Below are 72,089 nucleotides of genomic sequence, written 5' to 3'. Positions count from 1 at the left end.
TCATCAGATTCTGAAGGGTTGATTTTTTGTTTTGCTTTGTTTTGTTTTTCTTCCTGTGGATTTGGATCACATTGTCCATAGTCAGTCTAAAACAGTTGTCCTAGCTCTCTGAACTGTTAAAAGGAGCTGCTTCCATCAAGGTTGATCATCTCACAGTGTTGTTGCTGATGCGTACATTGTTCTCTTGGTTCTACTCCCTTCACTTGGCATCAGATCCTGTAATTCATTCCAGGCATCTCTAGAGTCCAACCATTTATGGTTTCTTATAGAACAATAATATTCCATAGTATTCACATACCATAATTTCTTCAGCCATTCCCCAATTGATGGGCATTCCCTCAATTTCCAATTCTTTGCCACTACAAAAAGAGCTGCTATGAATATTTTAGAACCTGTGGGGACTTTTCCTATTTTTTTTATGATTTCTTCTGGATATAGGCCTAGAATTGGAATTGCTGGGTCAAAGGGCATGATCAGTTTTATTGCTCTTTGGGCATAGTTCCAGATTGTTCTCCAGAATGGTTGTATCCATTCACAACTCCATCAGTAATGCATCAATGTCCCAATCCTCCCACATCCTTTCCAACATTGATCATTTTCCCTTTTTCTCATCATGGCCAATCTGACAGGTGTGAGGTGATACCTCATTCTTGTTTTAATTTGCATTTCTCTGATCCAAAATGGTTTGGAGCATTTTTTCATACGATTATATATAACTTTAATCTCTTCATTTGAAAACTGTCTATTCATATCCTTTGACCATTTAACAATTGGGGAATGACTTGTATCCCTGCATACAATCCCTTGTATCCCTAATCCAATCCACATACTATGGTCAGTTATCTTCCAAATACATAGAGGGAGAGTCCCTCCAGACAAGAACAATCTAGGTATATTTTGAGAGACTTCTGACTTCTTTGGTTTCTTGACTTACCCTAATTATGTGAAAATTTCAGTATTTGACATAATCCCAAGGGCAGTTACCAGTTCCTCTTGCAAGCCTCTTGGCTCATAGAGGTCAAAACATGAAGAATTGAAGACCAACCCAGAAATAGAGAACATTAGAAATTGTAAGATGAATGATTTTGACTATATATAATTTTAAAAGATTTTGTACTAATAAAACTAATGCAGCCAAGAAATCTGGGAAATAATTTTCACAGCTAGTGTTTCTGATAAAGGTCCCATTTCTAAAATGTAGAAAGAATGGAATCAGATTTATAAGAATATAAGCCATTTCTCAATTGATAAAAGGTGAAAGGATATGAACAGGTTTTTAGAGGAAGAAATTAAGTCATATATAGTCATATGAAAAAATGCTCCAAATCATTATTTATGAGAGAAATACAAATGAAAACAACTATGAAATATCACTTCATATCTATCAGATTGGCAAAGATGACAAAAATGGAAAATGTTCAGTATTGGAGAGCGGATGGGAATTCCACTGTTAGTAGACTTATAAACTAATCCAACCATTCTGGAGAGCAATCTGGAACTATGCCCAAAGAGCAATAAAACTGATCATGCCCTTTGACTCAGCAATACCAATACTAGGTCTATATCCAGAAGAAATAATAAAAATATTGAAATATTGAAAATATTTTAACAGCTCTTTATGCAGTGGCAAAGAGTTGGAAATTGAGAGGATGTCAATCAGTTGGTGAATGACTGAACAAGTTTATGGTATATGTATGTTATGGAGTATTATTGTTCTCTAAGAAACCATGACTCATTTGACTTTATAGAAACATGGAAAGAATTACATGAACTGATGCTGAGCTATGTGAACATGTGCCCAATATACAGATGACATAGATTCAACTTCTCTCAGCAGTTCAAAGATCAAAGTCAACCCTGGGAGACCTGTTATGGACAATGCCATCCATTTCCACAGGGAAGAAAAAACACAGAAACTGAATGTATTATGTACTCTTTTAAAAATTCTCTTATATTTTCCTTTCTATTTCATGGTTTTCTTTCTTTTCCCTTAGTCCTAATTCCGCTAACACAAAGTGACTAATATGTAAACTTTACCAGTCTAGAAAAATGTGTAACTTATAAATTTGTACATGAATGAATGTTGAAAAATTAACAAAGCTTGCAATTAGAAAAATAAAATATTAATAACAAAACATTAAGAGTTTTATTTACAAATTCGTGGGAACAGATAGGACTCAAATCTGAGTTCATAAAAAGTAACAATGCCTGTCAGTAATTTTCTTTATTCACCTTAAGAATTTCAATTACTTACAATGCTACTTTAGATGGGAGTTTAGCATTAGGAAGTTGGAATCGGCTACTCCTAGGTGACCCTACATTTTAGGGCCCTTCTGTCAGTATTGCTCATTTTTGGCAGCTTTCACCTTCCACCATCCTCTGTGAATTTCCTCAGACATTGTTCTCACCCCTAAGAAGCATAGATGCAGTCCTGGCATTGCATTTGGCTCCAAGGACATAGTTCCTTTCCCAATATGCAACTGGTCATATTTGCTTTCTCTTCATGCTATTCTTCCTAGGTGGAAGGAAGGAAGGAAGGAAGGAAGGAAGGAAGGAAGGAAGGAAGGAAGGAAGGAAGGAAGGAAGGAAGGAAGGAAGGAAGAGAGGGAAGAAAGAAGGGAGGGAAAGAGAGAAAAGGAAGTAGGGAGGAAGGAAGGAAAAAGTAAAAGAAGAAAAGAGAGGAAGAAGGGTTGGAGAAAAGCTAGAAGGAAGGAAAGGAAGCAAGAAAAGAGAGGAACAAAGGGGAGAAGAAAGAAAAAAGAGAGAAGAAAAAATTCACCTCATAGTCAATGTTTCCATTTTTCATAAGATTTAGAATAGGAAAGAACTTTGAGGTCATCTGGTCAGCCCACCCCACCACCATTTTAAGGGATTTAGATGAGGAATCTGAGATTGAAAAAAGTAATTTCTCATCCAGTGACTGGTATTAAGTGTCAGGGGCAGGTTTAAAATCTCATTGTCTACACATCCCGCACTCTGCCTTGTTATCTTCTTCATTCTTCTGCCTACCTATCCCCACAACTTCAGCCCTCTCTCAGAAAGAAACCTTCTGTGGATTTTAGGAATGTTCTTTCTTTGCCTGTCAAACCAGGTCTCTCTCATTCTTCAAGAGTCACACAGTGACCTTTCACTAATTGCATTCCCTCTTCCCCTAGATCTGAGGTGCTGTGTCTCCCACACAGACCATCAACCCCCTAGGAAATTAGAAAGGCCATCTCACTATCCCTAAATATTCTTTTCCCTCTTACCCACAGGGCAACTGCACCAGGTGATTCAAATTACTGAGGCTCCTTCATATTCTGGCTCAACAGGTTTATTAGGAAGAGAGAAATGTGAAACCTAAGCTGCTCAGTTCTGAATTCTGCATGAAAACCTCTTAAAAAGTTTCAATGAAACTTTAAAGTTGATTTTTCAACATTCATTCATGGTTCCCTCTTATTGCAGAATAAAAATACAAACTCCCATCTGATCCCAACCTACCTTCCTAGTTTTTTCACCATCTACTCCATACAATACAATCCAACAATCCTTATTATGTTCAAGGGACACAGTGAAACTTTGAGTCAGAAAGACTCATCTTCCTGAGTTCAAATCTAGTCTTCAGATACTTCCTAGCTAGATGATCCTGGGCAAGTCACTTAACTCTGTTTGACTCAGTTTCTTCATCTATAAAATTAGCTGTAGAAGGAAATGGCAAGCCACTTCAGTATCTTTGCCAAGAAAATCCCAAATGGGGTCACAAAGAGTTGTACATGACTGAAAACATAAAAAATTACGTTCAGGAAACTGTATACAAAAAAAATTATAGTTGCAGTGCACATCCCCCCCCCAGGGATTTATGATTGAAGTGGAGAGCCAGAGATCATCCCCTACAATCCCCACATATTACAGATAAACAAATTGAGGTATAGAGAGGTGTTGTCCCAATAAAGCAGGGGAACTCTGGGTACAGAGAATATTGCAAAATCCCTTTTGTACAGGGAACAAATGTGTATTGTAAAATTGCTCTCTGTTCCACATAGGACTTTAATAATAGACTGACCTTAGTCAAGCCCCAACTTTGGTCATGCCTTGGTTCATTTCAAAATCTGTTTTTCTAAGCCAAAGAGATCTAGGGAAATTGTGACGGGCTCCCCAAGTAAGAACTCCCAGAATTAATCCCAGGCCTTCTACAGTTCACATAGCAGACCTTTACCTAATGTAAAGTACTAAATCATTAAATGAAAATTTAATTCATTCATTTTTCAACAGCACAATTTTAAATTCCCAAATGTTTAATTTATCAGAGAATCTGTTCTTACTAATAATCCTGCTATAATTATATATGATTTTTTCTTAATATTAGAACATTTAGGACATTCAAATGCATTTTTAAATGATCTCACTTATGCATTTTTAAAACTTAAAAATTTCTTAATTCAACTTAATAAAAAACTTTAGATTAACTTGCACAGAGAATATAGACATTTTAATATGCTATTCCCATTTAAAACCTCATGCCTTTATCACCAAAGTCTCATTTATCATCTAGTATCAATTATGCTAAAAGAGCTTCACAAAACATGGGGGGATGGGCATTATCTGGTAAAAATTGGGGAGGCTCTGAAATAAGATCCATCCATTCAATTGCTAGTAAATGGTCTTACTATCCAGAAAACACTCTCATTTTCTGTAACTAATGGCTTCTCATACCTGCACCCCTGCCATAGAGGCAGAGAAGTAGGTTTAGCCTTTACATTTATTTACCAAAGCTAGGTTCAAAACAAATTCAAAACAGCAAATAAAACAATGAAAATAAACAGAATCCCATGATCTCATTAATTAAAATAAGATGGACACAGGTGTTATCAATTGATGAATTGGATTAATATTGGGATAAATTTAACTTACAGATGCAAATTTTTCACAGAAAGGGACTTTTACAAGCTTTTATCACAAAGTTTCACATTTTTTCTCTCTCCCCCCTTCCCCTGTTCAGAAATCAATCAAAAATAGGCTATACATGCAATCAACATAGAGCCATATTAATCATGTTATAAAAGAAGAATCAAGTTGAAATGAGAAAAAAATGCATAATACGGAAGACATTTTTTTTTGCAAAGCAATGGGGGTCAAATGGCTTGCCCAAGGCCACACAGCTAGGTAATTATTAAGTGTCTTGAGACCAGATTTGAACTCAGGTACTCCTGACTCCAGGGCCCATACTCTATCCACTGTGCCACCTAGCTGCCCCTGTAAGACAACTTTTAAAAACTGAATTTGGTAAACTTTGGTCTGCATTTAAACTCCATTGTTCCTTCTCTAGATATGAATAGTATTTTTTTATCACAAGTTTTTTAGAATTCTCTTTAATTATTGTACTACTGAATGAACAAGTCCATCATAGCTGATCATCACCCAATGTTGTTGTTAGTGTATACAATGAAGACTATAATTTTCAGCAAAATTATTCCATTTTTTCACAGTATACCTTTAAAAATCCACAATTACAAATTAACCAATTTGTAACTCAATCTTTAAAATTGCCAATTAGAATTTAACTACCTCTCTATTATTTTGATTCCCATTTTCTTTTGTTTGGGGTTTTTTGTTTTTTGTGTTGTTGGTTTTTTGATTTTGGCAAAGCAATGGGGTTAAGTGACTTGCCCAAGGTCACACAATTAGGCAGTTATTAGATGTCTAAAACCAAATTGGAACTCAGGTCCTCTAGTAAGTTTCATTTTCTTAAAACAACCTTTGCTTTAATAGAAGAAAGGGAAGTAGATAGCCTCCAAGTGAAGAGATAAAAGAAACTGCCAGCATGAACCCAAAAGCAAAATTTTAAAATGTATGGTCATTTTTTTTCCAAGACCAGAATATGGAAAACAGACTCTCTCTTCAAAGTCACAATTTCTGGATGAACATAATCTATAGAATACCTCAATTGCAGGTTTTCAGAGAGAAATTCTAATCTCCCCCATTTTACAGCTGGGAAACTATCATAGAAGTGAAACAATAGGTAAGTAGAAGCCACTTCTCTGACATATTTGCTCAAATTAAGACAGAAAAAATACAATAAACTACTACAAACAATGAAGATACAGAGAAAACAAAAATAAAAACAAACTCAGAAGAATCAGATTTTTTTAAAAACAAAGAGAACTTTTTTTTATTTTCAAAATCTCATCATTCACCAGCCATCAATATCTCCAAGAGATAAAAAGAGAGTTCCTGTGAGCCTTCCTATGGGGAACCCACCCCTTAGGTTGAGGTAACTTAAAAGTCATTTCTTGTCTTATGAGACAGGGAAGAGGAGGTGAGTAGCTGGATCCACATGAAGAAATTTTATCTCTAAGCTCTGGTTTTAAACTCTAGTTCTAATTCTAATAATGCTCCTATTTTGACCAAAGTCCCCCTAAATGAGCCTCCACACAAAAAAAATAATGACCCAAAGCTCAGAGATGGTACCTTTAGTTTTAGGCAAGAGCTGGAGTAGCACTGGGTAGCTTGGGCAACCCAAACCTCCCAAGAGTGTCCTCACTGGGAGGGAAATGAAGTGACCTCCAGGAGTGGGGTCCCTTGGGTCAGCTCCCCAGAATTCCAAGAGAGCACACCAAAAATAAGGTAGGTCCTTAGCTCCATTCAAAAGTCAGAATCCCACTCAGTCATGCCACCAACACATTTTTTGGAATTCACAATCTCATGTTTCACCTCCTGCTAAAGCCTGGGGGCAGGAGAGGAGTAATTCAAAAGGGGCACAATAAGGGTAGGTTAAAAAGGGATGGGGGTTGGTGTTCCTAACGTTCCTTGGTCCTAAATCGTTGAATATCCTGTCTGCCTTACCAAAAATGCTACCAGAGCAACTAAAATGGGGGATCCGAGAGAGAGAGAGAGAGAGAGAGAGAGAGAGAGAGAGAGAGACAGAGACAGAGACAGAGAGAGACAGAGACAGAGACAGAGACAGAGACAGACAGAGACAGAGAGAAACAGAGAGACAGACAGAGACAGAGACAGAGACACACACACACACATACAGAGAGACAGAGAAAAAGAGAATGAGCTGAGATTCCTTAATAAAGGCTCAGACTTTTATTCATAGGTTGCCTAGGTTACTAAAAAAGTTTCACAAGGTACTAAAATTTAGTTCTTATGTTAAGTTCCTTAACAAGGTAAAGAAAGTAAAAATTTTTTCTTTAGGTTTTTGCAAGGCAATGGGGTTAAGTGGCTTGCCCAAGGCCACACAGCTAGATAATTATTAAGTGTCTGAGGTTGGACTTGAACTCAGGTATTCCAGGGCTGATGCTCTATCCACTGTGCCACCTAGCCACCCCAAGAAAGTAAATTTTTTAAAAGATAGTGAGGCACAGATTAGATTCTTTAATAAGGTAAAGAAAGTCAGGGGTAGTTTTGTTTTTGTTTTGTTTTTAAGATAGTAAGATTAAGCAAAGGGATAGTTGGGGGGAGAATAGCAAAGACACTTAAGAAAGGGGAAAAGAAAGGGGAAAGGAAACAGTCATGAGTTGGTGGCTGGGCTTTGATGGCTGTGGATCTGGCCACATGGAGCTGGGACTACATGGGACCACCCAAGAGCCTCCCTCAACACCTGGGGTCTCTTGGAACATCCATCTGCCATGCCAGCCACCTTTCTTCCTTGGTGTGATGTTCCCAATGCTTCCATTTTGTACCTTCATTTCCTCCCTCCACATACTTCTGACTTTCTGGATTTCACTTTACCCTGGCATTTCTCCCCACTCCCATTTTCAGTTCCTTTTCATATGTTGTAATTCCCTATCAGACAGTCATCATCTTGAGGGCAGGCAGTCTTCCTTTCGGTCTGTACCTTTATCCTCAGTGTTTAGCACATAGAGTCTGTCACACAGTCAGCACTAATAAATATTTGCCCTCTTATAGATAATTACAGCTGATAGGCAGGTTGGTGGGGTGGTGAACAGAGCTGGACCTTGGTTCAGAAATATTTGAGTTCTAATCCCAAATTGGACAATTACTAGCTGTGTCACTTGTAAAATGGAAATAATAATAGGAATTACCTCCGAGGATTATTGTGAAGATCAAATGAGATAATATCTAGTGCTTTGTAAATCTTAAGGAACTAGATAAATGTTAGCTATTAAAATCATCTGATAAAGTGAATCTTAATGATTTCACATACAATCTGATTTTGTTAAACTCCCAATATTGAAATATTTATGTTTGTTCATATTTTTAAAAAATATTTAAAGCTGCTCTTAAGTAGGCACGGATCTAGATAAGAACAGGAATTAGGCAGGGAGCTTATAAAATGTAATTAGATCAAATAAATTTAACTTTTTTCATATGGGAAGGTTTATTTCATCTTAACTCTGCTAATTCTATCAGTTATTCACCAGTTCAATAAAACTGCTGATTTGATTCATGGTACCATGAATTTCAGGACAGATTGGATTTGGGGGAGGGGGAGGAAATATAGCCTAATGCTGAGCATTCATGCTGAATCCTTTCCTAGGTCTCTAGCTTTCCATTTTTAAGCTAACCAACATACTGGGGATTCTCCTTTATAAATAAATCAGGAAAAAAAATGTCTCCCATGGATCAGTTTCAGAAAATTAATCCAGATCCATGATGGATAGGATGCTTTTGGTAGCAGTTTCCCAAATGTTCCTGGATATCATGCAGAAAAACAAGAAAAAGAAATTCTGTTAATTGATAAATAGAGTTTGAAAGGACATTTTTAAATTATCTAGGGGACGGCGTGTTTTTGAAATGGTGAAGAGGCAGGAAAAAATGAGATGTAACCCTGGAAAGTCAGAGACAACCTAGTGCTCAGAACTGACCTTCAAATAATTGAAAGATTAGCAGATGTTGGGGTCAGGGGAAGGGCCTTTTTGGCAAAATGGGATATTGAGCATTAGGAAAAGGGAAGAAATAGCTATCAATAATGAGAAGGCAGTGAGATGAGCAGAACCAGAAAAACACTGTACACCCTAACAGCAACATGGGAGTGATGTTCAACCTTGAAGGACTTGCTCATTCCGTCAGTGCAACAATTGGGAACAATTTTTGGCTGTCTGCAAAGGAGAGTACCATTTGTATCCAGATAAGGAGCTGTGGAGTTTGAACAAAGTACAAAGGACTATTCCCTTTAATTCGGGAAAAAAACCCAGATGTCTTATTGTTTGATCTGGTTACCTCTGAGAATTCTGTTCTCTTTGGGGATATGATTTCTCTCTCATCACACCCAATTTGGATCAGGGTACAACATGGAAACAAAGTGAAGACTGATGGAGTGCTATCTGTGAGGTGGGGGTGGGGGAGGGAAGCAGGACTGGGGGAAAATTGTAAAACTCAAATAATATCTTTAATAAAAAAATTAAAAAGCAAAAAAAAAAAAAGAATAGCTAGTGAGAGGCGGCTAGGTGGCTCAGTGGATAGAGCACCAGCCCTGGAGTCAGGAGTACCTGGGTTCAAATCTGGTCTCAGACACTTAATAATTACCTGCCTTGGGCAAGCCACTTAACCCCATTTGCCTTGCAAAAAAGAAAAACCTTAAAAAAAAAAAAAAAGAATAGCTAGTGGTGTAGTGCATAGAGCACCAGTCTGAAAGATCTATGTTCAAATCCACCTTTAATTGCTTACTAGTTATGTGACCTTGGTGCTGGATAAGGAAATGTCAAACCACGATACTTTATATTTCCAGAAACATGTTATAAAAGTTTTGCAACACTCAAAAAAATAATAATGAGAAGGCAGCTTGATAAGAGTACTCAGAGGATCTGAATTTGAATTCTAGTTCAGTGACAGACTTTGGGCCAACTATTGTCACTGAGATCTAGTTTCTACAACTGTAAAATGGTATTCTGTACTTTGATGAAACTAGGATTTCACCATCAAGGATCTCTTGGGAGGTAGTAAGTTCCCCATTACTAGGGGCATTTAAGCAAAAGATGGATGATCTATAAGGTAGGTTGGAGAATGGTTTCTTGTTCGAATACAGGTTGGATTAGGGAGTTGTAAGATTTCCTTCATCTTAATTCTGTGATACTCCCTCTGTCAATGGAAGATACAATCTTTCTATGCCTTGCATAGAAATAATCTCTCTCTCTCTCTCTCTCTCTCTCTCTCTCTATCTCTCTCTCTCTCTCTCTCTTTCTCTTTCTCTCTCGTTATCTATCACTCTTTTAAACACACACGAGCTCAACTTTGATTTTTTAATATGTTTTAAATAAATTCTTGTATACTTGATTAGATCAAATTCAAGATTTTTTTTCCTACATTATCTCATATTCATTTATATCTCCCTTTATTCTCTCCCCTTCACTCATTAGAATATTAACTCCTTGAAGGCAAAGACTGTTGCTTTGATTTACATCCTAGAGCTTACCAAATGTCTGACGCATTTCCTCTTTTCTCACTTGGTTTACTACATCAGGACTTCTCAGACTGCCTTCCTCGCCATGCCTTAAGAAGTTCATTAGTGGGATAACTTTATCATCCATAAGATCTCAGCAGCCTTGAGGATCCACCTCATCCCATCTTTAGCCTTCTCCATGTAAGGAGAGAGAGATGCCAGCTCAAACATCTCATTTGTGCTACTTTGGGATATATCTCACTTTTCTACCTTGCCTCCACATTTGGTTGGTACCTCCACCCTCCTTCCTTCTTGTTTTTATGTGTTGGCTTCACCTTTATATTATAACCTCTCTGCAGACAGGGGCTGTCTTTGGCAGTTTCTCACACATTAATAATAATAATAATAATAATGAATGTTTGCTGCCTACTGATATAATAAATGCTTTATCTGCCTATATCTAGCTTCCATATGATTCATATTCCAAAGATCAAATACTAAACATTCAAATCACTACTTGGGGGTGTTATTTGATCTGGACCTGATATGTCATCAGTGTAGGAAACTGTTGGTCTAAAAACCCCTCTACCTATTCACGTCAACAATTGCTCTGTAACGTTTATCCTTAGAATATTCTTGTCTGCGACTCAGAGTTTAAATGACTAATCCAGAGTAATACAACTATTATGAGTCAGAGTTAAATAAAGCCCAGTTGTTCAGGACTCTGCAGCAGGCCCTCTAACCACTAGAACATATTGTCTTCTCTCTTTTGCCCCAACACAGATTTTAAAGAAGTCATTTCCATCATCCCTCACATTCATCATCACTCTTGTACTTCTTACTTTATCTTGGCAAATACAGACTGAATCAGAGAAGCTCAGGGTCAAGAGGGACCTCATGCACCAAGAGGTTGAACCAATTGTCCTGACATATCAAGCCACTGGACTTAGATTGCTCAGGAGGATAAAGTTGGGATTTAGCACAGCATCCCCTCACTTGAATCCAATTCACTTACTTGCCATAGCATCACCTCCCCTGATGTCATGGTCGTCTTCCAGAATGAAAGACAAACTGTCCCACCGAGTTCTTGACCAAAACGTTCTTCTACAGCACTGCATTTCAGAAAGACATCTTCCCTTTAGAAAGAGATAGAATAATAATCCATTCAAAGATACAAGTCATTTAAGCAAGGCAATCAGTCAAGGACATTGATGTACTCAGTGATAGTGAAGACAACTCCAGATATAGCCAAGGCCAAGATACTAATGTCATAAAATAATGGAGAAATCAGCCAAGCTATTAATCCTATTAAAACTCAGCCCCTGGCCTGGGATGGAATACCATATCAGGTGCTATAGGAAAGACTGAGACCCATGGATCTCTTGGACTGAAGTAAGGCAAGTATCAATCATCTACCAAAGTCCCTTCCCCAATATGGCAAACCCACAGGGGCAAGGGGCAACCAAGCTATGGAAAGCTTCTGTACCAATTTGCAGGGTGATTGGACTCATGAGCTGTTTTTCTAGCCTGAGATTAAGTTAAAAACAAAACAAAATAAAGAAACCTCAACTCCCACATTCCAAGAGGAAGAGAGCTAGTAATGGGGACAAAATTGTCAGTGAGATGTTTTAGAAAAATAATTGAAATAATACTTTACCACTCTCTCCCCACTCCACCCCTCTTCTGATCTAACTCAGACACAGATTTCCCGAAATAGTTTCCAAAATGTTATCATCCTAAATAATAATATGACTACAGAGTCATCTGATCCCAAGATAAGAGATAGGGTTTTTTTATGTTTTTCCCTTAACTTCCTTAATTATTCTCTTTTCCTTTTCCCCTTATTCTTTTTTCCTCTATTCTCAGCATGGATTCATATGTTCCCACCATCACCAGGCTTCCTTGAAAATGTGTTGCCTCTTACTAGCTCTTCCCTCTTAAAATGGAATCCTAATAATTACTGTTCTTACCTATAAAAGGCTTTTGCTCAGTTAAAAACATTATCCTGGGTACTAGAGAAAGGGTGGTATGTTGAAAAGAGTGGTTATTGTCTTTGAGTCAGGAGACCTGTGTTCAAATCCTGATTATGGACACTCATAAACTTGCCATTATGGGACCTCTCTAGGCCTCAATTGTTTCATCTATAAAATGGAGACAGTGCTATTTGTACTATGTAGCTCACAAAGAGGTCTTGAGAAAAATTCTTTGTAACACCAAATCAAGTGCTTATGGTACTTTCTGGTTTCAAAGTATTTGGGGAGAGAATTCTGGGTCTTCCTATGTCCTCTGTCTTTCTCAAGTTGGAATGGCCACTCATGGACGAGTCCTACTGACTGATGCAGAATTTGACTTGCTCTATCGGTGATGTCCACACCAACAAAAAACAACTGATTCTAAAAGGGTAAGGTAGTGAAGCATTCATCTGTGGCTAGGTTTCTTAATCTAGAGTCTGTAAATTTGTTGGTATTTTGATAACTATTTTCACTGGTTTCTTTTGTAATTTTATGCATTTAAAAGCATTCTGAAAAGGCTTCTTTAGACTGCCAAAGGGGTCCATGAAATAAAAATTAATAACATGATCTAGAGAGAGATTTGAAAGCTGCATAGGCATTCTATGCATTTATATATGTCCATATGTATACATAAAGAGAAATCATTTACTTATAATGGATCTCTTAAGAGTATTCTTAAATTAACAGAAGTTAGGACATCAGGCTTAACCTTTGACCTGGGTCATGTTGTTGTGCCTGCACTGTGATTGAAGTTCACTTGTCGCACAACAGAAGTAATTACAGTATGAGACACCTGAAAGACAGATGTACCCTCAACTGTAGTATATAAAGGTTGTGAACTTCCAAGTTTATTTGTTGGGCATTTTACTGATCTAACTTGTCCCTTATTAGGGTCAGTGATTTCTGTTTGGGTCTCTATTGATAACTAGTACAGCAAAATAGAAAAAGGGCTGTATTTGAAGTCCAAAGACCTGGGTTTGAATTCCTGCTCTGCCGTTTACAGGTTGTGTGATCTTGGACAAGTCTCCTCACCTCTATGGGCCTCAGTGCCCTCCTCCATGTAATTTAATTAAATGACCCTTAAATTACCTTCCCCCATAATGATGTCATTGGAACAAAGGGAAAAGATCTCTGAGCAGTAGAACACCATTATAACCCAGAGATCATGGAGTAAAGACAGGGATGTCTCATTTGCAAGTTTACCAATGGTTTGATTTTCAGTGTGAGCATTTACACCTCAGAAATTGCTACAGATCAGAATTTTGTATATTGTTTTGTTGATTGCCTGGACTAAATAAAATGTTAATAATGATGCAGATTAAAATTCAAAGTGTATGTACATATATTTTTTCACCTGGGAGTCTAAGTTTAACATTTACCTCTATACCCCTAAGCAAGGTAACAAGGTCCAACCTGTATTCTGATGAAAGAAATTCATTTTACAAAACATTGCCATAGATATGAGATATATGATTTGATACCTTTGTAATGAACTGAATAGGAAAGTATCCTGCACCAGAGCTTATGTGTATTTTACTTTATAAATTAGGCACTAAGTTTTGGGAAAGTTAAAAATAAAAAGGAGAATTTGGATTTAAAAGACTTGGATTGGGGTGGCTAGGTGGCACAGTGGATAAAGCACTGGCCCTGGAGTCAGGAGTACCTGGGTTCAAATCCCGTCTCAGACACTTAATAATTACATAGCTGTGTGGTCTTGGGCAAGTCACTTAACCCCATTTGCCTTGCAAAACAAAAAACTAAAAAAAAAGACTTGGAATCGTGTACTAGTTGAGTGACTTGGGCAAGTTCAATCTCCCCTCTAAAATGAGAAAGCTTGTCTAGAGGGATTCTAAGGTGCCTGGGTCCAAGACTTATAATCTTAGAAAATCATACTTTCCAAGGTCAATCTCTTTAAGCCTTCCAGGTTTCTGGGTGAGTTTTCAAATGTCAGAGGAAGTCCCAACAGATCAATAAGTTAACAAGTAAAAAAATGTGCTTCATCTTTCAAATGAGAAATAGAGTCTTCCTTGACCACCTGGACAGCCCCCACATGACCTCTTCCCATTTGCTTTGAACCATTTAAATGAACAGGGATGTACTAGCATGTGGGTATGTCCGAAGGATGAAGACTCAGCATTCATAATTCAAATATCAGAGCAGAAATTTCAACTTAAAAGTCAGAAAAGTCAGTGTTTTCCCACAGTGTTCAGTCCTCAGAAGGGAACATAAGTTCAGTGTGTAAAGATTTAAAACATAGGTGTCCGTCCTTGAGCTTTGGCAGCCTAAGAAATGGACAGAACCCATTTAAAAAACTTGTGGGTTTTCCCAGGAGTAGGGAGATGCATGTCCAGTTCAGCTCCATCAATGATCAGTAATCAGCCTCTGAAAGGAGTCCAGGAGATTCAATTAGGTTCAATACTGACCTGTGCCTGAACAGTAGAAGAAAGGAAAAGTCAAGTGGGTTAGAAGGCTGCCATCATATTGAACACTTTAGTTTGAGAGTGAAAGCTTAATCAGCCTTTCTCTCCTTGGGAAGGAAAAGGGGACAACAGGCTGAGTCTACAGCTCATTTTCTGAAAATGTGCCTCAGTTTCCTGGCTTTTAACCCTGTTGTGGATCATTTATTCCCATTGATTCCTTTAAGACATCTTGAGATGTCTGATTACTCAGAATCCTACAATGACCTGATCACACAACTCTTCAAGCCTACTTCATTACCCTCATTCACTTCTTCCACCACAAAAAGAAAAGAAAATACAGAAGAAAAGGCAAGGCAAGGCAAAAAGGAATTTGGAATTTTTTTTTACAATTTATATTTGCAAAAAATATATAAAACAATATTTCCCATTCATTTTGTTTTAGAAACTATATATTTATCAATTTATTGGGAAATATTTTGAGATACATACATTTGAAAAAATAACTACTTTATAAAAATATACCATCTATCTTAACATGTAAAGGGTAGATCATTGCTTTTTTTTACTGAATTAATAAATATTTTAAATCTATTTATTTCAAATGTGCAAATATTGATACATATAACCCATGTAAACTAAAGCTCTTAGGGGGTCCTCAGTAATTTTTTCGACTGGAAAGGGATCCTGAAATTCTAATGTTTGAGAACTGCTGTCCTACACCATGAAGCATCCTCTAAGGATCATTTTGAAGAGAAAAAAAGCTTTCTGGACCCTAAAAGAATGACAGTGTGATGGAGAAATTAAGAAGTTTGGGAACAAGGGACCCTGAGATGTAGTGCACAAGTCACAATGATTAAGCAACTTAGATTATATTCGATGCATCTAACTTTTATGAATTAGGACCAAGGTTTGGATAAGCTAAGAACAAAGTAGATTGTGCTCTTGGGTTTCTATTTCTCTGCTGTAATAGGGACTTGCTAAGGATCAAAAGGAATTTAGGGGTGTGGGCCCCTCAACACACTCCACCTGACCTTATCCTTCTCATATTTATGTTATAAAGAAAGAATAACACATTTCTATAATCCTTTGATGTTTACAGAATGTCTTCTCACAACAACCCAGAGAAATAAGTAGTTTAATTATTCCCACATTTAAAATATAGCTTTATTTTATTTTTTAAAAATGAAATGAGAGCAAATAGCCAAGTAAGATAAGGGTAGTCAGGATGGAAAAGGGCTTTGAGTACATGCCAAGGATTGGCTGAAAGTACCAGAAACCGGAGCGGCTAGGCAGTGCAGTGGATAAAGCACCAGCTCTGGAATCAGGAGTACCTGGCTTCAAATCCAGCCTCAGACACTTAATAATTACCTGGCTGTGTGGCCTTGGGCAAGCCACTTAACCCTATTGCCTAGCAAAAAAAAGAAAAAGAAAAAGAAAAAAGTACCAGAAACATTTAACCAAATAAGAAGGGTTAGGGAACATGTTGGATGTCTTCAGATATTTAAATGTGTGTCAAAAGACACATTCAGACACATTCAGAAGCAATAAGTAGAAGTTGAAATGGTATAATTAAACCTTGTTGTTAAGAAAATTTTCCTAACAATTAGAGTGTGTAAAAGAAGATTGAGCAGACTTCCATGGAATGTATTGAGTTCCCCCTTACTCTTAGTCTTCAAACAAAGACTAGATGATCAGTTGTTGTGTACACTGTAAGGGGAAGTCCTGTGTAGTTGCTGGTCAGAATAGATGACTTACAAGATCTCTTCTAATTCTATGATTCTATTATTTTATATATGAGAAAACTGACAATAAAATAAATCAGGTGAATTACCCATGGTCACACAGTTAAGGGGAGATTCAAATTTAGGTCAGTTTATTCCAATTCTAGAGACTTCCATCTATTATTATCCAAAGCAATTGGATTTTGACCTAACTTAGATAACCATTCATTATGTTTTTCCATACAAACTGTGGGCTCATAAACTAATCAAGAGGCTATCCATGCCATTTTTTTTCTGAGATAGAGAGGTGTCAAAAAGAAAAAATGTGAAGAACAAGAAGAACAGGAGAAAACAAAAGGATAGCTCAGAAAAGGGTTTTGTCTTTGAGAAGCAAGTAAGCAAAATCACTCATCAAAAACCACCTGAAAAGCCTTAAGTGCTATAAACCCTAATCAGCTTACAAATGATCCTGCAACTTATGGAAATTTCAATTGTGAGAGGCTTGACAATTAACAATGCAATCATCAGAAATTCAATGGTTGCTAATACAGAAATATTATTAATTTTTACTTTTCCTTGATAGTATGAGTGTATTTATTTTCATCTAGTAAACTAAAAATGTTCCCATTGTTCGAGGCCTTCAAAAACAGAGCACTTCCAAACTGTTTTGGGCACATGAAATTATACATAATAAGTAGGCAATAAATAACAAGACTCTGCTTATTCCCTCATTTTTCTTCATTTTCCTCTCTAGCTCTCTTTATTTTCTGATTTGCTATATGATTATAGCGATAACTAGGACTCAATTCTGGGTCCAGATTGTATTGAAAGATGACAGGAAATGCAGGAGAGGGAGTAAGTGTCCTCTCCATCTCATCAACCAAAATAATATTCAAAAGCTGCCAATTCTTCTCTTGCTTCTAAATTGCTGTTGTTCAGTTGTTTTCATCATGTTCAAACACTCTTTCTGATCCCATTGAGAGGATTTCTTGGCAGAGACACTAGAGACCTTCTCCAGCTCATTTTACAGATGAGGAAACTGAGATAAAAGGATTAAGTGATTTGCCCAGGGTCACACAGCTAGCAAGTGACTGGAATCAAATTTGAACTCAGGTCTTCATGATTACAGGTCTAGATGCCCCTTGCCTCTGAATACTGATCTCTAAATAACTCATTGTCCAAACCTGGCTCACCTCTGGGTGTTGATTTCTAGCATCTCAGATAGAAGCATGGATAACCAATAGCAACCCAAGAATACAATTCCTAGAGACAACAACCTTGTCAGAATGTGGATTTTTAGTGAAATCAAGATGAAGAGGTCAAAGAGAATGAAGGGTACTTATGATGTATCCAATTCTAATAACTCTCTTATAAGTCCCCTACATGCATAATAAAAACCTATCTCTCAAAGGCAAAAGGAATAGGAAACTGAACTGCCTGCTTCCTACCATCACCACTTTGTTCCTCTTATAAAGACTTCTAGAACCCTCTTTATTCCCTATCAGGGTGAAATATCACTGTAGAAGGATCTGCTTCAATAATTACAGAAATTTATGGGGCACCTTAAGGTTTGTAAATCATTATCTCATCTGAGTTTTACAAGTACCAAATGAAGCATATGCTTCTGACCGTTGCCTCCCTTAATCCATTCTCCCTTCCAAAAGTCCTACCACCCTTTTCCCCCTCTTCCTCACCTACTTCCCTGTAGTATAAGAGAGGCTTTTGTACCTAGCCTTTTCCCTCTGAGTCCATTCTAATGAGAATAAGTTTCAAGCATTACCTGTTACCATCCATCTTCATCTTCCCTGTAAAAGATCTTCCTTTCATTTTTGTTTGTTTGATTTTTGTTTTTAGGCTTTTGTAAGGCAAATGGGGTTAAGTGGCTTGCACAAGGCCACACAGCTAGGTAATTATTAAGTGTCTGAGACCAGATTTGAAGCCAGGTACTCCTGACTCCAGGGCAAGTGCTTTATCCACTGTGTCACCTAGCCACCCCTTTCCTTTCATTTTTCCAGACTATTTCTTGACTTTTAACTTAATGTTAAAGTTGAACTCTGCTCCTGTAAGAGGAGAGGAAGAGCACTATCCCAAGTTTCAAGTTTTTCACAATGCTCTTTTCAGAGTTAGTTTTGAGGATCTGTAAGTTTTGGGTTCTTCCATGGTAGTTGATCTAAGGAGATGTGTGGTCACCACTCTCCTGGACTGTATTCTGGTCTGCAGACAACCACAGGCACTTTCCCTTGCCCTGGAACTGTGACCAAGGTCCCTACTCCCCTGAAACATAAGTGCTAGGGTGCTAGTACTTCTCTTTGCCATGGGGCAACAACCCAGAATTACACATGGACAATGCAACAGACCTTTCCTGCTAAACTTTTAAGTCATCTTGGGTTGGAAAATTGTTTCACCCCAGTTTTGTTGGTTCTACTCTTCCAGAATTTTATTTGAGGCATTATTTTAAAGTTGTTTCAAGAGGAACTGGGAAGAACTCAAGCAAGTTCCTGCCTTTACGTAACCATCTTGTTCCACTTTCCCACCCAAATTTTCAACTTGAGAGTCATCACTAACTCTTCCCTTTCCTTTAACCACATTTCCAGTCAATTGGCAAATCCATCATTTCATCAAAATCCATCAATTCCTCCTTCATAGAAGCTCTGCCATATATCTCCCTCTATCTTTATTCGGAACTCATCCCTTCTTGCCTAAACAATTGCAAGGACAGATAGATGCATCAGTCTCTTCCCTCTCCAATTCAATCTGTTACATGACTACTAAAACCAGTTCTCCCAGGTAGAGGTCTAGCCATGTCATTTCCATGCTCAGAACTATTCAATGGTTTCTTACTGCCTCTAAAGCACCCTTCATTCTGGCATTTAAAATTCTATTCATTCCAGTATTCGAGTTTAATTCTGACTATCCTCATCTTAATTCCTATTACTTCTTTTCTTGTACTTTCTGTCCTATTCAAACTGACCTGCTCACTGTTTCCCATGTAAAACACACTGTGACTTTGCTAAAGAAAAAGAAAAGATGAAAAGAGCAGCTGGTCTAGACTACATCAACAAAGATGTCTGGACTGGAGGTGACACTGTTTTGAAGACACTGTTGTATTGATTTTCAATGTATTTGGGAGACTTTAGCAATTACTTGCAAAAAAAATTCATGGACCTTTATATTGCAAGAAAAGAAAAAAAAGAATAGAAAAAAAGAAAAAGGGGAGACTGGGAAATATAACTACCAACTATTTTCCCATCTCTTGAAAATCATTTTTAAAATAATTCCACACAGAGGGCATCCATGAGGATGGCATCAAAAGAATCTAGGGAAGCTTTTATAAATGATATTCTACAGTAGACTAAAGAACATTTTTTTTTCAAAAAAAAAACAGTATATGGCATACATGAGTAAGCTAGAATATATTACATATAGGACCTCTGATGGCCCTAATGAATTTCTGTCTCCTGGGCCCTCCCCTCTCAGAATCTTCATTTACAAAAGATCATGAAAGAATGAACACAAAGTGGGGGAAAAGGGACATATGTTCACAGGCACATAGTGACCTGAGGGGAGAAAGAAGGCTGACCAATCTCTCACCTAGCACCCTGCCTACACAACCCATGAGTCTTCAATCTTTCTCCCCTTCTACATATCATTGAATTAAAAACAATATTTGCTATGTGCAAAAAAACTGGGGATATACAGAGAAAAGGAATACAATCCAAGTTTTCAATGAACTTACTTTGTAACAGGGAAATAACACATAATAGGACATGTGCAATTGTTCTGTTTTTAGTTCAATGATAGAGGTTTGGTGATCCTGTTTATGATCAATGAGTGATGGAAGGGCTGATATTGTGTAGTGACAAAGAGTCTTCTGGTTGTCTGAGAAGGGGTATCATGGTCCCACATTCAAACATTTTGTAAATCACATTATACTCTACAAATGCAAGGTATTATATTATTATTTTGCTATACACATTGAACCAGTTGACTACAACCTAATGAGAATCACATCCTTAGGGTTCCAATTTCTTTGCACCATTTCCCTTAACTGCTTTGTCTCAGATTACAGCTTTTTTTTTTAATATAGGGGTAAAAAATTTGGGAGTTACTGTAGGAATCCAAAAGAAAGGTTTTTCAGCTCAACCCTACCATTCCTATAACACTAAGTGATCTTAATTGTCTTTTTTCCCTCTTCCATTAGCATACAATCTGTTCAAGAGTAGGAATCTTATCCCTAGCTACCTAGTACAGAGTTTGGTACAGATGAGGTACCTAATAAATGCTTATTCATATTAGAAGGCTTGTTTCTATTGTTTAATGAAACTCAGATTGTGCTCATCCCACACATACATGCCCCTCCTTCCTTTCTTGCCTAATTAAGGTTGCCAAATCTTGCAGTAAGATGCCAAGCATATCTAAGTAATGGGGATGGAAAGAGAAGAAGAACAATTCTGCCAGAAGTTTGGAAGAATTCCCAAAGGGAGCCTCTATCTACAGCCTCCCAACAAGCAAATGAAATATTCATGCCCAGGCAATTATGAAAGGTTCCATTATTTATCGTGTCCAGCAATCCTGAGTCTATTGTGCATAACTACTTTTCTTCTGGGACCAATTTGCACTTCCTTCCCAGAGTTTATGTGAAATTGGATCTCACCAGACCTCAACTCTTGAGAACTTATAAGTATGTGTATTTGTGAATACTGGAAAAGATCTTTCCTGGGTATCATTGGTCAATGGTAAGAGAAAGTAGTCATTTTTCTTATACACCATTCTCATTAACTTCTTGTTAACAATCCTAAGATATGGCAGGTCATTACGGCATCACCAATCTAAAGCATGTTCCCCTATTTATAGAATGTTCCATATAGGTCATATCTTATTGGTTCAAAAATCAGTCTTGAAGAAAAGTTGCACCTCCAGAAAAAGAGCTCATTGAAAGAAAGACTTTTTTAAGTAAATTAATGTCTATTGCTCAATAAACTTGAATGGCTCCCCACAGAACTTCAAATATCATTTATAAAATTGTTTATTTCATTTTGAAAGTCTTTTCAACCAGCCCCTTTCTTCCTTTCTAGTCTTCTTACACCTCAATCCTTTCTACTACACTACACTTCCTTCATTGCTTTTCCTTGTCTGACATTCAAACTCCTGTCTCTGGACATTTTCATTGACTGTCCCTCATGTCTGAAATGGCTTCCCTCCTCAGCTCTGCCTCCTGTCTTCCCCTGATTTCTTCAAGATTCAGTTCAAATTCCAACTTCTGTGAAAAAAAAGTTTTTCCAGTGACCTGCATTTGCTAGTGTCTTCTCTTTCTGAAACTACCTCCCCACTGACACTGGAAATATCTCATTTGTGCATGGCTGATTGCATGTTGTCTCCCTCAGTAGAAAATGAGATCCTTGAAGGTAGGAATGGTGTTTTTGTCCTTTTTTTATATCGCCAGCATAGTTCCTGAAATAAGCACCAAATAAATGCTTGTTAATTGAGTAATTATAGGCAGCTAGGTGGCTCAGTGGTTCAAGAATAAAAGTTTTAATTTCTGCTTCAAATACTAGATAGTCATATGGCTGCAACGATGTCCTTTAACCTCTCATCTTCAACTTTCTCACTTGTTCAACTCAATGACCTCTAAGATTACTTCCAGATAATTAATAAGCACAAGAAAAAAGCACTGATGGGGTGGCTAGGTGGCACAATGGATAGAGTCAGGAGTACCTGAGTTCAAATCCAGCCTCAGGCACTTAATAATTACCTAGCTGTGTGGCCTTGGGCAAGCCACTTAACCCCATTTGCCTTGCAAAAACCTAAAAAAAAAACCCCACTGATGTATGACTTTAAACTTTGCAAAGGATTTTACATGTTTCCTCATATGATCCTCACAACAACCTTGCAAGATAGGTACAATTATTATCCCTATTTTATAAATGCTGAAACTGAAGCAGACAGAAGTTAAATTATTTGTCAAGGTTCATAAAACAGGTATCTGAGCAGAATTTGAATTCGGGTCTTTCTGAATTCAAGTCTAATATTCTATGATTCTTTAAAGTGCTCTCAAGTTTTATACAAACCAGATTTGAAAAAAAAGAAAACCATATGAATTAATGCAAGATGTGATTTTATTTAAGGAAACAAAGAAAAATCTTCAGAGTCCTCAGTAAGGTAGCAAAGGAAAGACTTGAACAATAAAAAAGACAAAGAATTCAGGCCTTTCCTGAAAATGAGTTTGAAGGAACATGATTAAGAGCAATTCCTTCCCAAGAATAAAACTGTTTTGACAAAAAGAAAAAAGATAAATTATGGGAAAGGGAATTAGGTTAGACCAGTAAAAAACTGTCTTGATTGGACAAACTAGTCAGGACTGCAGTGAGATATCAAAACAAATCTAGATTCTTCTTTAGCATCTAGTTTAAAAATCTCAACTCTGTCAACTACTCCTTATGTCCTACAGGCAAATCATTTCATCTTTTGGGACCTCAGTTTTGACATCTGTAAAATGAGGTGAGCTGGACTGGGGACCTCTTCCAGATAATAATTTATGATCCAATGGCTAGCAGTCCTTTGGAAGCCTTAAAACCTTGAAGAAACAAGACAGATAGCCATTTGCCCTGAATGGGAAGGCTTCTAAATCATCTTGCTGTCCAGAGTAAGGGCAATAGAATCAATATTCTAAGAATTTTTTTCAGACCAATGAACCTATGATTCTATATGTGCAGAGCCTGAGATAGGCTCTTGGGGTTACCTGGAGTTTGGGCTCAAATGCTCATTAACTTAACTATAAAGCCAAGACTAAAGGAAGCATACTCTACTTCCCCACCCACTATTTCCATGAGTCATTTCCCTTGACTGCCCTAACTCAATAGGGAGAAGGGGAGGGAGGAATGAAGAATGAAATGTCTTTTGAAAACTTTGAGAATGAGCTAAGTATCAAATTAAACTCTTATTTTTCTAGATAATAGGAACCAGTGAAATAATGCTTATTGTGAGGTCTTCCTTTCTCACCAATTGTTCAAAAGTATAAATTGCAGTGTGGTGAGAGATGGTGAATAGTAATTAGGACTACATTGACTATATTGCCAAAAGCCCTCCAACATAAGTTTTCCCGATTGGCTGAGACTGAGACTGTATTTTATAGAATGGAGAAATGAGGTCTGTTTGGAGACCCCAGGCTGTATGCATAATTTACTAAAAAATTACTGAATAATTCACTAAACTCTGCTCTCAATAACCAAGCATGGATATATACATATAAATGTGAAGATTTTGTGATCTGAAGACCTGGAAAAGTTACTGTAGTTTCCCCAAAGGCTCCATGTTCTCCTTAGAATGGTTTATATGTTCAGTTCAATTAAATTCAGTCTATATCTTTTAGTCTTCTATTGAAGATAACATACTTTAGGAAAATTTGAGAAATGAAAAATCACTTTTAATTGATGACTATCAAGGGAAAGGTCTTATTAAAATAGGGTCTCTAAACTTAACCTTGAAAGAAGAGGAAGTTTTCAATAAATGGGAATAAGGAGGGAATGTATCTCAAGCTTGCCCTAATACAGGGTCAAGAGGTCAAGTTCAAGGAATAAATAATAATTTTTGTTAATAAAAGCACACAGCATATGAGGAGAGAATAATATGAAATAAGGCTAGAAAAATAAACTGAAGTTAAATTGGGAAGTATCTTAAGTGACAAAATAAAGAGTGGGAATTTTAGCCATGTGATAAGTGGTCTCCAAATTGGGAGTCTTGACAGTCTCAAAGGGTTTACTTTTGCACATATGATCTCATTTGATCTTTATAAAAATCCTATGAGGTATATACTATTATTATCCTCATTTTTGAAGTAAAGAAACTGGGACTGAGACAGGTTGAATGACCTGTCCGAGGTCATATCACTGGTAAAAAAAACTGAAGCAGGACATGAATTCAAGTCTTCCTGACTCCCAAGTCCAATACTTTCCATGCCTAGCTGCCTCAATAATGTTTCATTTTTTTTAGGTTTTTGCAAGGCAAAAAGGTTTAAGTGGCTTGCCCAAGGCCACACAGCTAGGTAATTATTAAGTATCTGAGGTCTGATTTGAACTCAGGTACGCCTGACTCCAGGACCAGTGCTCTATCCACTGCACCACCTAGCAACTTGGTAATGTTTTATTGATAGAGATGCATGATCAGAAAGTTTATAACAAAATAAGAATCTGTTAAGTATCTATTATGCACCAAGAACTTTGCAAATATTATCTCATTTGATGCTCACAAAACCCCCATACTATTGATTCTCATTTTAAAGTTGAACTGAGGTAGGATTTGAATTCTTCCCAACTCCAGGGCCAGTCTTCTATTCACTCTGTCACCTTGAAACATTACTAGAAATAATTGGTAAACACTCTTGATATTTGAGCCAAAAATGACATGAATGGGAGAATATTTTTTGTAGTTGTTTAATAGATAGGTTGGAAAGGGAAGGGAGGGAGGAAGACTAGGTATAAGGATGTTACAATGGTCCAAATGAAAAAAGAGACAAGAATATGACCAAGAGTGGTGATCCTCTGGATGAGTAGAGAAAAGGGGTCTAGAGAGGTATGATGGAGAGGTAAAAACAAAGGAACTTGGTAGCTAATTGAGGGAAGGGGAAAGAGACAGCAAGAATCAAGTATATTACTAAAATTTTGAACCTGGGTGCCTTGGAAGATGATGGTACCATAGGACATTAAAAACCTTACAAACAAATGTAGGAAAGCAGAAAAATTAAGGAAATCCTTTAACAATTCCAATTAAACATCAAAATGAATACTGAAAAATCAAGCAAAAAGGGCCAGCTAGATAGGGCAGTGGATAGAGCACCAACCCTGGAATCTGGAGGACCTGAGTTCAAATCTGATCTCAGACAATAATTGTCTAGCTGTGTGACCTTGGGCAAGTCACTCAGCCCCTACCTTAAATAAATTGAAAAAACAAGAAAAGCTTTCAATGATCTTTAAAAGCTAAAAAGAACATTTTGATTTGATTCTGGAAGTAATAAGGAGCTAATGGAGTTTATTGAATAGGAGTGTGTGATATGATCAGCCTGACACTTTATGAAAATCACTTTAGTGTCTGAATGAAGGATACATGGGATCAAGGAGAGACTAGAGGCAGGCAGACAACACCAGCAGAATTATTACAACAATGTCTTGGCTTGATGAATCAAGTGACTGTTCTTTGTTAGGTATGGCTGCTGCCCTGAAGTTTTCCAAACCTTCAATGCCCACAAGGTCATGTCCTTTTCAAGGCTCTTGCTCAATCACCTTTTCCCAGGAACTATGCTACAAGTTCAAGTTGCTGGGGAGACCTCTGATGGTGCTTCTAGATTCTCCAAACTAACAAGGTTGAAATGTGAATGAAACCACCTCAAAACACTTGTTCAGTTAATATCAGGAAAGAAATAGAAGCCTAATGCTCATTAACATGTGGTAGTTGGGTGGAAGAATACTTTCCCATCTGGCAGCTCAAAGTAGTGCTCCTAACGAGAAGCTGCCAAGGAGAGGGTATAAAATGGACTGGTCACATGTTTTATTTTCACCCCCAGTTTCAAATGAGCAACTCCTCCATCTTCAATATTTCCTACTCTTCCCAGTTAGAAGACTTTTTGTCATCACACAACATCATCACCACCAAAGTCTCCAAGTGGTTAGATGGGAAGGAAACAAAATATATACTTAATATTTGCTCATGCCTCAAATACTGTCTCTCAATGACCAAATGCCTCCATCTCCATTATACTGATATTTACTTTTGCTGGAAACTAGAAATTACAAAGAGATGAACTCTCATTTATCACATCCCCTTTTCAGGGCTAACAACCACACTGGGTCAGCTACTGTTAAACTTTGGTATGGACTCCCATTCCCAAACCTCTGACAGCTTACTCTTCTGACTTTTCATGCTCACAAACTTGTAACCACTTCATTTAAGAGCAAGAAAATAAAAATTAGAGAGAAAGGAACAGAGAAGCCATTGGATTCATAATCACAGATGGAACAGTAGACTACTGACTTTGGCTTTACCTCTCTCCCAGCCTGCCTTCAGCAGTTGTTGTTTCAGGCATCATCTAGAATGAAAGGTGGAGACCAAATTGTTGGAGCCTTTTATTTGCTTGCTCTGTTCCTGCTCAACAATTAATGAGAAAACCCACTTGGTCAGAGAGTGTGGATAGGTTAGGAAATCACGGAATACCTGAAAGAATTTTGAAATGGCATAAGGGCCCCCCTTTGCTCTTGCCCAGAAACAACTCTCATTGTACAGTCCTTCATTCCAAAAACAAAAATCACCCGCATAAAATAAGACTTCCTCTTCTACCATCATGCAACCATACTAGAAGGAAAGAGTTCTTCACGTTGATAGATTACTTACACAGCAAACTTGTGAAATAGTAAGTCTTTTTTATGAAGTGCTCCTTTATTTCTTTTAATAGCCCCCTCCCTTAAAGTTGACTCTCAGATTCCCAGGACTTCATGTTTCTCTAACATTCTCCAACATTTTTCTCTGTCTCAACCTGATCAAAACTGGCCTATCATATCTTATTCCTACAGCCATAGTTTATTTATTTGGATGAACCAACCATTATTTAAGTATCTATATGTGTTAGACATTGACTTTATCATTATGAATACAAAGACAGAAATGAAAAAATGAAATAGTTGTAACTTCAAGGAGTTTCTATTTTCTTGGTGGAAGATAGATAAATAGATAGATAGATAGATAGATTGATAGATGATAGATAGATGATGGATGGATAGATGAATAGATAAATAGATAGGTAGATAAGTAGATAGATAGATACACAAATTATATATATGTTTATATACATACATAAGTATATATATATATATATACAAAAATTATACAAAATAAAACCGAATTAATTTTACATGGTTTTATGGACAGACCAATGCTCTTGGAGTCAGGAAGACTCCTCTTTGTGAGCACAAATCTATCCCTAGACATTTACTAGCTATGTGACTCTGGGCAAATCACTTAATTCATTTTGCCTCAGTTTCCATCATCTGTAAAATAAGCTGGAGAAAAAAGTCAAAACCATTTCATTATCTTTGCCAAGAAAATCCCAAATGGGATCAAGAAGAGTCAGACACTATTGAAAAATGACTCAAAGGGGCGGCTAGGTGGCGCAGTGGATAGAGCACCAGCCCTGGCGTCAGGAGTACCTGGGTTCAAATCTGATTGCAGACACTTAATAATTACCTAGCTGTGTGGCCTTGGGCAAGCCACTTAACCCAATTTGTCTTGCAAAAACCTAAAAAAATGACTCAAAACAACCACACATTTTTCTGAGAAGGTGCAAGAAAAGTCTTTATGTAGGAAGTAACACTTAAACTACACTTTGAAGAATACTAGGGATTTTAGGAGGTAGTGGTTAGGAGGGAGTACATTACAAGCCCTGGCAGGTGATAGGATTCTTTATACAAGAAACAAAAGGGCAGTTTGGATGGAGAGTAGAATCCTCCAGAGGAAATAATCTATGATAATAAGACCTGAAAGACAGATTTGAACCAAGATGGGAAGGACTTTCAATTCCAAAAAAAGAGTAGTGTATATTTGATCAGAGGGGCAATAAGGAGGAACAAGTGAAACTTTTTGAGCAGACCTGTGCTTTAAGGAAATCACTGGAAACTTCTTGGTGGATTGGTTAGGAGTGAAGAAGAGTCTGGAAACTGGGCAAAATATAAGGAGGCTTCCCGAAAGGTAATGCATATCTGAACTTGGATATTATTGGGTGGTTATAGAGAGGTCAAGGCAGCAACAGATGTGTGAGATTACCCCTAGGTGACTGGAAGAATAATGGTTGTTTTGGGAAGGGGAGTAATGGTTTGTTTGGGGAGGGAAAGATAATGAGTTCTATTCTGAGCATTCTGAATTTGAGATGCTTCTAGGGACTTGCTAAAAAAAAAAACTAATTGGCCCAGATTAATTGTTTCTTAAGATTTAACGGCCAATAAATTCTTGGTGCATACCCTTTCCAGATGATATTTTTATTTGAATAGCTGCTTTTCATTCCTTGAGAAAGTGACTGCTGGTGAGAATTCTAAGTTAAAAAACTGGAGGGGAAAGATGTAATAGGTTGAGAAGGAGGAAAATAGAGGGGATCTGCTTGGGAATGTGGGGCCTTAATTCAGGACAAAGCTGAATACACTGAAAAAGAGTAATAGAGGGAGATGGAATTACCCACAAAGGAATACTGTAAATGTATATTTAATTAGCATATTTGGCATATATTGAATTTTTCCTCATATTATCATTCTGCAAGTCATAGTCTAGAGAAAATAAGGCAAAGATTTCAAATCCAAAAATATTGGAGAATTTGTTTTACACTTATAAATTAACTGAAAATACTGTCTTGGTTTTTCTACTGAACATCACAAAATAATGAACAATTTCTCTAAGACTGATCTAGGAGGAATATAGATTAGTCTCTCAGAGCCTAATCTAGTCAGAGGGTGGTCACCTATATAGTTCCAAGTAAATACTAATCATCCCATTGGTTAGACTGCTCTGCTAAGAAGGATAAGACCACAACTTTGAACTTGGACTAGTTAGCTTCTCTGCCTCAAAATTGCATGCTATGATCCTCCCTGACCCCACTCAGCCACTTCATCTCACAGATGATAGCAATTGTAATGAGGGCAGGGTTTCATGAAAAGTGCCAGGGACAAGAAGGCATGAGGTAAGAAAGAGAGTTCCACCTCCTGTGAGTCATTGGGCAAATCATTTAACCTTTCTGAGCCTTACCTGAAAAATGAGATTAAAATTATTTCTACCACTAACCTCACTAGGCTATTTGTGAGGATCACTGAGATGATATGAAAGAAAACTATTTTTCAAACTAAGAAACAATATTAAAATGCAAATTACTTGGTAAATGTCAGTCATTATTTTGGTTGGATCAATCCAAAACTACTTACTCTGGAAAACCAGCTCATTCCTCATAGGGTCCTCTTTCTATTTTTTAATAATAATGATAATGATAGCTCAATTTTCATAAAGAAGTTAAAATTTGCAAATCACTTTTCATGCTCTTATATGATTTATATGATCCTCATACACAATCTCATGAAGATAGAAATTGAAAGAATACAGTACTTAAAGATTTTTATTTATTTTTGAGTTTTACAATTTTTCTCCTAATCTTACTTCCCTTCCCCACCCCCACAGAAGGCAGTTTGTCAGTCTTTAAATTGTTTCCATGATATACATTGATCTAAATTGAGTGTGATGAGAGAGAAATCATATCCTTAAGGAAGAAACATAAAGTATAAGAGATAGCAAGTTCAGACAATGATAGCAGTTTTTTTTTTCTAAATTAAAGTTAATAGTCCTTGGTCTTTGTTCAAACTCCACAAATCTTTCTCTGGATACAGATAGTATTCTCCATTGCAGACAGCCCCAAATTGTCCCTGATTTTTGCACTGATGGAATGAGTGAGCCCTCCAAGGTTGATCATTGTCCCCATGTTACTGTTAGGGTGTACAGTGTTTTTCTGGTTCTGCTCATCTCACTCAGCATCAGTTCATGCAAATCCCTCCAGGCTTCCCTGAATTCCCATCCCTCCTGGTTTCTAATAGAACAATAGTGTTCCATGACATACATATACCACAGTTTGCTAAACCATTCCCCAATTGAAGGACATTTACTTGATTTCTAATTCTTTGCTACCACAAACAGGGCTGTTATGAATATTTTTGTATAAGTGATGTTTTTACCCTTTTTTATCATCTCTTCAGGGTATAGACCCAGTAGTGGTATTGCTGGATCAAAGGGTATGCACATTTTTGTTGCCCTTTGGGAATAATTCCAAACTGCTCTCCAGAAAGGTTGGATGAGTTCACAGCTCCACCAGCAATGTAATAGTGTCCCAGATTTCCCATATCCCTTCCAATAATGATCATTATCTTTTCTGGTCACATTGGCCAGTCTGAGAGGTATGAGAAATTGAAAGAATACAGTGATCACCACCTGAAAATCCTAAAATGAAAACTGCCAGGAATATTATAACCAAATTCCAGAGCTCCCAGATCAAGGAGAAAATATTGCAAGTAATCAGAAAGGAAACCATTCAAATAACATGGAACTAAGTTAGGATAACACAAGATTTAGCAGCTTTGCTCTATGAGCAAAGTATAACAACAGTAGCTCAAAGGAAACATGAGATTCACATATTTATAGACATCTCCATCAAAAGTTCATTTGGAGGGGCGGCTAGGTGGCACAGTAGGGGCAGCTAGGTGGCGCAGTGGATAAAGCACTGGCCCTGGAGTCAGGAGTACCTGAGTTCAAATCCAGTCTCAGACACTTAATAATTACCTAGCTGTGTGGCCTTGGGCAAGCCACTTAACCCCATCTGCCTTGCAAAAAACCTAAAAAAAAAGTTCATTTGGGCTATGTGGGTTGTGTATAACCTTCCAAGATCTGAGTAGCCACAGTCAAGCATATTAATCTTTGACCCCAACATAATGATATCATTTTGTTCCTCTGAGAATGAAGATTCAACCATGAAAAAAAGACTAAGTAGGGTCACAAATTGGAAAATTATGCATCACTTTCAAGGATTCTGCCTTGCTCACTTTCACAAAAGTTCATCCTTTTGACACCAGTCTCATCACTATTCCCTTTGGGATAGGATAGATGCTTCTGAATCATAAATGGACAAGATCTCAAGAATAATCAGAATAGTAGCTGACACAAAGAGGAAAAAGGATTGGTTGGATAAAAGATATAAAGTTTCAAAGGACTTAAGTATTCTAATCAATGCAATGACTAACCATCATTTTAGAGGATCAATGAGGTCCTCTGGAGACAGAAAAGTGATGGAATGGGTCTCTGGTCAGGAAGACCAAAATTCAAATCTAGCTGTGTGACCATGTGTGACCATGGGCAAATCACTTCACCTTTGTTTTCCTCAGTTTTCTCATCCCTAAAATGGAGATAATAATAGCACCTACTTCACAGAGTTGTTGTCAGGATCAAATGAAATAATACTTGTAAAGCACTTAGTACTTAATAGGGAGTTAATAAACTCAATCTAATGATGAAGAACATAACCTCTTAACAGAGAGGCAATGGACTCAGAATGCAGAATGAGAAGCAGGACATCTCCAATGTGAGAATTTGTTTTGCTTGCCTGGGCATGTTTGTTACAAGACTTTGGGGTTTTGGGTTTTGTTTTTATTTTTATTAGTCTGTTGTTTTTCATGAAATAGAGAGAGATAGGAGGAAGAAAATTGCATTTTTGTTTATTCTAAGCAATAAAATTTAGTTAAAAAAAAAAGCTTAGTTGTACGTAAGTAGGCTGTAGCAAGCTAAGAACAAGGATTTTGTGTGAGAAATGGCTGACCAGAAAGGAGGAAGGTCTAGCAAGTAGTGAGACCATGGTCACAGAAGACCCAAGTAATACCCATTAAGTCTCTAGCATGCTTCTACTATGTGGACTAGAGCCTCTGAGGAGGATTCAGAGAGAGAGAGAGAGGAGAGGAGAGAGAGAGAGAGAGAGAGAGAGAGAGAGAGAGAGAGAGAGAGAGAGAGAGAAGAGAGAAGAGAGAAGAGAGAAGAGAGGAGAGAGGAGAGAGAAGAGAGAGATAGTTTTACAGGATGAGATATGAATGAGTTTGGATCTGCCCTGATTGAGTCAGTGACCAGACCTTTGATCTCATGAATAATGTTTGTCCTTCATTTTAGAAGAAGACCATGACATCAGGGAATTGATGCCATAACAAACACATGAATTGGGTTTGAGTGAGGGGGATACTATGCTAAATCACCAGGCTCACTCTCTTCTCCAGAGCCATCTGGAACCAGCGGTCAGATATGAATTAGGACGACTGAAGATGGCCCTGGATATGAGGCAATCAGGGGTAAGTGACTTGCCCCAGGTCACACAACTAGTAAGTGGCAAGTGTCTGAGGCCGGATTTGATCTCCCATCCTCCTGAAACCAAGTCCAATGCTCTTAATGCACACTGTCAGGTTGTTGATAAACCGCACTTCAGTCCAATCCAATCAAGTCAATGAACATTTATCAAAATACCTGTGACATACTGGGCTTAAGATAGTGATAGCCCCACAAGGTGTTTACTTCCAATCTAAAAAAATCAAGACATTATACCATAGGAGGTAGGAACCCCGGGGAAGAAAGAGAACATTCTGGGAGCATCTTGCTCCATAGAGTTGAAACCAAGTGGTGAAGCAGATGCAAAAATGGAAGGTGTTATTCTTATGTTCAAACCAATAAATATACAGTGCACACTTCAAGCACTAGGTGGGGAAGGAAGAGAGGAAGGCTTGCCTCCTGCAACTGTCCATATATAGATAATAATAATTAACTTCATAAAGTCTTTTAATTGTAAAGTAGTTTTTACATATTTTATCATCTGAACTACACCATCACCTTGTGAAGTAGTTACTTAGGGGCAGCTAGGTGGCACAGTGGATAGAGCCCTGGAGTCAGGAGTACCTGAGTTCAAATCCAGCCTCAGACACTTAATAATTACCTAGCTGTGTGGCTTTGGGCAATTCATTTAACCCCATTGCCTAGCAAAAAAAAAAAAAGAAAGAAAACAAAAAAAAATAGTTACTTAAATGATCATTATTTTGCAGTTAAGAAAATTAGACTTTTTTTGAGATTTGTCCATGTTTACCTTTTATTAATTGTCAGAGGGAGGTATTGTCCCTAGCCCTGCCTGATTCCAACCTTACCAATCTATCCATTACTCTGTAGAATTCACAATTAGATCCTTTCTAGGTAGAATGACTTTGGTAAATTTTTCCAATGAATTCTCTTCAGATGTCTTAAGGTAGAGCTGAGCCCAGATTCCCAAAGGCTCTGACCTTAAATCTTTGAAAGTTCTACCAAGCTGGAAAGATTTCAAGTACAGCCTGGCCGTGGTGATGACAACTCCTCTGAAGACCAGACTAGATATTTGGAAAATTTTATCACCAGAACACTGGCTGCCAGGCAATAATATTTTTGGCTGCAGTGGTTCATGAGTAGTGTCCACTAAAGATGGTGGTAGAGGTGGTGGGAGTGGAGTGGGTAAGGGAGTTGTCATCTCCTTCTGTAGTCCTTTTAACAATGAAAGCATAGTCCTTTGGGAGCATTGAAATGAATGAGAAGTAATTAGTTTATAACTGTAAAGGGGAAGATAAATTATATTGTAATCACTTTTAATTATTCATATGGTAATTTAGCAAGAAAAAATTTTGCTGCCAGATTCTACTGACATAATTAAACAGGTTAATATAGAAAGTCCTGAGTTTCCACAGTTTAATATCTCTCATTTGCTTTTACTTTGTCATTCCCCTGGCAACCTTTTAGGACTTCTTTTAAGAAATGAAAACATTCAATTAGCTCCCCTAACCCAGAGGTGTGACAAACAAATATTACCAGTGAACCCAAAAGAAATGTCTGAGATACAGTGGAGTTGAGGGCAGAATAGCAGCAAGAAGGGAAACAAGTCATTCTTTTTTTTTTTTTTTTTTTTTTTAGGTTTTTGCAAGGCAATGGGGTTAAGTGGCTTGCCCAAGGCCACACAACTAGGTCATTATTAAGTGTCTGAGACCAGATTTGAACCCAGGTACTCCTGACTCCAGGGCCCGTGCTCTATACACTGCACCACCTAGCCGCCCCAAGTCATTCTTTTCCAGTCAAACTTTTACATTATAACTTGAAATAGTCACTCTCCAAATGACCACAGCAAAATTTAGTTGTACTTTCACAATCAAAAGGCGCAATGTATAAAACCTACATTTCTATATATTACCATCAAAATCCATCAGAAAGAGAAAGAGAAATTCCATTTAATACCTAAAGACAAAATAAAATATTTGGGAATCTACCTGCCAACTATTTGAAGGAACCATATGAATACAATTACAAAACATTTTTCACATAAATAAAAATATTTAAACATTTGAAGAAATATTGATTATAGGGAGGCCAAACTAATATAATAAAATGGCATTACCTAAATTAATTAATTTAGCTAGTGTCATATGAAACAAACTGCCATATAATATCTTATTGTGCTAGGAAAAAAATAACAAAATCTGTAATATCAAAGAAGGTAAGAATATCAAAGAAATCAATGGAAAAAATGAAAGAAAATAAAAGAAAAAATAACAGAAACTAATCTCAAATGATGTATCATTCAAAAAATCTGGTACTGGTAAGAAAAAAGGAGATTGATTAATGGAATGGATTAAGCATACAGAAGTAAATGATCTCAGTAACACAAAAGTTCACAGCTATTTGGGAAAAAAAACTTTTGGCAAAACTGAAAAGCAATATGGCAGAAATGAGACATTGACCAATATCTCATACCATAAACCAAGATAAAATCAAAATGAGTAGATGATTTAGATGTAAAGGGTGAAATTATAAGAAAATTTACAAAGCAGGGGGAATTACCTTTGACACTTAATAAAAGATAAACATGGACAGGAAAAAACTATTCAGAAAAATAGATAAAGGAAGAGTTCATTATCAAATAAGAGATAGAGAGGTTCATGGGAGGTAAAATGGATTATTTTGATTACTTTAAATTTAAGAGGGTTTGAGAGCGCCCTGACACCCAAATATATGAATGTAGCCTCATCCATTTCCTTGTTCTTTCCCCAGGGAGAAGCAGGTGAAGCCAGAATAATGCAGAGCCATCATCTTCCTGACAATCAACTGCTCTTGCAATCTCCTACCATAAAAACATACTTTAACGTTTGACTTTAAAACTGCAAAAGCTCTCAAACCCTCCAGAGCTGGGAGAAGTATCAGCTGCTCCAACTCCACTGGAATCACGGGGCAGGAAAAGTGTGCGGGAGGATGATGGTTCATAACTTTGCAGAAGGAAGGAAGGAACAAAGAAACAAAGAAAGAAAGTTGTTTTTTTCTTGGCAAGGTAATGGGGTTAAGTGGCTTGCCCAAGGCCACACAGCTAGGTCATTATTAAGTGTCTGAGGCTGGATTTGAACCCAGTTACTCCTGACTCCAGGGTTGGTGCTCTATCTACTGTGCCACCTAGCTGCCAGAAAGAAAAACAATGAGAGAGGAGGAGGAGGAAGAGGAGGAGGAGAAGGAGAGAAACAGAGAAACAGAGAGAAAGAGAAAGAAAGAAAGAAAGAAAGAAAGAAAGAAAGAAAGAAAGAAAGAAAGAAAGAAAGAAAGAAAGTAAAGAAAGGAAGAGGAAGGGAGGGAGGAAGGGAAGAAGGGAGATAGGGAGGAAGGAAGGAAGGGAGGGAGGGAGAAAGGAAGAAAGGGAGGAAGGAAGGAAGGGAGGAAGGAGGGAAGGAAGGAAGGGAGGAAGGAGGGAAGGAAGGAAGGGAGAGAGGAAAGAAGGGAGGAAGGGAGGAAGGAGGGAAGGAAGGGGGGGAGGGAGGAAGGAAGGAAGGGAGGGAGGGAGGGAGGAAGGAAGAAAGGGAGGGAGGGAGGAAGGAAGGAAGGGAGGGAGGGAGGAAGGAAGAAAGGGAGGGAGGGAGGAAGGAAGGAAGGGAGGGAGGGAGGAAGGAAGAAAGGGAGGAAGAAAGGGAGGGAGGAGGGGAGGGAGGAAGGAAGGGAGGGAGGGAGGGAGGAAGGAAGGGAGGAAGGGAGGAAGGGAGGGAGGAAGGGAGGAAGGAAGGAAGGGAGGAAGGGAGGGAGGGAGGGAGGAAGGGGGGGGAGGGGGGGAGGGAGGGAGGGAGGAAGGGAGGAAGGAAGGAAGGAAGGAAGGAAGGAAGGAAGGAAGGAAGGAAGGAAGGAAGGAAGGAAGGAAGGAAGGAAGGAAGGAAGGAAGGAAGGAAGGAAGGAAGGGAGGAAGGGAGGAAGGGAGGGAGGAAGGAAAAAATGGCAAGACTGATTAACCAGAACTGCTGGGGACTTCTCAGTCGAGATTTGCGGCCCCTGGTGCGTTGAGGAGGAAAGAGCAGAAGGAGCGCTGGGCTGCTCAGCTGGGGAAAGCTGGGGGTGGCGCGCCTGGCCATGGAGCGGAGACTGAAGAGGGGGTCCGGAGGGGCCCGGGGGTCGCGCCCCAGGAGCGCAAAGGAGCGGGGCCCGTTGGCCCGGGCTCAGAGTGGGGAGCGAAGGCCCCGAGAGCGCCCAGCGCAAAGGCGAGGAGAGCGCGGAGCCCCGGACCGGGAGCCGAGGAGAGAGGCCCGGCCCGCAGGGGAGGGGAACGGGCTTGGCCGGGCCGGGCCGGGCGCGGAAGAGCCGCTCCCCACTGGCCGCCTGGCCCCGGCAAGACACGTTCCCTTCTCTGGGCGGACGGCCCCTCCTCGGAGCGGGGCAAACCCAGAGATGCTCTGCTTGAGTTTTCTCTTCTTCCTTTCCTCCCTCTCTTTTTTTTTGTTTCTTTCTTTGTTTTTCCTCCTTTTCTTCCTTTCCTTCTTTTTCTTTCATTCTTTCATTTACTCATTCTTCCTTCCTTCTTTCCTTCCTTTCTTTTATTACTTTTCTCTCTTTTTTCCTTCCTCCTTTTCTATTTTTTCTTTTTTTCTTACATTTGTTCTCCCTTCCTTTCTTCCTTTCCTTCTTTTTCTTTCTTTCCTTCCTTCCTTCTTTTCTTTCATTCTTTCATTAATCATTCTTCCTTCTTCCTTTCTTTTTCGTTCTCTCTCCTTCCTTCTCTCTTTCTCCCTCCCTCCCTTCCTTCCTCCTCTATTTTCTTTCTCTTTCTTTTTTGTTCTTTCTTATATTCATTCTTCCTTCTTTTCTTTCATTCTTTCATTCTTCCTTCCTTTCTTTTTCTTTCTCTCCTTCCTTCCTTCCTTTTCTCTTTCACTTCTTTCCTCCCTCCCTTCCTTCCTGGCTACCCTTCTTTCTCCGGGCGCTGCTGCTGTCCCCACTCCATCAATCCTGCGTCTTCCTATTGACCCACTTTCTCTGCCAGCTGTGGCTAGATGTGCCACTGCTTTATCAAAGGTTCATGGCTTCTGCATTGGGCTAAGGGCTGAAGACTGCTGAAAGGGGAAAGCTGAGGTCAATTGTTTCTGGACCCCCAAGGGTTTCAGGCAGACTTCTCCTTCTGAGAATATGCCAAAGTCTGGGGAAAGGGGGGGGGCAGAGGGAGCTTCAAGCATGTCTGGGATTTCAGGTGCCACCCTAGGGTTTAAGGCTGGAGAGGACCTTAGAGAGGATGTGTCCCTAGGGGAGGCCTGGGAAGAAGATCTAGAGTCAACAAATGGAGTGAGGACTCAGAAGGCCAGAGACAAAGGATTATAGGAATTTTGCTTCAGAATCCAAAGGGACCTGAGTTCACGTGAGCCCGCTGGTCATTTGACTGATATAGAAACTGAGTCTGAGGGAAGAGAAATAATAGCTTATCTACGGTCACACAGGGAGTTAGAAGCAAATAGCTGTTCTGATTCTCACCCTTCTCTTTGGCACAAATTTCATACAGTTTTCATTGCAGGAAGGCAGAAAGAAACTTTCAAGAGACCAGAGGTTGAATTGAAACTGATGGGAACGCCTTGTCTCTGCACCAACCTGACTGCCCTCATCTATGACTCCCCTTATCCCAGAGGAAAAATCGTCCTTCTGAGTTGCACCATACCCAGAGACGATCAGATTCAAGGAACAGTAGCAGCTGCCAAGTCCAAGTGATTGGTTGGGAGACTGATAACATTCTGCAAAACTGGAGATAGGTCCTGAGGAGGGGAGAGAGTTGGACCAAAGTCATCTGCAAAGTCACCCTTCCTCCTTTTTCCCACCCTAGATACACATAGTAACCAATAATGGCTACCCCCACACTCAAGGAGCCCACCTATCAGCTACTCTGACTTCAGCTAGCACATCTGGTACCTTGTATTTGGGAAGGGAGACTGAGATAGCTCATACCTGCTTCTGAGAACCTGCTTCCTGAGCTATTTCATTGTTGTTGATTTTGGTGGGACATTGGAGCTAAGTGACTTGCTCAAGGGCACACAGCTAGGAAGTATCTATGTTATGAAATCATACCTCCAACCCAGGACAAGACCTCATTGACTGAATTCCAGCAGTCAGATACTTAAATCACTCTAAGGAGATAAGTCTATGGAAATGGTTTCTCAAACACATGACCCAAGAGCAGCCCCCCAAGTACCAAAAAATAGATGGAGGCTAAAGGCTGGAACATTGGCAAAGGTACCATTCTTGGTACTGAAGTATAGATTTAGAGCTAGACAGAACCTTACCATTCCTATAATCCAACCTCCCTCCTTTTACAAATGAGGAAACTGAGGATCAGAGAAATTAATTTGCCCAAAGTCACCAGAAAAAATGTTAAAGATGGGATTTGAATCTGATTTCACTGCCTCTAAACCCAGTACTCAGAATGATTTCTCTGGGTTACCTGAATAAATTGAAAATGTATATCTTATATATGTATTATAGGTCATAAATTTAGAATTGGGAGGGACCTCAGAAGATCTAATCTAACTCCCTTAACTTTCAGTTGAGGAAACCATAGTGTTGAGAAGGTTAAGTGGTTTTCCGACACAAGTTTTTATTCTTCAATGATTTTTTAAGTTGTCTTTTAAGGGTCTTTGTGATCCTTTTATAGGAGTTTTCTTGCCAAACCACTGGCAAACCTTCCATTTCCTCCAACTCATTTTACAGATGAGGAAACCGAGGCAAACAGGACGAAGGGACCGGCCCAGCGTTACCCATTTTCAAAGTGTCAGAGGCTATATTTGAGCTCAGGTAGAGGAGTCTTCTTGACTCCAGGCTCAGCATTCTATTAACGATGGCGCCACCTAGCTGCCCACTTGACAAAAGCATGATTTGACACCCAGGTTTGTCATTTTATATCCAGATCGATGTTCCTTCCACATCCATACAGGGTGTCACGCCTAATGTTGTCCAATTAAATTATTAATACACACATAAATTCTTATGAACTATACTTACCTGTGGACACATGGAAACCCTTGCTACAAGTCTGCAACAGGGCAAATATTTTAAGTGTTAAACATGGAACTCTCTTCACCCACAATAGGCACTTAAAAAAAAGATTTAATTACCAAGATGAAGATATATAGACACATATCACTTCCTCCCTCCAGTATAAGGTCAGCTCTTTGAGGGCTGGGACTGGTTAAGTTTTATCTATGAGTCTTTAATATCTTTTAGGGTATAAATGACCTTTAATTATCAGATATTTAATAAATTCTAGAAATGGATGAAAGAATAAATGAGTACCTATCTATACTTAGTAAACAGAAGACCCTAAATTCCTTGCTATCATAAAGGTGATGACATGGGGACTGACAAAAACAACCCTTTGTCTCCTTTATCTAAGTTCATTTCTCTGAAGGAAGAAAAACCAAATATCATTTATCCCATTTTATAGATGGTGAAAATGAAAGATAGGAGAGAGAGAGAGAGCTGTGTTTAGAACAATTTTTGGTTTTGGTTTTGGTTTTTTTGCAAGGCAATGGGGTTAAGTGGCCCCAAGGCCACACAGCTAGGTATTAAGTGTCTGTGGCCACATTTGAACTCAGGTACTCCTGACTCCAGGGCCTGTGTCCTATCCACTGTGCCACCTAGCCACCCCTGTTTAGAACAATTTTTAGTGATTCTGGTAACTGTTGGAAATTACTTCTCCTGCAAAATATTGCTTCAATTCTCCTAGATAGCTACTAGATGGCTAGGTAGCAAAATGGGTAGACCACCAGCATTGGACTCAGGAAGACTTGAGCTCTAGTCTCTACTCAGACATTAGCTACATGTGTTCCTGGGTCAATCACCTTAGTATCATCATCTGTAAAATGGAGATGAAATTAATACCTACCTCTAAGAGCTGTTCTAAGATAGGCAGTTAAAATATGTAAAGTGATTTCCAAATCATAAAACACTATGTAAATCGCAGCCATTATGATCTGACCCTTTATGAAGAGGAAACTTAAGACAAGGTCTTCACTCTCAGAGAACATGCCTAACATGAACTGAGTCCTAGTAAGACTCAAGGAACATGACTAGTTGTCTAGGACCCACGCCCTTAAGATCTGAAAAGGAAACTCAGCAAATGATCCCAAGACAGAAATGTTCAACTTTCTGAAACTCATAGCCCCTATTTCTTTCCCAAAGATTCACTTGCCTTCCTAACAGACTAATTACTGAAGAGGTCTGTAAATAACACCTCTAAAACTTCTTCACTGAAATCCACCTGACAATTTTTGTCTTGATAAAGAAAGAAAAAGAGAGAGAGAGAGAGAGAGGCAAAGGACAGAGACAGAAACAAGGAGACAGGAAGAAAACAAACAAGGGATTCAATTCTGGCAAGAGAGGAGTTAACCAGTTCTTAAAAGGGGTATGTATATATTTTTGTGGCCATTTTCTTCTGGGAGTTAAATTAATTTGTTCTAGCCCTAAAGCATCTATCTAAACATGTGTTGATCCCCTTTCTGCGTCAGCACTGTGTCAACAGATGACTCTACTACCGGCAGCAGGCTGGACTATTTAAAAGACAGCTTTCCCAAACCACCATAACTTGCCTAACCTGGACACTCATCACATCTCTCTTGGGTGACATAGGAACCTACTATTAAAGGTAGGAGATTCTGAATTAGCTTATTTTTATGCATTAAAAAGGGATCAAATTGCCGTTTACTGCTATAGGAATGCCTATTGACTTGTATTTCTGATGATCTATTTCTCGTGTCTCTTGTGGTTTTAGATTTCTTTTAATAAATGCACTTTGAACTATTCTTTCAGGCTCAATCGAAATGAGAAATTAGGACAGTATTTAAACAGCATTTCAATGATCATGGTTAGTAAATTGTTGGAGGGATCAAATTAACTTCTGTTTTGAAAGAAAAAAAAGTTTAGTCTTTAAGTTGTTAACATCTTCTTCCCCCGTGGGTATAATCAACTATGTAAAAATTGTCCTTTAAAATAGGACTGATATCTTTTGGAGAAATATAATGCAGTGTGGGGAAGGCTTTTAAAATCATTTCAAATAAAAATGCTGAAAGACTTTAAGGTTTAAAGTAACTATGGAAATACCATTAAGCACTTCAGTTCAGAAAAGTGAACACTGCCTCTTTGCCTGGAAACCAATATAAACCATTATGTTCTCTCAGAAGTGTTCATCTCTAGTGACATCCTCTAAGTCTTTTGCATTTCTAATGAAGATGCATGTGGTCTTTATTATGATTATGATTCAGTGCTAAACCATGTGTATTGCTTGTAAAAACTGTTGTAAATGAGATTTTTTTGTGGTTCTTGGTTGCTGTTTTTTAAATATACATTTCCTCACAATTCAAACAAACTAAGGGAGATAGGAGCTCTTTGTTTGAGTCTTATCCCAATGAATAGAATTCTCTTTTCAAAAAGAATTCTCCTTCTCTTCATCAAAGATTCTGCTGTCCTGACCTTGCCCTCTCTGCCACTGTGAACCTAGTCTAGTGTATCTAAGCTAGTTAAGGACATCCCATTCAACTAATTGTTACTTCCTAAAGACAGAAAAAAGTAGAAGCTTTTCTCATGAGGGTGGGGGTAGAGGGCAAGATACTCCTTTTCATAAAGAGTAGTTTGTATCACTAAAGAAAATAAAGTTCTAAGTGAGAAATCATAGTCTTATAAAATCACAGATCCAAATGAAGTTCTAATTGAAATGGAACTCATAGGTTATCTATCAACCCCCTCATTTTGTAGAGGAGAAACTGGGACCCAGGGAAATAGAATGACTTGTTATTGATACAGGTAACTCAGCAGCCCGGTTGGAATCTAAACTCAGGTCCTCTGCTTCCAAGGTTTTAGCTCTGATTTTAACCAGTCCTTAGCTGTAACATTTAGTAAGAATCTGAACCTTTCTGGACCTCAGTTTCTTCATCTGGGAAATGGGAAGGTTTGTTTAGATCAGGGTTTCTATTTTGGTTGGATTTTGTTTTTGCAAGGCAATGGGGTTAAATATTGCTCAAGCTAAATAAGCATTAAGTGTCTGAGAACAGATTTGAATTCAGGCCCTCCTGACTCCAGAACCGGTGTTCTATCCACTACACTACCTAACTGCCCCCCAAAATCAGGGTTTCTTAACCTGAGCTTCATAGATCCTCAAAGGGTCCATGATCTTGAATGAGGGGGAAAAAACACATTTTTATTCTACTGACTCCTAACTGAAGTTCGTCATCTCCTTCAATTATGAATTTTTAAAAAATTCATATTATTTTCAAAAGGGACCCAAAGTTTCACTAGAGTGATGAGTCCATGAACACATCCAAAAATGCCTAAGAACCTCTGTGCTAGGTATTTTAGTCTGTCTCCTTGCTTTCCCTGGAAACACATATTTCACTGGTGAAAGAATGAGCAAAGCAGAAAAGGATGGATCGTCTAATTCTTCCACTTCCTATGATTCCATTAAAAGATCAGTGAACTCATCAAACAGCAATAAAAAGACACTTTTAGAGGTAGAGGGTCTGTCTCATAACATCACCTGAAAATGTCCTTTAGATGCTATTTGTACTTGCCCACAAGCTCCTTTAGAGAATAACCAGGCCCCACCTTTTATCACTTACCTGGGGCAGCCTCCTACCAATCTTCCTGTTTTGTCTAACGCTCATCCAACTAAGCAGCCTTCTCTCCCCTAATTGCCTCCAAATTCCTTTCCTCCTCCTGCAGCTATGTACAGTAGTCTCAGCATCTGCGTGCTTCTGGCTGTTCTATCAGCAAGCTCCCTGGGACAGCAGGCAAAAGAGTCCAGCCATGTCAACCCAGGGACTCCTGACCTGGAGCAGAGCCTGGCTGCCCAACACCGGCATGCTCGGGCTCCTGCCTCCCCCAGCCAGCTGAAGCCTCTACAGAAAGAAGGAAATGCTGACTTCGGAGCTTTGCTGGCCAGATACATTCAGCAAGCCAAGAAAGGTAATAAGACTGGTATTTCTATAAGGCTTCCTTGCAATGTCCAATAGGGAAAACTCTGGAGTAAATACAATTGTAGGAGTTAAGTTCTTTTCCTCAATAAAGAATAATAATTAATGATAATGACAGCTGATGTTTATGTAGTGCTTTCAGGTTTCACAGAATCCTATGTCCCTTAACTTAAAGCTAGAAGAAATTGTAGAAGACTGCAAGGTGAACCCAGTGAGTAAATCCCATTTATTATTCCAGATTGTAATATTCCTTATTATAAATGAAGAAATTGAGACATGGAGCACTACAGAGATTTTGGTACTTGCTAGGGGTCCGTGAATATCTTGGGAGTTTGTGGATAGATTTCAAAGGGTAGAGGGGACGTCTGTGAACTTGGGTGGCAGGAAATGTATCTGCATTTTCATTTGCCTTTTGTTTCCTATTTATTTTATTTTTATAGGTTTATATAGTTTCACAGACTGCCAAAGTCAACTGTGATGCAAAGGTTAAGAAAACCTCTATTCTATAAATTTTCAAGAATTATTAAAAGAAAAAAGATATAAGAAAAAAGAAAACCTCTATTCTAATTGATATCATACTGCTTACCTTATCAATGAGTAGAGAAGGTGTGGATGGGAGGGAGGGGATTTAGAACTCAAAAAATGTTTAAAGAATATTCAAAATGAAATAATGAATAAGAGGAAGGAAAGGAAGGCTAAATGATTTTAAAAAAAACATTGTTCTGTGACACTCAGTGGCTAATTAGGGGGCCAGACTATGAAAGGAAGTAACCAGTATTTCAATTTCTCATACTTGATATTGTTCATTGGTTGAGGCTTCATATCTTTCCCTGAAGATATTAATATTTCCTCCATAAATATTTTCACACCAAGCAATGATTTAATTAATTCAGCTAATTAAAATGGAGCTATAAGAAAACTCTTACCCATTTTTTAAACCAAATAGATAGGGTCTGTGTGATACAGTGGGAAGTATGATAGCACTGGAGTTCCTAGTTGGAATGTTGGACTTACCTCTTAGTATTCATATAACAACTCACTTTATCTCTCCTAGATCTCTAATTCCTCATCTGTAAAATGAAGGAATTAATCTAGATGACTTCTAAGGTCCCTTTTAGTCCTAAACTTATGATCATACAGTCCCTATACATTTTTACTTTAAGCCATCGAGAAAGATGTGAATTATGATACACTCACAAGAAATAATGACCCTTAGAATATTAAACTATTCTGTCAGATTTCACCAAAACAAAGATTAGAAGGAGCAAATGTTTCACATTAAATGAATGCTTCCTTATCAGATCAGAGGGATCATCTGTAAGTGAGAGGAATATTTGGGTTTTTTTAAAATAATAAACCATTAATATCACCATTGTGAAATAATCCAGTGATTTATTTCTTACTGTTGAATAGATTGTTCACCAATTTTCTAGGAGATAAATGAACCATCTGATGATAAATTAGATTCACAGCAAGAGTGGTGACCTGGGATCCCAAAGCCCTTGTTTGTCCTCACATAGACCAATGTGGAAAGAACAGAGGATCTAAAGGTTCTAGTACTTATGACCGGTGGGATGTTGGTCAAGTCACTCTCTTAACTCTTAAAGTTCTCAACTCAATAAGTATTTATTAAGATGGCATTACATTTTAAAATTAAGCCAAAGGGCAACTCATGGGGATTCTTAAGTAATGTCTCCCATTTTTAACCCATTTTTTATCCCAATTGACTTTGCTGTTAGGGAACTTCTGATTGAAAAATGCTTCTTCTACTAATGCGGTTAGCACCCTTGAGTTAGAGTTGAGCAGACCACTGAAAGGGTCTTTCCCAGGGTCACACAGTCAATAGGTATCAGAGTCTAGACTTCAATTCACATCTCCATGGATTCTGGGGCAGCTTTCTAGTCATTTCACCAGTGCTACCTTAGGTCAATAGTTTCAATAATTGCTTAAAATGATAATATTTACAAGTATCTTTTCTTTCATCCATGTATACCTCCTATGTCATGAAGCAAGTTTGAGATTTTATTCATAGGATCTTGGCATTTAAAGTCAAAATTGATCACAAAAGTTGCTCAAATTCAACTCTCTTGTCTTTCAGGCAAGGAAATTAAGGCAGAGAAATGAAATGATTAACTTAGGGTACCATAGGTAGGAAGTAGAAAAGCAATTATTCAAGCCTAGGATCTCTTCACTGGGAGAAATTGGGACACCATGGTTAAACCATGTTTCAGTTAATAAAGATTTAAAAGTTTTAGTGGATCACAAGTTAAATATAAGTCATGGCAGTAAAAAAAAAAGATAATGCAATCTGGACAAAATTCAGAAGGGTGTAAAAGATCTGCTTGCTAAATTTGACCCTGCTCAGATCATATCTGATATATTGAGTTCAAATTGGGGCACTGTATATTAGGAAAGACTTTTGATATCCTCAGAGACATACAGAGAAAGGGAGCCAGATGATAAAGAGTTCTGGAGATCATGCCACACAAGAATTAATTGGAGGAATTGGGAATCTTTAGCCTGGAGAAGAGAAGAGAAGATATCTAGATAGCCATCTTTAAGTATTAAGAAGGGTCATCCTATGAAAGAGGTATAAGACATACTTTTCTTAACCCCCAGAGGGCAGAACTGAGTCATTGGTGAAAGTTGTAAATAGTGAAATTGAGGCTGAATACAAGAAATAAATAATCTCAACAATGAAAGTGATTCAAAAGTGGAATGGCCTCTAGAGGGAATGACTTCCTCCTCTCAAGTCAAAGTCAGATGACCACTTGCTGAGTCTGTTGCAGAGGGTTCTTATTCCTGAATAGGAATGGGTAGACTTAGCCAATTTCCTTTCAGCACTCATCTGTGATTCAGAGTGAGAAATCTCTCCCTATAATACAGCTGCATCTCCATCAAATGACCCCATTAGTTGAAAAAAAAATAAAGGATTTGCTCTTCCTAGAATTTTCTTAATATTTCATATTAATTGAAGCCCTGTTAGCCAACTGTGAGTTAGAAGGTGAAGCTAGATTGCACTTTAGTAAATTTTCTTCCTCTTTAAGGAAATTGGTTAGAATGGCATGTTGATTATTTGTGCTAAGCCATTTGGAAGTTAGAAATCATAGGTTGGGGTAGCATTAGCTCTTTAATGATCTTCTAAGCTTTGGTTTATTAGCTATAGCAAGTTGTTTGTGATGCTTCTAAGTAGTGTGACTATGGGTAAGTTGTTCTGTTCCTCAGTTTCCCCATTTGGGGGGGTGGGCTAGAGGTCCTTCTGAGGTCTAAATCTGTTCTTATTCTAATGCTTTTCCCTAATGTGAAACTTCATTCACAATCTCTTTTGACTCAAGGCAGGGAGTTCGTTGCAAATCCTTGATCCCTTTTTGTTGTAAGGGTAAGATCATTTTGTAAGACCAAATAAAATATAGAATGCCTTTGTCATACAAGTTAACCGTATTACTAGGGTTTCATTCACTGACAAAATTAGGACTCTCCTTCACAATTAATATGAAACTTCATCATGTAACCCTCACCTAGTATACTTGAATATTTTCTATCTCTTTCGATGGTTCAGATTTCAGACTTTTAAGTTGCATGTAAAGTGAAATATGAGTTTACAGTTAAGCAAAGTATGTAGCTAGAGGTTATCAAATGTCTCTCAGATAAAAGGCCTGGAGAGTATTCTGTCTCCCATCTGTTCCTACCTGGTTTGTGTGATAAAGTCTAAATAAGCTGCACCTTTGGGAACTCCATGATTCTTCCCACCAGGACAATTATAATATCAAAATTCCTGACCTGGCTTTCTGGTCCTGCCCCCAAATCATTGAGCCCACTTTCCTATTATAAAGTATTTTCTTTGCTTGAATCAGCAGTGATGCCACTGGGGCAGTTTTGATTTGCCAGCCCCCTAGGGAAGGACATTCATCCTAACTATAAATACTATATTTGCAAAACAAGTCTCAAGCTTATATATGTCACAGCTAAATTTTGAAAATTGGCTAATATTGACAGGGAGCTTCATATTTATAGTTTCTGACTGGATTGGCCATCTGTTCCAAACAAAGTGTTTTATTTATGGAACAAATAAACATTATGATCTGTTATCATAGCTAAGAGAAACAGCATTGGGGTAGCTAATAAAAGCTTGACCTTAGGTCCAGAAGACCTGGATTCAAGTCCTATCTCTCAAATGTGTGACCATGGATAATCTGTTTAAATTCTCCATTGTGACCCACAAAACACCCCAGAATATAACTTAAAGACTGTATTTTTGTTCTGCATAATGGAGGTCATTCACATATAGGCATATCCCGTTCAGTTGTTTTTAGTTATATTTGACTCTTTAGGATTTTCAGGGAAGGAGAGTTTTCTTGATAAAGATAGTTGGAGTGATTTAACATTTCCTTCTTCAGCTCATTTTTACAAATTAGAAAACTGAGGCAAACAGGGTTGAATGACATGGCCAGGGTCATACAGCTGGTATGTGAGGCAAACAGGATTAAGTGACTTCCCCAGGGTCATACAGCTAGTAAATGTCTGAGGCCTGATTCGAAGACATCTGGGTTGGGTCCTTTATCCACTATGGCACCAGCTAGCTGCCCTTGATCAGCTTAATAAATGCTTGATTGAGCTCCCCAAGGGCAGGGACTATTTTTTGCCTTTCTTTGTCTCCCCAGTATTTAGTCAAGTACCTAGAAAACTCAGGTGCCTAATAAATGTTTACTGAGTGACCCACTTCCACAGATGTGGAATATACATATAAATATACACATACACATATACACATACATACAAACAAAACTAGCAGAGTTAAATATGATGAAATGTGCTTGGATTTGCTCTTTTTAAACAAGGTTAATTGGGAAGGGATTTGCTAATTGGCAGGTAGTAAAAATGGAGACCCCCCCCTGAAGATTAATAGCTTCTCATTTTGCAAGGCAAAAAGCTAATGGACTGACTTATTCAACTTGTATTCATTAATATTGACCAATAGGAGGAGTTCTATCCATTACACTCAAAGCTACTTTTATTAAACTATGGAAATCTTCAAGTATAAAATGATATCTTTCATTCATTGCAGAAACAATCACTATGTGAATGTAAGGAAATGCAAATGGCTTTCTTCTGGTCAATACACTCAGTATGTTCTTTATTAAAATTTAGAGAAATAATGCAATGAAGTCAGGGGCAATTTGATAAAATTTCTATTATTATACTTTTTGGGGGGATTTTTTGCAAGGCAATGGGGTTAAGTGGTTTGTCCAAGGCCACACAGCTAAGTAATTATTAAGTGTCTGAGGCTGGATTTGAACCCAGGTACTCCTGAACTCAGGTACTCCTGACTCTAGGGTCGGTGCCCTATCCACTGTGCCACCTAGGCGCTCCCAATTTGATAAAATTCAAAGCAACTATGTGGCACAATGGATAGAGCACCTATGGAGTGAATAAGGAATCAAGAAGACATGAGATCAAATCCTTCTTTAGATACTGGTCATTACCCTGAGCAAGTCATTTCCCTTCAGTGTGATTCCATCTGCAGGTTTCCCCATCTGCAAAATAGGAATTATAATAACCCCACCTCCCAGGGCTATTGTGAATGGTAAATGATTATAATAACATATATAAATTACTTTATAAATGCAAATTATTATTCACTTATACACCTTTAATATCCCAAGTATTCCATTAAGAATGCTAGCAGATGGGGCAACTAGATGGAGCCATAGATAGAGCACTGGTCCTGGAATCAGGAGGACCTAAGGTCAAATCCACCCTCAGATATCTAATAATTACCTAGCTGTGTGACCTTGGGCAAGTCACTTAACCCCATTGCCTTGCCAAAAAAAACACTAGCAGATCACAGATCTAATTGGATCTTGGTAAATGGGGAATGAAAAAGTTATAATCATCTCAATTACAATGTTTTGTAATAGGAAGAGTGGATTGAAATCAGGAAAGCCAGGTTATTGTGTCTCTAACATTTTACAAGTCATTTAAAAAAATATCAGTTCATTCCTCTGAGACTGTTTCCTCATCTTTAAGACGGAAATGATGCTTGCTCTAAGAATCTTCTAAAGTTGCTCAGAGGAAAGCATTTCTACTAAGCGTCATATAAATGGGAGACACTGTATATTCTCTGGAGAAACCATATTTTCACTCACTCATTCAGTCTTTTTAATTCTATAAGAGAATCTCTTAGCTCCTATAAGTTTAACTTAAATCTTAAAAAGATTTCCCCCCCTGCCAGCCGGATCAGTTTTACCATTGATAGAATTTAATATCTAAAGTGGATTATCAAAAAAATTACCTCCTTATCAACTTTACTGTGAAGTCATTACCATGCCTGGACTTTTTATTTTCCATTATATTTTAAAAACTTTTCTTCAAAAACAGTTGTGCCCATTATGATAAGGTTTTTTAAATGGTGTTTATCCAGCTGAGGAGTTTAATCTCCTGGGAAGCAATAATTCCAATATCAGAATATTTAAAGTGCATTAGCTCAATCATTATGGCTTTTAGGATTACCCAAGCATGTTTAGGAATCTTAAGGGATTAAATTAAGAAATGTCTGATTACCAGTCAACTGGTATTGAGTAGACACTATATGTTTGTTGTGCTTACAGAACAGGATGCTAGAAGTAGAAGGGAGAGAGAGAGCTCCTGTTCCTGCCTTAGAGAAACAAATGAACAAAGAAGCACAAACACTAATAGGGGATCTTCTCCTTATTTGGAAATATGGACCCCCTTGGCAGTCTAGTGAAGCCTGTGGTTCTCGGAATGATGTTTCTAAGTGCATAAAATAAAATACATAGGATTACAAGGGGGAAAATTATAATGAAATGCATTATCAAAACATTTTAAAAAATAAATTCCTAGACCCCAGTTTACTGATGCTTGAACTACAAAAACACATAAAAGAAAAGACATGGATGACTAAACAAATACAATAATGAACATTTCTCTAAATGTTTTAAAGCTTGCAAAGTGCTTTTATTTATAGAATCAGAACAAACCTGGGAAGCAAGTACTATTATTATTCCCATTTTACTGATGAGGAAACTGAGGCTTGCCTGTGGTCACAAAGCTAGTTAAGTGTTTGAGGCTAGATTATAAATCAGATACTCCAGATTCCTATCCAGGCATTATTCTATGCTCTAAGATACTGAGTTGCCTCATATTTCATATATATATATATATATATGTATGTATATATATACATATATAAACATATGTATAAATAATACATATATAAACAAGTATACAGGAGAATTAAAATATCAAAAATATTTATACATTGCAGAAATGTATTATAATGGAAGGAATATCAAAGCTAAAGTCTGGAGATATAGATTAATAGTTGTGTGACCCTGGATAGCTCATAATCTTAAAATTCATATGTATAATGCAAATGATAGTCAATCAATAAATATCAAGAACCCACAATGTTAGAGATCATGAAGAGTCAAATGAGACTGAAAGGGCTAAAAGACAATAAGAATGTACCAAGCACTGAGTGGTGTTCATTGGTTTTGTCTTGAGTTTTTTTGACTCAATTTGGGGGTTTTTTTTTGGACAAAACTACTAGACTGCTATTTCTTTCTTCAGCTCATTTTACAGATGAGAAAACTGAGGCAAAAGGGGTTAAATGACCTACCAGGGTCACAAAGCTAGTTAGTGTCTGAGTCTGGATTTGAACTCCAGGCTCAGTTTTCTATCTACTACCTCACTCAGCTGCCCTCTGTTAATCATAGTATTGCCATAAAAGAACCATCTGTTAAATTCAAAATTCCTAAAAGAATTCTCAATACAAATTGCATTCCAATTAGATTGTACCCTTTTGTAGAACCAAGGCTGTATTTTCAAGGGCCTATCTCTATCTAGTACCACATACTTACATTTAATAAATATTTGTTTAGTTGATGGGATTGGGTTTTTTTTAAATCATAATAAAGATGACTAAATGGAGAAAAGTCTATAAATTGGGAGCTAGCTTCAGAGAATATTTAAGTAAAAATGTGAGAAAGAAACTGAAAGCCCCAAATTAGACTTTCTAATTTTTCCCTACAGGCAAGAAAAAAAAAGAGAAAGTCTATTGGATTTTGAGAACAATGAAGTTGAAGAGATATCCAAGGAATTAAAGTGATGCTTGCCTCTAGGTAGAGAGTAGATTGAAGAGACTATATCCACTAAGGCCAAAAAAGAGATGGTTACAAGTATGCCAGACAAGGATAGTCAAAGCCCAGGGCAAGACTAGAAAAATTCAAAGGAAAAAGAACCCTTTAAAAAAAGGAATCTCTTTATTTTGATTCTTTAAACAATTTTTTTTTTGACTTTTGAAAACCTATTTTAAAAAAGGAAAAAAAGTCATAGGTCTTCCTCCTAGTTCCTCTTACATTTTTATGTTTCTTTGGGTTTTTTTGCAAGATAATGGAATTAAGTGACTTGCTCAAGGTCACACAGTTAGGTAATTATTAAGTGTCTGAGGTCAAATTTCAACTCAGGTCCTCCTCACTCCAGGGCCGGTGCTCTATCCGCTGCACCACCTAATTGCACCACAGCTTACATTTCTTTAGTTGAGTATGATGATCCAAGGAATATTATCAACATAACCCATGAGATTTAGACAAACTATGAAGACTGGTATCTGGAGGCCTTGGAATGATGGTATGCTTTGTCCTGGGGTTATCTCTAGAATAACTTTCGTAGCATAACTTTAGGAAAACCTATCTCAATGAGACAATGATGACCATTCACCTAGACTATTATGCTTGATTATTAATGGACTCTTAAAAGTCTTACAATAGAAATCATTCATGGAGACACCCAGTCTAGAGTCAAGGACTGAGCATCTTCTAAGCATTTCTCATTTGGTATAAACATTGGTAATATCCATATAACTGCCTACCTCAGATTTGGAAATTCTGGAACTACCAAAAGTGACTGGTGGTCAAGATTAGCACATTTGTTTTATAGAGATACACATAGGCAGATACAGAGGTAGAGAGATATAGATAACACCTTCCTCAAATTCTAGAAATTCAAAGCAACTTTCTTGCTGCTTTCACACACAGCACACTATCTCCCATTGCTTTGTCTTTGCATAAGCTATTTCTCATAACCCCACTCCTCACTTTTACTTCTTAGAATTCTTAGCTTCCTTCAAAGTTCATCCTAAAAACCACTTCTAACATGAATTCCTTCCTGATTGCCCCTGAAAGCTAATGTCTCCAACCCATTATCTTTTATTTAGTATAGTATAAACATATAGTTTATCACATCCTTATTTATATACAGATGATGTCATTGGTCCTCTTTGAGAATGAAGATGAATAGTAAGCAACAGTCTCCCTCATTAGAATGCAAGCGCCTTGAGGACAGGAACTATTTCATTTCTGTCTTTATATCTCCAGTATCTTAGCACAATCCTTAGTATACAGTGGGTACTTAATAAATGTCTATTGAATGATTGACTGATTGATTAGCAGTTGAACCAAGGAACATGTCATCTTGCTAATGATTCAGATTGAATTTTTTATTATGATGTATACAGGGTATTCCAAAAGTCTAAGTATATGGGGCACCTAGGTGGTGCAGTGGGTAGAGCACCGGCCCTGGAGTCAGGAGGACCTGAGTTCAAATTTGACCTCAGACACTTAATAATGACCTAGCTGTGTGGCCTTGGGCAAGCCACTTAACCCCGTTTGCCTTGCAAAAAAACTAAAAAAAACCCAAATAACCCCAAAATTCTAAGTATGGTTTCAAGTTTTAATAGCTTAAATATTTGTGTATCAAAAGAGTTGTAGTAGTTGACATTGTAGACATAGGTATGTCTGTTCACACACACACACACACACACACACACACACACACACTTATCCATAATATATCACCAGGATTCCAACTTGAGTCCTCAGACCTTTTAAAAAACCTAAGCAAGACAGTTCTATTCAAGCATTAAAGTGACTTTTCTATTTCCCAAAAAATTTCTATTTCTCCAATCCAAGACTTTGCTACTAATAAACAGCCCATAGATTTTATAAAAAGTCATGAGCTAACAAAAGATAGATGAAACAGTTCACAATGACCTCACCAAGGGCGATGACTTAGCAGTTCTCTATTTGATTGTTAATCCCTGAATTTTTTGAATAGTGTTGAAGTTTGCTATCTTCGGTTGGGCAGAAGAGAACAGAAAGAATCTGTGCCAGTCAGTTCTCTGAAAACCCGTGACATTTTAAAATTTAATCTAGTTTATTTAAATTTTCTCCATAATTTTCTTTAGTCTTGGCAAACAACAAAACAACTTGTTTTTTTAAATTTTGGTTATTATTACAATATTATTTCAATAATTGTTACAATAATCTTGTTGTGAGAGTAAACATAAACCCTCTCCTCCCAAGAAGATGAGAAACCTCAAGAATAGTGAGAGAGAAAAAAATGTACTTCAGTCTGTGTTCAGATTCCAAAGGCTCTGTCTCTGCGACGAGTTGCCTTCTTTAAGTAAGTCCACCAAAGAAGTTGCTTCAATATTTTTTCCCACAGTTGCTATTACTAGCTGTACCTCCACTCTGTTCCTCCCCACTCTCATTTATTCTATTCTCTCTCTCTCTCTCTCTCTCTCTCTCTCTCTCTCTCTCTCTCTCTCTCTCTCTCTCTCTCTCTCTCCTTTCACCTTGTCCCTGTTCAAAAGGGTGATAAAACAACTTGTTTTGACAAACAACAAAACAATAATGATTTGCAACATTTCTTGATTTCCAAGGTGTGAATCCTCAAACTAAAAATGTGACAATTGCCTTTCCCTAGTTGAGTAGATCTGGCTCCAGCACACTTCCCTGAAAACATAGAAAAGTTTCCCTCTTGATCAGAAGGTTCTCAACCTAGAGTTGCTTGTTTTGTTTTTGTTTTTTAATTTTTTTGTTTCTTTTTAGTGTTTTGATAATTGGTTTTCAATATAATTTGTTTCCCTTTTTTATACTATGTAGTTTATTTATTTTTTTGCAAGGCAATGGGGTTAAGTGGCTTGCCCAAGGCCACACAGCTAGGTCATTATTAAGTATCTGAGGCTGGATTTGAACTCAGGTACTCCTGACTTCAGGGCTGGTGCTCTTATCCACTGTGCCACCTAGCCACCCCTTATGTAGTTTATTTTAAGCATTAAAAGACCAGATACTGCCAAAGCGGTTCATGAGCGATCAAAAGTGCAGAATCCCTGCTTTGGTCCAGATGATGGGCATCTATATAATTCAGAGGCAAAATCAGATCTTTTTTTAAATGAGTAGTTTTTGAAGTTGGAGATTTGACACCTCATCAAGAGGATACAGTTGGTGTTTTGGTGACATACAAAACTAACTTACTGGGAAATGATTGTTCTGTGCCATATGCAGTTTCTGAAACAGGGCCAAGAAGATGCTGCAGTTCCTATAAATGGTGATCAAAAGAACTCCATGTTTAGCAAACTTATGTTCACTTTAGATTACTGATTTAAAAAAAAAAAGACAAACTGACCTACAAAGAAAGAAATGAAAAAAAAGGAACAAAGAAATAAAATTCATAATCAGATCTGTAACCAAGGAGGGAGGATCAGGGCTTTGTCACAAAGTGCTGAATTTAGATGATGCTAATAAAAGTTGTTTTCAGCATTTGCAATTCTTTAGCAAATTAATTAACAGCAATTAATTAAAACAGAAATCTACCATATATCTTCCCCTAATCATCACTAAATGATGTTCTAAAGTCTTGGTCTTCTATCACTCCCAAGCCCTCCTCAACTAAGGGACTGTTTCATGTCTCTTGCCCTTTGTACAAGGATTCTTATAAAAGACCCAGACATTCATCATGGGGCTCCTATTCTCCATCTATTAGTGTATACCCACTCAGGCTTGGTAGCAGTGATTGGCCCCTTAGAAAATGAAGATTAGAAAGTTTAGAAGACTCATTGAGGTTTTATTTTTCAACTATTCTGAGTCTGCTGTGCATACTCATGGAGTAGAAGAGGAAATGAATCTAAAAACATTGTTGCCACCTATTAACATACCTGGTATTTCTCTTTTTTTTTTGGCAAGGCAATTGGGTTAAGTGACTTGTCCAAGGTCACACAGCAAGGTAATTTATTAAGTGTCTGAGGTCAAATTTGAACTCAGGTCCTCCTCTATCCACTGCACCACCGAGCTGCCCCATCTGGTATTATTTTAATATGACCTCAGTGGGAGCAACCTTCAGGAGAAATTGTTGTACACTACCTATGGACCTTGAGTCCCACAACGGAAAAAAAATAATTGCATTCAGAGTTAACAAGGTCATTTGGTTCATGTATAATGTTTATGCTTAAAGGCAGGGACTGTCTCATTTTTGTCTTTGTATTCCCAGCAATTCAGACTGGTATTTAATAGTATTTAACCAATGGCTGTTGGTAGGTATTTAATAAAATGCCTGCTGATTAATGGATTGATTTGATTTTGGTTCTTTCCCTCTTCTCCCCTGATTAGGTTCTTCTGCTCGAATGCCAGTCATGAAAACCCGTCAGAAAACTGACCCAAATCGCACAGTATATAGGGATTACTTAGGTTGGATGGATTTTGGACGTCGCAGTGCTGAGGAATATGAATATTCTTCCTGAAGAGAATCAGAACCCAACCAGAAATTAAACTCACCATTCACTACAGAAAAATGTTAACAAGACTAATTGTTTGTCATCTCTGCACATTAAAGTTTTAAATATGCATTGTATATTGATGTGTTTAATGTAAAAACTTTTGGTCTGAATGCATGGGTTATAAGATTTAAAAATAAATAGTTGCATATTACTTTAAATATCTGAATTGCCTGAGATTTAAATCTCCGAGTTGTAAACCTCATGTTCCAATGCTCCAGGATTTTCCCCTCCCTCACAATTCTTCAAAATTTTTTTCATGGAGCCTATAGACAAAAATAGTCTTTTACTGACACAGTCCACTCCAGATAAGAGTTTGAGCAAAACCCCACAATGCAATCACCTTTGTCTTTCTGAACAGTTCCTATCTTAATATATATACACATTGCAGTTGCTGTTGAATTATTTTTCAATCAATTTTTCTACTCTGTGAATCCATTAGGAAAAGATATTGGAGGGGGTTGCCATTTGCTTCTCTAGTTCATTTTACAGATGAGGAAACTGAGGCAAACAGGGTATAGTGACTTGCCCAGTGTCACACAGCTATGAAGTGTGAAACTGGAGTTGAACTCATCTTCCTAAGGCTCAGCACTCTATCAGAGCTTGCTGCCCTTGTGAATTCTCCTGGGAATTTCACTAACAATACAAATCTTAAAATCAATAGGTCCAAAACAAACTCATTTTCTTTCCACCGAAAGTCTCTCTCTCCTATCTTCCTTATGACTAGAGAAGGCAAACAGCATCCTCACAGGCCCTCAGGTTCACAACCAAGGAGTCACCCTGGATTCCTCACTTTCTCCCATCATCCTTCCTGCCCTCCATATCCAAGCTGTTGCTGAGATCTCTTGATTTCACCTTATAACAGCTCCCAAATACCCCATCCCTTCTGTCCTCTGACCCTGCCGACCTCTGGGGCAGGCTCTTATATTCCACTTGGATCATTGCACTAGCTGGTGATGGGCTGCCTGCCTCAAGTCTTTCTTCATTTCACAAGGGATGAGAAAATAAAAGAATGGATAGGGGTGGGAGAAGATCCCAGGGTTCTTTCTACTAAATCCAGTTGCTGGCTAGTGAGAACAATTTTAAGAAAATGAAAAATGTTCATGCCCTTGGGTGTGTGTGTGTGTGTGTCTGAGTAGTATGGAAAAAGGATGGGAACATAATTATCCTACCTTGTTCTGTTGCCAGTAGTTCTCACATTGCCCCTCCCTCTCTGCCATCTTCTGCCACATTTGCCAGCTCTTTCTATCATTCACTGCTTTTTCAACCTATCTCATCTCCCCTCTTTAGGAATGCTATAGCCATTCAGAGTTGGCGATAAATGAATAAAGAGATTACCAGAGGGTATACAGTGATCCATCTGTGGTTTAGATGAGGTTTCAAGAACATATTACTCCTATTAACTCACCTCATATTAAAGTGCCCTCTAGGAGCTGGGACTGAATCCGACTCCACCACTTGTTTCCTGAACTAATCAACCCAGATCTGAGTGCAGCAGAGTGTTTCTCCTTTCACCTAGGAGGCAGGATGGCTGAGCTCGCCATCTACCAATAAATAGAGGTCTCAAAAAATCTTTATGAGAATAATCTGCATGTATGTTGAAGATTACTCAATGAAAACACAAGGAGAGAAAAGAAAGGCTTTCTAAACAGCAAACCATATCTTTAGTTCAACTGATCAAGAGATGCAGAGAATATAAGAGCCAGCTGTGTTGTTTCATTTCATTTTGTTTTTCAATGAACATGCATTTGTTTTCTGTCATTTCCTGAAGCAACATATATATATATATATATGTTTTTATATGCATATATATACAAATATATATACACATAAATATATGCAAAAATATTATACATAATTCTACATTGAGGAAGTAAAATTAATTTCTTTATTGTCCATATCTAAATTGTCCCATTTTGCAACATCAGTCTTAGAGCTGCTAGGTGGGGTAGCTAAATGACACAGTGGATGGAACACTGATCTTGGAATAGGGAGGATAGGAGTTCAAATCCAGCCTCAAACACCTGCTGCTGTGTGACCTTGGGCAAGTCACTTAACTTGATTGGCTTGCATCCAGAGCCATCTTCAGTCATCCTGATTCATATCCAGCAACTGGACTTAGAAAAAGTGAAGTTGGTGACTTAACACAGCACCCCCTCACTGAAATCCAATTCATTGGCTTGTCATAGCATCACCTCTCTGATGTCATGGTCTTCTTCAAAAACGAAGGACAAACATTAGGTGGACACTAGCCAGTCCTGGAGTCAGGAAGACTTGTGTTCACTAACCTCAGACACTTACTAGTTTTGTGACCCTGGGCAAATCATGATTCCAATTGCCTCCAAAGAGAACTCATCAGTCTCTGGAATTATGGATGGTCATTGTATTAACTAGAGATCTTAAATCTTTCAAAGTTATTTGTTTTAACAATGTTGTAATTGTCTAAACGGTTGTCTTGGTTCACTCACTTCACTGCATCAGTTTATATAATTCTAGGTTTCTCTTTCCTTTTTCCATCATTTCTTATGACACTAGCATTTCTTTTTTGATTAAAAATAAACAAACTTCTATCTTCCAAGAGTAAAACACAGCCCCAGGATCATCCTGTAACAAGAAATTTTTCATGTAAGTGTGAGGATCAATGCAGCTACAAAGATCATTCTGTTACATTATCCTCTGATTATTAACATCAAGCAAGGAATAAAACCAGGAAATGGATGCTCCCTCAAAGTTCATATAATGAAAGATTTTAGGTCATTTCAATTCAAAAGTCACTTTTTGGATCACAATGGGGTAGGACCTATGGTAGGAGCTTAGAACGCAAATGATTCCTGCTTTCAAGGAATTTATAGTCTATTGTCTCTTACCTAAGGTTCAAGTGGAAGACAGATGTCCTATAGTTTAATCAATTAAGCAATAAACAAGTTACAACTATGTGTCAGACAGTATGCTAAGCACTGAGGGATACATAAAGGGGCAAAAGCTCTTGAGTTTATAGTCTAATGAGGCAACAACATGGAAACAAATGGCAAGCTATATAAAGAATGAACAGGAAATGAACAGGGGGAAAACAATAGAATTAAGAGGCATTGAGAAAGCCATCCAATAAAAGAGGAGATTTTAGTTGAGCATCAGTAGTCTGAGCAGAGAAGGGAGAGTTTTCCAGACAAAAGGGACAACCAAAGAAAGTAATCAGATTTGAAATATGGACTGTATTATTCATAAAATAGCCAGGAGTTCAATGTCACTGAATCGGAAGATACAGGGTCACAGACTTTTCAATAACTCAGTCAACATCTAAAGATCCTTGACACTTAAAGATCCTTGAGACCAAGTCATTCTTTCTGCAGTTGAGGCCCCAATTCCTAAAATGTTCTAAAGTCATGAATTCATGTCTTCTGATTCCAAATCCAGTCCTCTTTCTGCTACCAAAGTTGGCAACAAAAGATGGCAACTTCTTAGAATTTCACAGTTGGAAAGGACTCAAGTGGTTTTCTAGCTGAATCCACACATAAACACAATTTCCAATAATAGTAATAATAATTATAATAATAATAACAATAATAAACTATCACCCTATATAACTTCTACCTTTCATAGCTAAACTTGAAAGACATCTACTCTCTTTCTCTACCTCTCTTCTTAATTTCTTGCAATTCAGCTCCCCATCGCAAAATTACACTTGAAGCTATCGTCTCCAAAGTTACTAAGTGGGCAGCTAGATGTCACAGTGAATAGAACATTGGCCTTGGAGGCAGGAGGACAAGAGTTTGAATCCAGTCTCAGATACTGGAAACTCATTAGCCGTGTGATCTTGGGCAAGTCCCTTAACCTGATTGCCTCCAGGGCCATTTCCAGGCATCCTGATTCATATCTGGTCATTAGAACCAGGTGACCCTGGAGGAATAGGTGAGGCTAGTGACTTAGCATAGTCTCCCCCGCCCCATCCAATTCATGTGCTTGTCATGGCATCACCTCCCTGATGCTTTGGTCTTCTTCAAAAACAAAGGATAAACATCATTAAGTCTTAATTGTCAAATCCGATGGTCTTTTCTCAATCCACCTCCTTGATATCTCTGCAGGCTTTCACACTATTGATCTTCCTCTCCTTAATCCTCTCTTTTCTCTAGATTTCCAGGACCTTCTCTTTCCTGGTTCTCCTCCTACCTATCTGACAACTTCTTCCTTTGGTTCCTTTTCTGGATCCTCAACCAGGTCATGATTTCAAAACAGAAGTGTCCTCAGGGTTCTGTCCTAACCCTGTCCCCCCCACCTCTTCTGCCCCTTTACTACTTCAATTGATGATTTCATCAGATCCCATAAACATAGTTGTCATGTCTATGCTGATAATTCTCAAATCTATATATCTTGTTCCAGTCTCTCTGCTGAACTCCAATCTTAACTTTCCAACTGTTTTTCAGATATCACAAACTAGATGTCCAAACACAGCTGTCTAAAACCAAACATATCTGTCCTTCTAGATCTTCCCGCCCCCCCCCCCTTTTACTGTGAAAAGCAACACCATGGTCCCAGTCCCCCAGGCTCCCAAAGTAGGAGTCATCCTGGATCCCTCACTGTCTCCCATCCCCCTTATCCAAGCTGTTGCCAGGTCTGTCAAATTCATCTTTGTGGCATCTTTAGAATATGCCCCCTTCTCTCCTCTGACATTGCCCCCCCTCCATTGCAGGCCTTCCTCACCTCTGTTATAATAGTCTCCAGACATTCTCTCTGCCAGACTAATCTCTGGACCTCTCTATCTCTTCTGCTTTGACTATTGAACTCTCTGGCTCCTTTTAAGTCCCAACTAAAATCCTATCATCTACAGCAGGGGTGGGAAACTTTTTTTCTCCCAATGAACATTTAGATATTTATAACATCATTCAAGGATCATGTAAAATTATCAACTTTAAAATTAGCCTGCTATATTTGCTTAAACATTTACTTCAGCCCTAAAAAGTTCCTAGATTTATTGAATTTTGAGTCCCACCTACAATTGCCTTGGTAATGCCAGACCACATGATTCCAAGGGCCTTATACAGCCCAGTGGCCAGATGTTCCTAGCCCCTGTTCTTCAAAAAATCCAAGCCTTCTTAATTCCAGTACCTTCCTTCTATTAATTATTTCCAATTTATCCTGCTTATCACATACTTTGTACATATTTGTTTGCATATTTTCTTCCCCATTAGATTGTGAGTTCCTTGAGGGTAGAGAGTGGGTATTTTTGTCTATCTATCATCATCAGGTCTGGCACATAGTGGGCATTAAATAAATATTTATTGACTGATTGATTAATCACACTATGTACCAAGCTAAACACTTTATAAATATCATTTCATTCTATTCTCACAACAATTCTGGCAGGTAGGTATTATTATTATTATTATCATCTTCTTTTTTTATAGTTCAGAGAACCACAGTAGCTAGAGGTTAAGTAACTTGCCCAAAATGACACAGTTGTAAAGGGTCTGAAGTTGGATTCTGACTCAGGTCTCTCTGATTCCAAGGCCAACACTCAATTCACTGACCCATCTAGCTTTCTACCTACAAGACATTTATTTTTTACTTGGAGACCTAGAGCCAGAGGAAGCCAATTTACAATCCACTGACCCAAAGGATATTTTCCCTTTGAGGTTGGGTCAATAGTCACATCAAATAAGTACTTACTGGGGCCATGAGGTCAGGGGAGACATGAGGCAGAGGTAAGCTTCATCTTGGATTGTCCAATCCCCCACAAACTGTGTGGAGTGCTTAGAATAAGCATGAGCCTGTATAAACTCTATTGGGCTCAAATACCAAATCCTGATTCTAATCATATTGGTTCCTTCCTTGTCAGGACCTCACCACACATCACTGGTATTTAGATTCACTAGAGGTATACCTCCAGGATTAGATTGAGCAGAGGCATCAAGAGGCAGGAGAGACTGGAAGAAGTGCTGATAAAAGACAGGCAGAGGTAATAAGGACCCAGACTATAGGAATGACAATGGAAAGAACAGAACAGAACAGAACAGATATTGTGAGAAAACAACTAATAAGACTTAATTTCCAATCAGGGGATTCAATGGGGTGATGGAAAAAAAGAAAATCAGTTACAGTAACGCCTCACTTGATGTTGATGATGCTGTTTGTCCTTCATTCTTGAAGACCATGACATCAGGAAGGTGATGCCATGACAAGCACAAGAACTGGATTTGTGTGGGTGGGTGGGGGGGTGGGGGGGGTGGGGGGGTGGGGGGGTGTTTCTATATTAAATCACCAGCCTCAATATCTCCTTTAGAGCCCTCTGGCTCCAGTGACCAGATATGAATCGGGACAACTGGAGATGGTCCAGGATGCGAGGCAATCACAGTTAAATGACTTGTCCAAGGTCAGTGTCAAGTGTCTGAGGCTGATTCAACCTCCCATGCTCATGACTTCAAGGCCGATTCAACCTCCCATGCTCATGACTTCCAGGGCAGTGCTCTATCCACAGTGCTACCTAACTCAGCTATACAGAAAATTTCCTAGGTTCTCTGTAGAAGATGGGATTTTAGACTTCATGGAAATCAGGGAGATTCATAGGCAGAATCTAGAACTTTCCTCAGAGTAACCAATCGCCTCTCTAGGGGAATAATTCCCAAACACTTGAAGAGACAGTTCTCCAATGAATATCTTGCTCACATTGTAAGTTTTTAGTGTCTTATCTTTTTAACCTTCCTTTCCCTAAACACAGAATTGTTCTTAGGGACAAGAAGTTCAGATTTGCCTCTTACTGGAGACATTGCCTTGAGAAAATCATTTTCCCCATTTCCTCGTCTGTAAAATTAAAGGGTTGGAAACTTGATATAGTAGAAATACACACCAGGTCTGCTTATTATATACTCGAACTGTGTGACCTTGGGTAAGTCTATTAACTTCTTTCTGCTCCACCTGCTTCTAAAAATGATGGTATCTGGGGAGACTAGGTGGTGGCAATGGATAGTGCACCAGCCCTGGAGTCAGGAGTACCTGAGTTCAAATCCAGCCTCAGACACTTAATAATTACCTAGCTGTGTGGCACTGGCCAAGCCACTTAACCCCATTGCCTTGCAAAAATCTAAAAAAAAAAAATGACCCTATGATACTTCCAACTTTGATAATCTGTGATTCTGTAATCAGGAAGCCCAGAGAAGCAGGTGTTTGCTCAAGATTGCCCAGGAAGGGAATGGAAAAAACAGCAGATTTTAAATATAATCTGCCAGCATGATTGGCTCCCTAAGGGCTTTCTTCCAATCATGTGCTAGTCTCCAAGCGCCCTCTGCTGGTCAAAAGAAAACAATAGTCAATGTGTTCTACAGCCTAGGAAAGAACTGAGTGAAACTGCTTTCCAATGACACATTGACTCATAAGAAACCTTGTTCCCTATAGCTCTATTTGAGTGAAACTGCTTTCCAGGGATACATTAAATCATCAGAAACTTTGTTCCCTGAGGTAAAAACTTCCAGAAGAAAGTAGTTGTGTAGTTTTCTTTCATGGGGTGCTCTCTGCTCCCTTTTTGTAGTTCTGACTATACTTGGGAGGTACTTGGGGGAGATGGGGTGGCTGTGGTGGGAAATCCTCCTTTAAAGAGAAACAGAAATCTCACTAGGTCAGAGTCTGAATGGCCTTATCCCCCCACTCCAAATTAACCAAGAAATCTCAAACCTAGAACCGAGATCATTCCAGAAACAAAAAGAAGTCCCAGAACAATCTTGAGAAGACTTTATCCTGACTACATCTTGCAGGTTTCTATTTGCTTACATGCTCCTGCTCCCATTGATTTGTAAGCTCCTTGGAGCCAAAAACTAATTGCAGCTTTTCTGTATCGTTTAGTGCTGAACACAGTGCCTGGTGGTTTCATGGATGTTCAAATTTCATTGAGTTGCTAGAGACCTAGAGCAGCTAGGGTGCATCAGCCCTGGAGTCAGGAGTCCCTGAGTTCAAATCCAACCTCTGACATTTAATAATTACCTAGTTGTGTAACCTTGGGCAAGTCACTTAACCCCATTGCCTTGAAAAAGAAAGAGATCTAATTTAAGTTGCTTTTAGTAACACAGCACAACTTTGAATGAATGAAAGTGCTCATAATAAGATGGATGAATCATATATTGAATCAGAGGATGTGTCATAAGAAGGGGCAAATATCTCCAGGTCAGTAGTAAGAGGTCCCTAAGACCCCTATGTTCCTTTCTTGTCATTCCCTGTGTGATAAAACTGATCCTTACAGAGAGTGGCCTGTTACTAATAAGATTTCAAGTTGGAAGGGATTGCAGAGAGAGGAGATCTAAATATTTTATTTTTTTAATATTTATTTGGGGTTTTTATTGGGGGGGGTTGCGAGGCAATGGGATTAAGTGACTTGCCCAAGGTCACACAGCTAGGAAATTATTAAGTATCTCAGGTCAAATTTGAACTCAAGTCCTCCTGATTCCAGGGCTGGTGTTCTATCCACTGCACCACCTAACTGCCCCCCTAAACATTTTATTTTTGCAAATATGTAAACTGAGGCAGAGCGAAGAAAGTTGACTTGCCCAAGGACACACTGTTGTCAAATAGCAGAGATGGATTTCAATCTCAGATCATCTGACTTTCATCCAGTGAACATTGCGTCACCACTGATCAGGAATAATATGGACAGAACTTTTAGTGAGGGGCAGTTTGGAAAAGGTCTCCTAGGTTCTTTATGCTACCAAAGCTCCATGTGTCATGTAGGACCATGCCTTGTTATCTGTTAGTCCCTGAAGAGAACTTTCCATTCCACTTCTGTTGAATGGTTCAGAAGCTCTTCAAAGCCCCCACAAACAATTTTTATTCATCTGTTCACAATCAAAGTAGGCAAAGATTCTGAGCACCTCCAGGCTCTTCTTTGTCCTACGAATGCTGGCTTTGCTATTATTTCCTGTATGACCTTGAGCAAGTAACTTTACCTCTCTGACCTCCATTTGCTCATTTGCAAAACGAGACAGACTAACTGGTCTTTGAGGAGCCTTAAGAAATGAAAACTCTCAGGGTGGCTAGGTGGCATAGTGGATAAAGCACCGGCCTTGGAGTCAGGAGTACCTGGGTTCAAATCCAGTCTCAGACACTTAATAATGACCTAGCTGTGTGGCCCTGGACAAACCACTTAACCCCATTTGCCTTGCAAAAACCTAAAAAAAAAATGAAAACTCTCTTGCTTTTAGTGTCCTCATTAGATTGTGACCAACTTGAGGACAGGGCTAGTTTCTGACTCTTTCTGTTTCCCTAGCTCTAGGCATAGTGCCTGGCATACATAGCATTTCAATTGAGTCATTTTAGTCCTGTCTGACTCTTCATAACTTCAATTCGGGGATCTCTTGGTCAAGATACTGGAATAGAATTGAGGCAATCAGGGTAAAGTTTAATAAATAGTCCCCAAGATATAAGATGGCAGCTGGGTGGTACAGTGGCAGAGTACCAGGTGTGGAATCAGGAAAACTCCCCTGAGCAGGTGAAAGAAAAGAATATACACATTTAATTAGATTTTTTAAAAAAAAATCTTATTTAATTGAAAAATGGCAAAAAGGAATTAGCAGGAGGATGGTTCAAAGGTGCAATTAATCATAAGCAACACAAATTTAAGGATTTGGGGAAATATAGATCTTTTTGAAGTGACAAAGAATCTGAGGGGGTGAAAATAAAATGGGGAATGGCTGATCAAATTATAGTATATAAATAAGATGGACTAGTGTTGGACTAAGAAATTATGATGAAGGGGGTTTCAGAGAAACCTAGGAAGATTTGTATAAATTCAGTCTCAGATACTTACTAGCTATGAGACCTTGGGTAAGTCATTTAACCTCTGTTTTGTCTCAGTTTCTTCATCTGTAATATGAGCTGGACAAGGAAATGGCAAATCATCCTGGAATTTTTGCCAAGAAAACCCCAAATGGGTTCACAAAGAATCAAAAGTGACTGAAACAACTCAACAACAGAAAATTGAGATGGTTAAAGTAGGTGGTTTCTTCCAGCTCTATTTCTACATCTTAGGGCAACTAGGTGGTAAAGTGGATAGAGTACTGGCCATGGAGTCAGGAAGACATGAGTTCAAATCCAGTCTCAGACTCTTGATGCTTACTGCTGTGTGACCTTGGGTTAAGTCACTTAACCCTGATTGCCTCACATCAAGGGCCATCTCCAATCATTCTGATTCATATCCAGTCCCTAGACCCAGATGGCTCTGGTGGAGAAACTGAGCTGGTAACTTAGCACAAACCCCCTCACTCAAATCCACTTCATGTGCATGTCATAATGTTACCTCCCTCTTGTCATGTCTTCTTCATGAATAAAGGATCAAACATCATCGTATCTCTATCTCAGGTCAATTGTGCCACACGTGATATTGATTCAGGTGAAGTTGTATTATTAACCTATTGGTTGATTTCCCTTACCCAAATCTTTCACCTCTCCAATCCATCTTCCACTCAGCTGCTAAAACACATCTCATCTTGCCACCCACTGGCTCCCTTTTACCTCCAAGTCTTCTTCACAGTTCTTTGCATGGTCTTCTCCATTAGAGTGTAAGCTCTTTGGCTCACCCTCACAGTGCTTTTGGCTTTCTTTGAATCCCCAGTATTAGCAGTGCCTCTCACACAGAGATTAATAAATTAAAAATTTATTGAAGTGATTAGTAAATGACTAATTTACTTCTTCAGTTTCAGCTTCAGTTTTCCTATTTATAAAATGAGATTAGACTAGACGTCCCGAAAGGTCCCTTCTAACACAAAATTTTTAAGTCTGTTTGATAGTAAATATTTATTATGTATATCTCAGGTACCCTACTAGTCCATTAAGGATGAAGAATTTTGTCCCAACACCTCTATGGGATTGGTAGGTTGAAAGGCTGAGAAAGCTGATGCCAACTCAATCATTTAACACTTCTAAATCCCCCACTTTTCAATTTTGGAGGGAAGATGGGGGGAAGACACAAATAAAGAGATAGGTCAATAAATGAATAACCTGGGTAATGGAACATTCATAGCTAAGGGTCATATCCATAGCTAGCTTATCTCTCCAAAGTATAGCACTGACATACACAAAAGGCATTATTCAAATTTTTAAAAAGTGGTTATTTCTTTTGTATATCCCTCTAACTTCTGATGTGAAGGACCTACAGGATTTCTTTTCTTTACCTGATTTACCTTCTGTTGAATTTCACTTGTAAGTGGGAGATATCCAAACATTCTGGCAACCACCCCAAGGAGGAGTGAAGAGGTGTTATCAGATGTCATTGATTAGGTTAGATCCTCCAGATCAGCTAGGTCAGAAGTTCTTATTCTTTGGGGCCTAGATTGCTTTGGCAATCTGGTGAAATCCATGAACCCCATTCTCAAAATAATGATTTTGAGTCCACAAAAATAAGCCCACAAAACAAAACATAGGATTATAAACATATAAACAGGGGGTGGCTAGGTGGCACAGTAGATAAAGTACTGGCCCTGGAGTCAAGAGTACCTGGGTTCAAATCCAGTCTCAGACACTTAATAATTACCTAGCTGTGTGGCCTTGGGCAAGCCACTTAACCCCATTTGCCTTGCCAAAACCTAAAAAAAAATAAACATATTAAAAGTTAGCAAGATACTGGAAAAATAATCATTTTGTGAACCCTAAATCAAGACCGTCTAATCTCATCCATTTTTATAAAAAAAAAAGTGGGGGAGAACTTAGGAACAGAGAAATGAGAATGACCTTAAATCCTATTTGTAAAAAAGTAAATGAAAGCAAGTGTGGTCCTAGAGAAGAATGTATCTTTCTCCACTGCTGAGTAGAGAAGGCTGCATCAAGGGTTACATAAAAAAAGCTATGGAAGTTTTATTACTCTTCCTGTTGTTTTTGATAAGGATTTCTGAGCATGGGAAGGGGGGAATGTATATAGAAGTGAACATAATATAAAACCTTAACTTTAAAAGGATGAGTTAACCACTGTTCATATTTCTACAACTTCATTTTATCTCCAGATCCTCCTCATTCTAAAGGGGAATGTTGCCTAGAGCCACCGCAGATGACCAAGGGGGTATTATAATCTTGACTGTAGGGTCACTTTGGGCTCATATTCATCAATGTATTCAAGGAGTAAAATACTTCAATACATACAAAGGTGGGGGGGAACAAGAAAAATTTTGCAATGAAGGTCAGCAGTGTCTTTTGGTCAAGCCAATTCACCAAACATGAAAAGCATATTTCAGTTTATTGATGATAATGATGATGATGATGATGATGTTGCGTCATTTCAGTCCTGTCCAATTCTTTGTAACTCCCATTTTGGGATTTCTTGGCAAAGATACTGGAGTTGTTTGCCATTTCCTTCTCCAGCTCATTTTACAGATAAGGAACAGAGGCATATAAGGTTAAGTGGCTTGCCTAAGGACTCACAGCTAGCAAGTATTTGAGGCAAGAATTAAACTCAAGAAGATGAGTCTTTGTGATTCCAAATCCAATGTTCCATTCACTGAACCACCACCTACTTACCCATTTCAACATGGCTCATTATTTTTAAATATATTATGTCATATTATTATATAACATATATAAATGCATACACATTTAAAAAACTTAGAGAAGTGAAACTACATGTACCATTTGTTTCCAATAGTTCCTCAAAAAAGAAAACCACACACATCTGAATATCTCACCAGATCACTCAAGCTTATTTTATTGATACTCATTAGATAAGAAAATTTTATTGTAGCATTTGATGCATTTTATAACACACCTTTCCAAGAGGGGTTGTACAATGTCTACCATTTATTCTGTAGGCTAAAGTCTGTTATGCCTCCCAAGTGGATGATTTATTATTACATTTTTAATTTCCTCATGATAATGTATGGTTGGTTATTCAGTCTGGGTACATAAAATGGTCCATTCAGTCTGTGGGTTTTCCTGTTATCCTATCTAGTTATAAGTTTAAATTAAGATACAAATAAAAAAAAGATTAAGTTATCTGCAGTAAGTGCACACATACAACAGCAAATTGAGCTGAGGATACACCTTTACTAAAAAATCTTAGGTTTGGAGAATAAATAGGAGTTTGAAAACATGAGCCACGCTTGCTTGTATGTTTTCTCTCAAAGCATCCTAAGTGTACATAACACTATGTGGACTCCCTTCAGGGATGGAAAAAACTATCAGAGGGGAAAAGACTGACAGCATTATTTATGCAGAAGATCATGGGTACTAATTCTTCAAGTAAAAGATTGGAAGAAATGCCATCTCTGCATTGACAAAGTGTGGTAGCTGATTATAATAAACTGCCTTCTTGGAAGGAAACATTTTATAGAAATACAATTGGTGTGAAGAAAAGGAAACGGACCAGATGACATTTAAAAAGTAGATAAACATTTTACAGAGACATACACATGATAGTGAGTCAATAGTAAAGGTAATTTTCATAGGCATTACTTACCTAGATTGAGTATATTACAATATACTCTTGTTGCTATGTCTGGACATGTAATACTAAGATTCTTCAACATTAGCAGAATATTTGGTTCATGGTTTTGAAATGTATTTGGAAGATACTTTGAACTTTCACCTTATTTACTCCTGTGTGTACATACTTTTGTATATAAATAAGACCACCCCTCTCCCAAATTGCTCCACATTTGCAACACTCAACAGAACTTTTTGTTCATTTTTCACTCTTTCCAAAAGCAACTCCATCTTTTTCCAAGCACAAGACATAAAGGTAAATAGAAAACAAACAAACAAAAAAAAACCAGCCCATGGGCTAGAAAATCACATTGATACAATGCCCTCTAGTGAAGAGAGGGGGAAAATACATGGGCAATAAGTGGTCGCACCTTGAAGCTGCTCAAGTGTTTGGATTTCAAAAGTGGCTACTGTGGAAAAGGCAAGGAAGGCTAAGGATCATATGAAAAATCATACAGCCCTGCTTTTTGAAATAGTCTGATTTTCTGCAAGTGAAACCTAACAATTAAAATTCTATAGCCTCTCTCCATACCATTGTGCTGTTATCAAGTTTTGCTGTGGGTTTTCCATTCCCCAATAATACACTTTCTCTAGAATACTCCAGGGCCCCATTAGGCCCTCTGCTTTAAATAAGGATCTTTGGCTCGAATCAGTAGACTATTTTTGCTTAGAGGCTGTGGTTCCCAGAAACCAGTTGCCATTTTCCCTGATGCAAGATGAAAATAACCTTGTGACTCGTTTTCAGTACCACCAGAATATGTGGTAACATGATGCTCAGCCAGCACCACGACCCGCTTCCATTTTGCAAAATGTGTTTAAAGGAAATAGATTGGGTCTTTATTAAAAAATCCATACATTCTCATTTTTTTCCCAGGCTTTTAGCCAACTGTGGATTACAGAAATGGGATTTCCAAGTTTTCTGCATAAGGAAAATCACAAAGGTTTCCTTCCAACACCACAATCTTTCATCCAGGTAGAGGAGCCATGGGCTCTGAAGAAACTGAACCACTGGCAGAAGCAAAATAAAATCAGGATGTCCCAACACAAATATGAAGTTGGCTGCTTTGTTTTTTATATATAGTAAAGAAACAGGCTCATGATATGTTCATCCAGGAGATCAAATGCTAGTCCGCCCAGAAGGAAGACACAATGTGATTGGTGTCATCTGACAAGCCTTCCATCCTTACTATACCATGCCTACAATCACAATCAACAAGCCAGAGGATTTATTTCCCCCCTATCCACAGGATAATAACTGGTTTTTTTTCAGTGCATCTTTAAAAGGAGAGAAAAAAATTTAAAAAGGACCTGTCAAAGGTCAGCAAGTTAAATCCTTAATACAGCAATTGCAGCGTTGGGCCATTTCTTATGATATCAGAAGAGTAATAAAATTAGATACAAGGTCTCTGATACATATTTACATACTATACAAAGTTTACACTCTTCTCCCATTAGGCACAAGGTTGATTTGTCTACTCAGGAAGGGTTGAGAGACGGGGAGGGGCAGAGAGACAGAGACAGGGATGGAATGGGGGGACAGGACAGAGTGAGAAGGGAGGGCAGAGGACTGGAAGGTTAAAGGAAAATATTGTTTTTTGTTTTGTTATTTTTTCTTTAAAAAAAAAAAGGAACTACGTTCCTCTTATCGCAAGCTTGTCTCTTTTGGAAGCTTGGCACCCATCAGGATGCCAGAAGTAAGAGTCACAGGGGCTTTCATCTGCATGCTGGACCCCACCATGGTGGGGAAGCTGCGGTTCCTTCGAATCCCAGAGTTCAGCTGAAGGCCTCCAATGGTACTCGTGACAACAGGGCAGCCGAGAGGAAGGCCTTCAGGGACAAGGGCCCTCGTTGGCCCCTGAGGCCCACAGAGAAGAGGTCCCTGGTCTTCTGTTAAAGCCGGGGCATGGGTGCGCCCTGAGTTCACTACCTTGGCTATGCCAAACCGCTTGACTTTGTCCACAAGGTTGAGGTTAGAGACAGACACCTCAGTTTGGCTCTCACTATTCCTAATGTTCTTTTTCTCCCTTACCTCCTTCAGGATGGAGCTGGCTGGTTTGGAGGCCAAAAAGTTGTCATAAGGGGGACTGGTACATTTGAAATCAAAGGACGGTGGGGAAGACGGTGGTGTCTGCATAGGTGAATTTGGCGGGGTTGAAGGGATCACAGTCATTTTAGGGGAATATGGGTTCAAGAGGGTGCCCTTGCCTGCCCGGTCCCAGCTCTGGGGATTGTACACAGCTGCTGAAATGCCTCTCTCCTTCAGCAGCCACACCAGCCCGAGAGATGTGCTCATTGTGGTAGTGGATTCTCGGAGGTTGGTGAAAGATTCGGCCAGACTCAGTCGCCGGGGAGTGCATGGCGTGCCCACTGGAGTGGACTTCAAGTTGCTAGAATTGCCACAAGCTGGAGTCGGTGCTGAGTTAAGGCTAAAAGGGGAAAAAAGTTAAAACCTGGTTATTCAACAAGCAAACACCCTCAAAATTCTGGGGAAAATTAGGATGTCAATTCATACCACTCTGTTTATACTGGGTTGAACTAAAATAATACAATCTAAAATAAGACAAGCACTATTTTGGTAAAATTTAAACCTAAATTGCCTAACAGTGCACTGGGACTTTTGAGATACCCATTAGAAACATAAGTTCCCTGAAGACAGGGTCTATTTGTATTTTTATCTGCAATGTCTAGT

At 38.3% G+C, this 72,089-nt stretch overlaps 2 protein-coding genes across 11 annotated transcripts in view; one reads left to right on the top strand and one right to left on the bottom strand.

Annotated features, from left to right (window-relative positions):
* Positions 1–43,077: 43,077 nt before the first annotated feature.
* Positions 43,078–56,037, top strand: CCK (cholecystokinin). The gene is made up of 2 exons (XM_074195062.1): positions 43,078–43,318; positions 55,794–56,037. The coding sequence occupies exons 1-2, from the start codon at positions 43,078–43,080 to the stop codon at positions 55,922–55,924; spliced, it is 372 nt and encodes a 123-aa protein (XP_074051163.1). The 3' UTR covers positions 55,925–56,037.
* A 9,494-nt stretch (positions 56,038–65,531) lies between these two features.
* The window catches only part of TRAK1 (trafficking kinesin protein 1), a 170,385-nt gene continuing 163,827 nt past the window's right edge, over positions 65,532–72,089 (bottom strand). For 2 of the 10 annotated variants that reach the window (XM_074195892.1, XM_074195890.1), the window contains exon 15: positions 65,533–71,826. In XM_074195892.1, coding sequence (XP_074051993.1) covers positions 71,043–71,826 — 784 coding nt within the window. In that variant the 3' untranslated portion in view covers positions 65,533–71,042. Of the gene's footprint in view, positions 71,827–72,089 lie in introns of all 10 variants that reach the window. The other 8 variants (XM_074195889.1, XM_074195887.1, XM_074195884.1 and 5 more) reach the window with 6 other exon arrangements.

Source organism: Macrotis lagotis, chromosome 7 (genome assembly GCF_037893015.1).
Source record: "Macrotis lagotis isolate mMagLag1 chromosome 7, bilby.v1.9.chrom.fasta, whole genome shotgun sequence".
Lineage (NCBI taxonomy): Eukaryota > Metazoa > Chordata > Mammalia > Peramelemorphia > Peramelidae > Macrotis > Macrotis lagotis.
This window is presented reverse-complemented; position numbering and strand designations above follow the sequence as displayed.

Excerpts from the sequence above, each read along its gene's own strand:
- CCK (XM_074195062.1), top strand. The coding sequence starts at position 43,078 with ATGTACAGTAGTCTCAGCATCTGCGTGCTTCTGGCTGTTCTATCAGCA. Across the intron at positions 43,319-55,793 it reads CATTCAGCAAGCCAAGAAAG|GTTCTTCTGCTCGAATGCCA; the intron begins GTAATAAGACTG and ends TCCCCTGATTAG.